The sequence below is a fragment of the Pseudonaja textilis genome, chromosome 11 (genome assembly GCF_049901715.1).
Source record: "Pseudonaja textilis isolate UNSWEBS1 chromosome 11, rPseTex1.2, whole genome shotgun sequence".
Classification (NCBI taxonomy): Eukaryota; Metazoa; Chordata; class Lepidosauria; order Squamata; family Elapidae; genus Pseudonaja; species Pseudonaja textilis.
Genome location: NC_142000.1, coordinates 20,552,372 through 20,622,572, shown reverse-complemented (window position 1 = coordinate 20,622,572; position 70,201 = coordinate 20,552,372). Strand labels below are relative to the sequence as shown.

Sequence of the window (70,201 nt, the reverse complement as noted above, 5' to 3'; positions counted from 1 at the left end):
ATTTTTTTAAAAAAAATCTTTTCCCCCTATTCTGTTGTTAGAAGGAGGGTGGGGCGTGATTTTTATTTTGCTTTGGGGAAAGCAATTCCCAGCCACCGTCTCAACTTGAGATCCGAGAATGGGCGCGGGTTACAGGATGCGAAGCTTTAGCTGCGCCCTGGAAACCGCGAAATGCTTTTTTCCCCACCTGTCAGCGGTCGATTTCGTTTTCACGCGTGCACGTGGCTGTCTAAGGCGTGCCCACCCGTGGCTTATAGGCCGCCTGGTTCTATTTAATTCAGGGTTGAAAATCAAAACGGGCTCCGCCCTCCGAAGCGATCCTTCCAAACACCGTTTCTATCTTGGCGGTGGATGAATAGATACAATCTGGGATCAAACCTCCTAAATAATTAATTCTCACGCATAAGTGCCAAAGTTGGCCTATCACTGGTATAGCCAGGATTTATTAGTTAACCTCGGTTTGTTAAAGAAACCTAAGCGAGAACCGCAGCAGGTTCTTATCGCATGCTAAGCCAAAACACGTCCAAACCAACAAGGTACCTGAAGTAAACCAGCGAGTGACTCCGAATTAAAGGATAGAGATTCCTGATTAATGAGCAGTTAATTAGAATGAATGATTTAACTGGGGCCAGCTCCCAATTCAGCATATACATAAACACACACACTTTTGTAGAGAATAATCTTCAGGAGAAACGAGTTACTTCGGAATAGCCAAATAGAGAGAGGGTTGGTGAAGTGGTTTATAAATGATACATAAACACCCACCCACACGTGTGTGTGTGTGTGTGTGTGTGTGTGTGTGTGTTTACACATATAAATCTATATATACATATATAGATTTATATATATAAATCTATATATACATATATGTATATACATATGCACCTATATACATCTACATGCACACACGTGTATATGTGGGTGGCTGTAGGTGTATGTAGGTGTATATAGGTGCATATAGATGTATGTATATCCCCCAACCTGTCTGAATTCAGTGAACTGGGGATTCGGGAGATGGTGGGTTAGGATTTTGACTCCCAAACGGGGACCTCTTCTGAACCCAGTTATTCGTGTTTAAAAATCTGGAATTCTTTTGAATCCATTTTTTTTCACTTTGAACCTCCAAGAAAAAGTTCCGGACTTTGGGGCAGGTGGGAGACCGAAATCTCTTCTGTCTGTTTCACTCCTGTTTCCCCAAAGCGGGGATTTCCTACGTGGGATTTCCTGCTGTGAAAGGGGGGTGTGTGTGGACCCCCACCCCAGAAAACAGGAAGGCTCAAAAGAGTGAAGCAAAGTGGTTGCAGAGTCGAAGCGCTCCCTGCCTGCATTAAAAGGACCCAAGGGTTTAAAACGACCTTCCCCAACCTGTCGCCTTTCAGGTTTTGCAAAGCCAGGCCGGGTGTGGCTGGGGAGAATGGGCCTTGTAGTGGAACTCCTTTGCCTAACTGCTGGGTTGGAAACCCCCCAAAAGATCCGCCGAATTCCAGGGGCAAACACATATTGGAGAGACCGAAGCCGGCTGTGACCTGGGAAGGGGAGCCCATCAAGTCCCTTCCCAAGCGACAGAGTTAGTGTCCTAACAAGAGCTGCGTTCCCACAACCCTCTGAATCCCAATCTCGTCCTTTCCTTTCAGACCCTGGCGCTGTGGGAAGGACTAGGGGTCTAGGCTGTGTTTTCGTGAGTGGCGTCTAGGCACAACCTTGAGTTGATGCAAGTCAACCAGGATGCAGTAGTTCATCCTAGGAAAGCGCCGTGTGAACGGAGCTACTGCTAAACTGGATGGACCAAGGCTGCTGCCTTGCTACCAAATGCTCTAAAGACGCTTTCCTTCCCTTCTTCCCCGATTCTCAAGCGATTTCCTCGGGCTGTCTCTCCACACGTGGCCAAAACGAAGCGTTCAGTTCAATTCAAAGAGGGTTTAGTATTCCGGATCTGAACTCGGGAGGCAAACTCGGGCCTGGAGCAAACTAAGAACTAGCCTGGTTTGATCAAAGAAAAGATAAATAGACAAGAGACAAGTTCCTTGAGCGCCCAAACCACACTTGGCCCACCAAGAATATTCTATTTTACTCTATGGATTCTAACGTAAAGGAAGTAAAGGCGCGATCGTTTCGATCTTCTTCTGTGTGTCCCGGTGCCAGTTTTCATTCTATTTGTCTCTCTTCCTCCGCCCTCCTCCTGCTTCCCCTCCCTCCCTTCCCCCCTTTCAAAAGAAGGTAAACAGGGGCGGAATGCTGTCATTAGCTTGCAAACCGGAGAAAGTCACCTCCGCCTTCAGAAAAACTCCCGGCCGTTAATATAATTGCAGTTTCTAAAATGGGAAACGGGTCAATATTTTTGCTGCTGAAAAGCGGCTTTTTCCATCCTGAAGCCCCCGCCCCGCAGGCTCACTCAGAGGAGTGGAGGGGGGGGGATGCATCTGGGCTTACTTTCCTGGGACACGCTGCCTTGCCCTTCCATTAAAGAGCACAAAATGTAGGTCTGTGGTGGTGGTGGTGGTGGGGGGGGCTTGAATACCAAAGGAACCAATTATCTAAATCTATCACCAATTTTTGGTTTGAGTCATTCTTTCGAACTCATTCTCGTCTTCTTCCTTCCTTCATTCTTCCTCCCTCCGTTCTTCCTCCCTTCTTCCCTGTTCTTCCTTCCTCCACCTCTCCCTCCCTCCCTCCGTTCTTCCTTCCTTCCTTCCTTCCTTCCTTCCTTCCTTCCTTCCTCCTCCTTCCTTCCTTCCTTCCTTCCTTCTTCCTTCCGTTCTTCCTCCCTCCCTCTGTTCTTCCTCCCTTCTTCCCTGTTCTTCCTTCCTCCATCTCTCTCCTCCCTCTTCCTCCCTTTCTGTCCCAAAAAACAAAGCACGTTCCTGTTCTTCCTTCCTCCCTCTCCCTCTTCCTCCCTCCCCTCGTTCTTCCTTCCTTCCTTTCTCCCTCCCTCCGTTCTTCCTCCCTCCCTCTGTTCTTCCTTCCTTCTTCCCTGTTCTTCCTTCCTCCATCTCTCCCTCCGTTCTTCCTCCCTCCCTCCCTTTCTGTCGTCAAAAAACAAAGCAACACACACACACACACACTGCCATACATAGACATACAAACATACAAACGCGCTTTGGGATGAGCGCTTCCCCCGCCCCCACTTCCCATCGCCACCGCAACAAGACTCGTTTTATTCACCAGAAGTGTTTAGCCTTTTTTCCTTCCCCCTTTCGACAAAAATGAAAAAAAAAATGAAATAAAACAAGAAGGAAAAACAAACGCGACTTTTCCTAAAGCTGGGAAGCGCCTCGTTTTTTTTTCTCGTTCGTTTTCCTCACCCCTCCCCCCAGAGTGGCCGGGGTTGCCCTTCCCCTCCCTTTTTCTAACGCAAAACCTACGCTCCGACCCCCCGCCCCCTTTCGTTCCCCACCAAGTCACGCAATCCCTTTAAGGCTTTGACCTATTTCGGACCCTTGCAACACCGATCCGTGTTTGGTTCGATGGGTGCATGTCAGGATGGTTCCTCCGCGGCGCGCTCCGCCTAAGCTCAAGAACCCCCCGCTTGCCCCGGCTTGAGTGTTTCCGGACGGGTAGAGAGAAGGGTGGCGAGGCCTCCTCGGTCGTTTCAGCCGCTATGAGGGGCTGGATTTCATGACCTCTAAAGCCCCAAGCCCTGTCTTCGTTTTAAATATCCTTTCAAATCTCTCCAGGGGTTTCAGGAAATAAAAATAAAATAAAAGGCTTTGTTTTTGGCTGAAGAATCGCTGGATTCGTTTTAAGGACCAGCGGCTGATTCTCTCAGTTTCTTTCCCAACTCGTGTCTCTCTCGGCCCCCTTCCAACTCTCCTTCCCCCCCCACCCCCTGCCATCCTTGGGAGCATATTTAAAATCCTTGGATGCCTCGGGAAAGATCGCACTTGGGAGGAGTGGGACGAAGAATCGCCTTCAATTCGCCTTTGAACCACCTGCCCAGCCAGGATCTGTCTTGGATACCTGGCATTTTAACAACTTTACCTGGATAGGCGTCTTTTTAAGAGCCCCACAAAAGAGTTCAGACAACGAAGGTGTTACTGAGCAAGCTAAAAGTCCTTCCTTCCTTCCTTCCTTCCTTCCTTCCTTCCTTCCTTCCTTCCTTCCTTCCTTCCTCCTTTCCATCCATCCATAATAGTACCCTTTCTCCCCAAAGTTTTAAAAAGAAAAGTAGAGGTGGAGACTCATTTGGGAGATAATTCGAAACGGCGGGGTTTTTTTTTCCTGCCCCGTGCAGTAATTGTTCAGCGCAAAATAAAATAAAAATAACTTAACAGCAGAGGCCGGATTTCTAAAATCCTCTCTTTCTACCCTTGTTCATATCGGCTCCAAATTCTTCAAATTCATGTTCTAAGAGGTTCATTCACTTATCTGATCTACAACCTCCCCCAATCAATTCTAAGTAGAGATTTATATCCAGATTTTTTTTAAAAAACACCATCATAGGAGCTTTTCTCCGTTTAACGGGTTATTGTTTAGCGCTTCCCCTAGGCGAGGTATATCATCAGGGGGGGGGGCGTGATATACGCCTTTAACGATTTTAAAATATTACATGGACACATGCTTATTGCAAATAAGAAAAAAAGTCCCTTTTTTGGACAGCTATCCTGGATATTCCAATTACATGGGTTTAGGGAAAGGAAATTAGAATTGTTTTGCCAATAATCCTGAGGCCAAATTTAGGAAACTTTGAATTGAAGTCATAATACCAAACGTGAAGGAAAAGCAACAACCAATAACAACGGTTTGTAGAGATTCTCAGTCCTCCCGCAGGCAGATTTACTTCTCAAATCCCAAAGGTGCTTTTTTCAGGAGGCAACTGGATTTTCTTTGCTTTTTCCTTGAAGACGTTTTGCTTCTCATCCAAGAAGCTTCTTCAGTTCTGACAGGATAGTGGGGAATGGAAGGATTTATGGAAGGGAAAAAAAATAAGCAACTCCAGTTACCTCCTGAAAAAGCACCTTTGGGATTTGAGAAGTAAATCTGCGCAGCGTGGCTGGGAAAGATCCAACTTTCTTTTGGGGGAGGCAGAAATAGAGCTGGAGAGGAAGGCTGATTTTTGGATTATTGTTGTTAAGATTATTCCAACGACCCCGGGTTTGGATTACAAGGAATGTAATACACCACAAAGAATAAAGAGAGGTGACTCTCACCTCGCCCAGAGTGCCGACACTGAAGAGATGCCATCCTCAGTTGCGTATTTATCTTCAAAAATATATATATATAAATTTCTCAAAAATCGGTTTGTCTTGGAATAGCCCATAGACGCCAACTAACCCACAAGGCACAACTACCCTTGGCAGGAGCAGCGTTAATTTCAACTATAAAGGAGAATATGGTAAAATGAGTTGGGGTCTATTCTGACCCAAGACCCATAGAGTCCAATTCCCTCCCTAGAGATTTCTGGCTTCCCCCAAGCACAAGGAAGGTGCGGAAACCAAAGGGAGCCCTGGCCTTCACTCATTTAGGTGTGGACACAAGCTGGGTGCCTTTTATTTATAACCCGCTTTTCTTTCCACCATTCTTGAAGAAATGCAGTATTATCCGAAAGACTCCAGAAGTTCACACGTTTCTTCAGTGGTCAATTCCAAGACTCTGTCAGACTTGGCAGAGAGCAAACTGGATAAACTAGTAGAGAAGTTTAACTTTTTTTTCTTAATTGTTACACAGAATATTGCAGTTTCCTTTCCTTTTGTTTTCCTTTCTCCCCTCTCTTCTTTCCTCCTTTCCCTTTCTTTCTTTTCCTTTCCTTTCCTTTCCTTTCCTTTTCTTTTCTTTTCTTCCCTCTCTTCTTTCCTCCTTTCCTTTTCTCCTTTCCTTTTCTTCCTTTTCCTTTCCTTTTGTTTCTTTTCTTTTCCTTTCCTTTCCTTTCTTTTCCTTTCTCCCCTCTCTTCTTTCCTCTTTTCCTTTCTTTTCCTTTTTTCTCTTCCTTCTCCCCTCCTTTCCTCCTTTCCTTTTTTCCTTTATTTTCTCTTCCTTTCTTCCCCCCCCTTTTCCTTTTTTCCCTTTCCTTTCCCTTCTCTTTCCCCCCTCTCTTCTTTCCTCCTTTCCTTTCCTCCTTTCCTTTTTTCTCTTCTCCCCTTTTTCCTCCTTTTCCTTTTCCCTTTATTTTCTCTTCCTTTCTCTCTTCCCCTTTTCCTTTCCTTTTGTTCCCATTCCCCTTTTTTCCTTCTTTTTCTCTTGGGGCTCTGGGAACACGGCTGACATTTTTCCCGTTTTCCATTTCAGGTTTTTAAAAACGGGGCTTTTCCTTCCGCGCCTAAGAGGCCAACAACCCGTTCCTGGCCGTTCCTGGCCGGAGCTCTGCCTCTCACCCAAGCTGAACCTGCCTCTTTTACCGAATCGCGCCTTAACCGGCCATTCGGGCAGCTGCTCAACCCGTTCAGCCGCCGGCGCTTCCTTCGTTTGCCCGGACAGCGCCGGACACCGGGCCCCGCTGAGCTTCATTCCCAACCCAGACTGGAGAAATTGGGGGGGCCCTGGGGAAGAAGCAGGAATCGGGCCGGTTGTGGGAAAGCCGACCCCCTAGCAACTCAAGGGAATGTGTGCCCCCCGCCCTCCCCCCCCCCCATAGTCGGTTATCTCAGCCAAGCCTCCCTCGGCTCCTTAGAAGCCCCATTGAACGCAACGGCTTGGCTTCCAGAAATGGCCAGAGAGACCATCCCACCGATTTGCATCCCCCTCCAAAAGGCTTTCTCCCTCCTCCTCCCCCCCCCCCCGCCGAAAGATCCGGGTGGGCAAGACTCTTCCCGACTTGGGAAGACTGGGGGAGGGGGGGGCAAAGGGGTGCGCGAGGGATTGTCCGTCCTCACCCCCCCACACCCCCGTTTAATGCAACCGTTGGCCCCTCCAAAGGTTTCGGTGATCTTTGGCCCACTGGCTGGGTGGAGGGCTGCTTGGAAAGACCTCTGGCACAAAGATAACACCCCCCCCACCCGCAGGCGCCCCTCCTCCCCTCCCCCCCCCAGCCAGATTCCAATGTAAGCCCCGGGAGCTGGAAGGAGATAAAGACGGCCAGCCCACACACACACACACACACACACACACAGAAGGAGGGGGGGAAACTGGGGGAAGAGATCGGTCCAGAGAAGCCCCCCACCCCCCTGCCTTCTCCCTCTCGCCCTCCCCCCTTTTCCCTGGGATGAAACAGAGGTTTGGGATTCAGCCAACAAGCCGGCGAAGCATTCCGTGTCCGATAACCTCTTAATCAGGGGTAGAACTACCTGCCAGCCCGTGTGCGGGAGAGGAAGGGGGGGGGGGAGAGAAAGGGAGCGCGGAGGGGGCCCTCGGGGAGAGATTTGCTTTCTGAGGAGCGGGTTTGAGATGGGAGAAAGAACCCCCGACCCCCTCCGTACCGTCGCCACCGCCTTTCCATTGATTTTTTTTTTTTAAACATGCCTGGTCTCTTTTCAAATTTCATATGCTGGTTTCGAAGCTTTTCGTATTTTATTGCACACCGCCTTCTGTGAGGGAGATGGGCGATTCTTAAATAGGATAAATAAAGAAGTAAATACGTTTTTTTTTTTAATTAAAAAACCCCTCCCTTTTTATCACCTTGTAATCCCTTAATTCGGGGTAAAAGTAAGCAATGAAATGCTCTCAGGTTCTAATACACACACACACACACACACACACACACACAAACGTCAAAAGCAAACTGAGCAATCTCGATAACAAAACACCTCGGCCCTCGCTCTCTCTCTCACACACACACACACACGCCACAGCTGGATCAATTCGGGACGGTTCCGAATCTCTTTCGAACAAGCGGTTCGATTCGGCGGAGGAGGTGGAAATGGACATTTCCCAAACGATTCGGGAAAGAATCAATCCAGGTTTTTTGTCTGGTTCGAGAAAAACATGAAGGGGATTGTCCAGTTTGGCTGCACACTCGAACACCAATTTGGGCAGAGTAGATTTTAAGTTGCCATCTTGACGGATCTCATTTGGATCCCATCCTGCGGCCACCTAGGACTCTGGTCGGTTCTTACAAGATTCCTCGAATAGGCTGGAGGAAAAAGCGGTGGCAAGGGGCCCCGGTTTTGCCAGAAAAGAGAAGAGCTTACCTCAAATTTGGGGGGCGAAGGGAGTGTTATAATTGTTGTATTACCAAGCAACAAATTTGATGTGGGTCAAGGAATGGATAACATTAAGAAACAATAGACTATTGACCTTAGAAGGGCATGACCTGCTGTTGGGATGGCATGCCTTCCTTTGGTATAAGGGAACTAAAACACAGGGGTACTTTAGAAGACATTATATTTGAGAGGCATTGCTTTTGAACTGGGAGAAGATAAAAAAACAATATTATTTAAAAATTCCATCATGGATATCTACCATTGAAGCTTTTTCTTATCCAATAATATATAAAAAGGAACAAACAGTTAGATATGGTGAGATATTGAATGAAAAGGGTGAACTTAAAACTATGCAAGCGTTGGAAGAACAAGGTGTAAAAATGAACTGGTTTTCATATTTGCAAATACAATCCAGATTTGGTAAAGATGTTAAAACGGGAGAGGGAGTGCTTTTTGAGGCCCTCTCTGATCTTCCCTTCAAATCCAGGGCTATTAAATCCCTCCTGATGCCTCCTGGATTCCTCAGAATCCATTCCGGGGTTAGATCAGTCACCCGCGGACCCACTCCCTCTCCCAGGGGATCTGGAGATCCCGCGGCCAATTTCCTAGTCTAGCAATTCACCAAGAGATGTGGAAGGAAAAAAAAAATACAGTGGAGAGATCATTTCAGTTGATGTTCTGTGTTTGTGCAAACCCCAAATAATGCTGGCTTCCTGATAACCCCTCCCCCACACCCCTTCATTTCTCTGCCTGAACCTGGCGGCTGGGCTTGGCTGCCATCCAGAGATCGGATTTCTAATCGATCTGGATCTATCTGTGTGTTTGCACTAGTTCTCGGTTCTCAGGATGGTCTGAAGCAGGCCCCCCACAACCTTGGCAACTTTAAGCCTGGTAGACTTCCACTCCCAGAATTCCCCATCCAGCTTTGCTGGTTTGGATGCTGGTTGTAAGCAGGTTGTAAGCTGTAAACTGTAAGCTGGCTGGGGAATTCTGGGAGTTGAAGTCCCCCCAAGCTTAAAGTTGTCACGGTTGGAGACCCCTGGTCTGAAGGACTTCAGCTTACTTCAAAAAGTATGCCAGCAAGGGATTCTGGGAATCGTAGTTCCCACATATCTCCTGGGCATAAAGTTAGAGAGAATGGATCCTGGAGCATCAGGATGAAGTGCCCTAAATCAAACAAAAATAAGAACTGATTAGTCAGTGGTTAACCAGCTCTACTTTTTTTTCATTAACTGGGCATTTTTTTTCACTCCTACCTTCCCCCTTTTTCCCCTTTCACATCCACAGGTATGATCCATATGTAATTTATGTGCAAGAAATCGGTGTGTTCCCGTAGCCCCACAAATATCTTTGTCGCCTATGAATTTAGCCAGATAAAACGTTGGGTTCCATCACAGTTACTCCTGGGGGAAGATACGGCTGGGAACTCTGGTGTAATACAAAATTCAAAAATATGTGGATGGATTTTTTTTTAAAAAAAAGAATCTTCAAATATATATATATATATATATATAAGCCTGATGATGGCAGATGAGATTCTGCCGAAACGTTGCTACAACTTTAAAAGCACAACTACAATGACATGGGAAAATACATGAACAAAGCTGAATGCCATACATGTAAGTACCCATGAAAACTTAAGTATGTGTGTATCCTGGCAGAAAAGACAAAACTGACCCAAGATTGAGAAGGCTGAGATTATGGCAGATGAAGATCAGAAAACTTAAAACAAGGATGCCTCCGGATGGAGTTCCTCAATCTTCCAGGTCATGCTTGTCCCAAGCGTGCTTTTCCAAAAGGCAACTGGATTTACTTGTATGTTTTTTTTCCCGCTTGGGGAAAAAAAACCCTATTATTTTCCTTAAAACCATGAATGTGAAAAATATGAAGAGAGATATCTTCAGATGATGGTTTGAGATAGTTTCTTAAAAGCAAAGGTTTAAGACCTCCAGGCTGTCAGTCCTAGATAAAGGCTGACCCGATCCTTGATGTAATGCCAACATGCATAGATTGACCTATCGTGGACAAATGATGTGAACGGATGAGAAAAATGGACAGGAGTAGCAACATATAAATTAGATGGCATTGATCATAATAGGAACATTTTTGGAAGAATTCCAGCTTACTACTTGAGATGACAATTGCAGACCAAGAGCGTTGGCCATGGGTTCACCAGAAGGCCAACCCGATAGAAGACAATCTTTGTGACTCAGTACTTGAGTTTAGCTGTCAACAGCCAACAGTCAACAATCAAGCTCAGAGTGTATCAGGGTCACCACAGGACTTGATAGCCCCTAATGCATGCCCACCCACTCCCTATCCTCCTAAGCCAACATGACCAACAGCTTCCTGAAGCGAGCTGTGTTTTTTCAGAGCAAGTTTTTGTAATATTGTTGGTGTTTACTTGGTTTCAAATCAAGTTCTAGAGAAATTGCTCTGGGGGAGAATGATCCTCAAAATCGGCAAAAGGTTTTTGTTTTGTTTTTCATGGAAGGGGCAAAAGGTGCAACGAAGATGAAGAATGGGACACAACTTTCAGCCATCTGTTTTGACACCGGTCACCAAAGGTTTGGCTAGGAGATTGCTGATTTTTAGTAGCAACTTCAGAAAGGAGACGGGGGATTTTAGGACTGAAGGCCATCTGCAAATGCCACACAGAAAAGAACACTTGATGGGGACATGGGCAAACCTGGAATTGGGTCTGTCTCGTTTAATGAAAAGAAGGACTAGGGGAGACATTATAGCAGTGTTTCAATATCTGAGGGGTTGCCCCAAAGAAGAGGGAGTCAAGCTATTCTCCAAAGCAAGGGTCGCCAACCTTTTGGACCTCAGGGACCACCAAACTCATAATTTTAAATCCCACGGATCTGGGGAAATCCCCCAAAAAGTCTGCAGGGAAATTCCTCATCCCGTTTTCTTACTGATCCATCATTCTTTATTTGGGATTACAGGATACCGTCTCCATTCTCAGAGGGGGAGAGAGAGAGAGAGAGAGAGAGACTGAGAGACTTTTGGCTTCATGTAAGGAAAGCAGCAGAAGCCGCAGAAGTCTTTCTTTCTCTCCCGCAAACTCCACCAGAAATGAGTCTTTGCTGGCACAGCCTCTTGGAGCAGGAGGCCTTGAAGGGTCCCAAAGACTCACTTCTGGTGAAATTTGGGAAAGAGAAAGAAAGACTTTTGCTGCTTTCCTTGCATGCAGCCAGAAGCAGAAGAAGAAAAGCCAGGCCAGGCATGTGAGGAGAGTGGGACACGTTCCCTCCCTCTACCCTTTCTCTCCTCCCCTCACTATCTCGTGTTGTTCGCAATGCAAGCGATGTAAGCCTTGTTGTTCCTGCAGGCCATGTGGGTGGTGCAGCCTTGTGTTTCTGCGCAGACTGGATTAATTGCTTTGGGTGGGGGACATTTCTCTGCGGACCACCAAAATTTTCTTGTGGACCACCAGTGGTCCCCAACCCGCTGGTTGGCGACCCCTGCTCCAAAGCACCTGAAGGCAGGACAAGAAGCAACGGATGGAAACCCATCAAGGAGAGAAGCAACCTTGCCTCCAGAAGTTGTGAATGCTCCAACAGTGGAAATCTTTAAGAAGAGATTGGACTCTCATTTGTCTGAAATAGTGTGGGGTTTCCTGCCTAAACAGAGAGCCAGACTAGAAGATCTCCAAGGTCCCTTCCAATTTGGCTATCCTGTTAAAACCTCGCCAGCTCAGACACTTAAAGTCTCCCAACGTCTTTCCCTAAGGATTTTCAAACTAAATTGTTCCTGCTGCAACTACCCCACCCATGCTTAATAATAAAACGGAATCCGTTTTAAAGATGATCAAACCCAGGGGTGTGCATGAACTAATGTGTGTGTGGGTACAGCTACGCACCACCCTAAAGAAGACAGGTTAGGGGCACACACATAGCCAACCTTGGCTCGCCTCGAAGATATGAGCCTGCTGGTGTTTGCCTAGTTTGCAGACTTCCAGGAAATCTTAAAAGGAAGGTAAATTGAAAAGTGGGGATAAAAAAAAAAAACAACTGTCCTGGAAGAAGGGAATCTAATTGATTTGACATGGCTGCAAGAAAGCTATTGGGATATTTATCACAAAGACTTTAGATGGAGTCAAGTAGTGCTATTGATTCGGATTAACTCCTCTGTCTGGATGGATTTACAAGGGGCAGCTGGTGCTTTGAGAAGGCAGAAGCAACCACAAGAACAGAGGTGAACATCTTCAGTGTGGAAATAAAATAATATTTTTTTTTAAAAAAAAACCCGATAGGTGGAGAGAAAGGCTAAATCCAGTGGTCTAAACATCTGCTGAGTTGGGCGAAGAACGCAACCAACCCAACAAGAACGATATATGAGGAAGAGGCGGAAGGAATAAAAAAGGAAACTTGCCACTTGCAAGTTGGTGCCAATATCGTGGTTGGCGCCCTTGGTGCCATCTCAAGAAATAAACAAATAAGTAAGTAAATAAATTTTTAAAAAAAAAGTACTTGTGGACACAGGAACGGACGAGATCTCAGTACCCTGGTATTATTATTTATTTATTTTTGGGTAAGGAAGAGTGAACCAAAAGTGCCCGGATGGTTTGGAACTTGTTTGCTTGTTTTTGGAACAGCCTTGCAAATTATAATTCTTGGGAAGGATTGGAGAGTCTCATCTATGGGGATTCTGGTCCTGGTTGTCCCAAGGGTGCTTTCCCGCCCGCCCCCCCCCAAGAGGCAACTGGACTTTCCCCTCAACCGCCTTGAAGACGTTTCACTTCTCATCCAAGCAGCTTCTTCCGTTCTGAAAGAAGAAGCTGATGAAGCTTCTTGGATGAGAAGGGACAGGTCTTCAAGAAAGAAAGGAGCAAACAAAAAAGTACAGTTGCCTCTTGGGAAAAAAATAACAACAAACCAACCACCTTTGGGATGATCAGGGAGTCTTCAGTCCAGCGAGATCAGACAACGGGTGTGCAAACGATCAAACGATCCCCACGCCGTTGCTAATCGTGAGAAGTCGCCCTGGGATCTGCTTCCCTCTCCTCTCCTACCTCAGGTCAGGCTCGCTTCCTCCCAGTGTCTTGTCAACACCTAGGGGCTGGGATGCACACCCACGACAACCAGCCAACCTGGTTTTGTCACTTAGCTTTAGCCTTAGACTTAGTCTCTCTCTCTCTCTCTCCTCTTTATCTCCTTCCTCCTCTCCCTCTTCCTCCCTCTCCTCTTTCTTTCTCTCCTCCCTCCTCTCTATCCCCTCTTTCTCTCCTCCCTCCTCTCCCTCTCCCTCCCTCCCCCTCTCTCTGTGTGCGCGCGTGCTTGTGTGTGTGTGTGTGTGTGTGTGTGTGTGCACACGAGGGCGTGAGGCAGTGGAAGAGCCGCACAGGAGGCTGGCCGCCTTTTCCCCAGCCTGGCTCCGTAGTGTTAATGAAAACCAGGGCCAAAGGCTGGGGTGAGCGCCGACGCGCGTCCAACTCCGTCCTCCCCGTGGGTGGTCTGACCTTTGATAAACAAGACCCTTTCCAAGAGAGAAGACCACCCCCCCTCCCGCCACAACCCCGGCCTTCCTAAGCCTGCGAAGTCTGCTGCTTCTTCTCCTCCTCCTTTTTTTTTTTTTTGACAATAGTAGCCAGATACATTTCCAGCCTCGAGTTACCCTCTCACCCCACCCCGATCTCTCCTCCTCCGTCCAAGACTCTTTCGCTTAAGCAATTAGCCAGGGAAAATACCTGCGGGAGAAAGGGGGACGCGGAAGGAGAGAAGGAGGACGAGAGATACAGCCGCCTTTTCGACTCTTTTTAAGCCAAAATGTGACCTGGTGACGTTGCAAAGATTTGACGGGTGAATAGGTGCCCCACGTGGAAATAATAATAGTAATAATAATAATAGTAATAATAATAATAATAATAATAATAATAATAATAATATAGTAGTAGTAGGTGGCCTGCAATGGTATTGTAGGCTCCTTTTTTCCTCCTCTCTCCTCGAGATGGCTCCTTGTGCAACTCGTTGGATGCGAAAGAGAAAGAAACAGAGGGGAGAGAAAGGGAGACAGAGAGAAAGGAGGGAGGGAGGAGAGAAAGAGGGGGGAAGAGAGAGGGAGAGCGAGGAGGAAGGGGAGAGGGAGGGAGAGAAGGAGAGGGGAGAGGGAGAAGGGAGGAAAAGGGAAGAGAGAGAGAAAGAAAGAAAGAAAGGCTCCGCAGGAAAGATAGACAGATAGACAGATAGGTAGGTAGATAGATAGATAGATAGATAGATAGATAGATAGATAGATAATAGATAGATAGATAGATAGATAGATAGATAGATAATAGATAGATAGATAGATAGATAGATAGATAGATAGATAGATAGATAATAGATAGATAGATAGATAGATAGATAGATAGATAGATAGATAGATAGATAGATAGATAGATAGATAGATATAAAAACAGGAGCAAAATTCTTTTTGGTGGGTCACCTTCTCCCAAGCCTCTTCTGGAAACTCGAATTTCTATCACCTTCCGTTTTCGGAGAACTGGGGGGAGGAAATAGTGCCTGGTGTAATCCTGGCCAACTTGTCCTCTCCCTTCCCAATAAAATGTTTGAGGGCCCAGTTTTGTTGCACTGTTCCCAATGAACCCTAAGTGGGGGTTTCCTCCTTCGGAAAGGTCTTTAATACGGGGAAGTTTTAAAGTCGTGGGTAAGGAGCTGCCAAGGAAGAGCGCTCGGTTACACACACACAAACACACACATACACACTTATGGCGATCCCCTCCTGGTACCTCTGTACAGCGCCTAGCACCCTATTAAAAGGAGAGGAGGAAAAAAGAGAACACAAGAGTTTGTGCCTCCTCGTTTTTCCCCTTCACTTAAAGGACAAAAGATTGTCTGAATGTTAGCGGGGTCTGGGTTTGGGAGACTGCCCGCCCTAGCCCAGAGGGTCATTCTAGGGGATTGCGGCTTTATCTATCTATCTATCATCTATCTATCTATCTATCTATCTCTCTATCTTTTCGATCTATCAATCTCTATCTATCTATCTCATCTATCTATCTATCTATCTACTTTTGTCTGTCTGTCTGTCTGTCTATCTAAATATCTATCTATCTATCTATCTATCTATCTATCTATCTATCTATCCATCTATCTATCTATCTATCTATCTATCTATCTATCCATCTATCTATCTATCTATCTATCTATCTATCATCTATCTATCTATCTATCTATCTATCTATCTATCTATCTATCTATCTATCATCTCTGTCTGTGTACCTCTCTCCTCTCTCTCTCATATCTATCTATCTATCTATCTATTTATCTATCTATCTATCTATCTATCTATCATCTATCTATCTATCTAGCATTAGCTTCAATGGACTAAAACAAGGAAGGCTAAAAAAGGCTGTTTATAGTCAGCAATTATTTTTATTCCTGTCTTTGCAGCGAAACTATGAGTTTATAGCATTAAATAAAGAGGAAGACTAGAGGGGGGAGGGATTTTATCGCACTTTATCCCCCCCACCCCAACTCTCACCCTCCCGCTTCGCATCCCAAAACACGTTGATGCGCCTTAAACTTTCCTTGGGAGAAAATCCTTGGGAGGGAGAGGGAAAGAGAGAAATGGGCCTACTCAGAAGGAAGCCCACCCGGGCCTGATTTCCAAAGGAAAGAGAACGAACATTAGAGGAGAGGAGGGCGCATTCCCCATCACAGATTTTAGTCACCCCATCTTATTCAACTTTATCCGGGTGCAAACGCTGTATAGGGGGTCTCAGCCTCCCAGCGCGTCCAGCTAAGAACCATTTTAAACTATCACCAACACCAACCGGTGCCAGTTTGGATCTTGGCCGATCCTCTTCGGGAAGCCAAATTACTTTGACAGACAAAAAAAGGGGGAAATGGATTTGGAAGGACCTACCCCGAAGAAAGCTGCCTTGCTGGCTAAAATCACCCTTATACCTCCAACCCAATGCCGGGAGATGCTCCCCACAGACCTTCTGCTGAGACGCAACCCGAGCAAGGTGCTGAGATTTGGAGGATGAAGGAGAGGAAGAGGAAGGTCAGGCAGGACGCTGCGGCCTCCAAGTCCCAGGTCCCGCCCAAGGAGGCCTGGTTCAAGCCCCGAGGGGCTGAGATAGCTTGCCCTGCGCCAAAATACTCCGGCCTCTTTCAAGGGGTGAAGCTGGCCTCACCCCAGCTGCCCATGAGGGGAGCCGGGAAGAGAACAGGGTGGGGTGGGGGGTGGGGGGAATCGGCAGCTTAGACCTACTGCTTAGCCTCGCAAACTTGTTGCAGGAGGAAAGAAAGCCGAGCCGAGCCAAGCGAAACAAGGAAGAAAGAGTCCCAGAGAAGAGCGAGGAAGCGGGGAGAAGTTTCTGGCATCCAAAATGCTTTCCAAAGAAGCCCACTTGTTTGGGTCGTGAGAAGTCCTGCCGCTTCGAAACTCGGGGGGAGGGCAGGCAGCTTAGCGACCCATCATCCACTGCTTGGCGTTTTGCAAGGGAAAAGAAGAGAGAGAGAGAGGAGAGCGGCGTGCAGCCGCAGGGGGAGGATGCAGGCCTTTCCCGGCGCTCTCGCTAGGAGGTTTGGAGAAGCCAGCTTTCTCTCTACACGCGAAGGTTTCACACGACCTTTCCCTTGCTTTAACCCCCCCTCCCTCCTTCCTCCTCAAACCCCACCCCTCGCAAACCTGGCTTCCTTCACGGGGCCTCCAGGCCGCCTTTTCCCCAGCCGGTTGCAAACCAGGCGGCGCTTCGGTTCTAAGCCCCCCCGGCCGAGAAAGTTTGGCGGTGAAGAACGCGGGGCGCGCAAAGCAGGCTTTGCGGCGGGATCTTCCCAGCCGGGGGAAATCTGTGCGCCGGAGCGTATCGATCCCCAGGCACAAACACACACGGACACACACACAGAAAGACACGCAAGTGCACCCTAGTTGCGTCAAACCGCGCAATCCAAGCCGCGTTTCCCGACCTTCAACCAGACTCCGGAGCTGAGAAGCTGAGCAGAAAAACTCTCCTCCTCCCACTCCCCTTTTAGACGCCCCACCACCACCACCACAAAAAGCGACCCTGGCAGGAAGGCGCAACCTTGCAAAATACCTCGCCCCCCCCCCCACTCTTCGCAGGGAGCCTTGTGCAAGGCCAGCCCCGCAAGCGGTTGCTCCGCCGGTCCTCGGGTTGCAAAACGATTGGCGCAACCAGCCCCCCTTTTTTTCGCCCGACAATCCCTTCCTCTCCCTCCCGGCGAGGATCCAAAAAGAAAGGCCTGTTTCTGCTGCGATTGAGAATTTTGATGGGGGGTGGCGTTGAAGAAATGCCTCTGCTTGCCGTCCCCGCTCCCCCCACCGTCTTTTTTTTTATTTTTTTATCAGGGAGAGAAGAAAGGCGGTTGTGGGGGGCCGATAAATCGGTGCCTGAAGCGGAATTGCTCTGGGGGATCCCATCGACGTGCGAGGCGCCCCGCAGACGGGCGATGCCTCGTTCGCAGCGGGGATCCCAAAACCGGCCCGAAAAGTCAAAAGTTTCCTTTTAGAGCAAGGCCTTCGCCTCTCTCTCTCTCTCCCCCACCCCGGCAGACAAGAATTCGCTTTCCTAAGTGGGGGGGGGGGGGAAACCCTTTTTGGTCTTTTTGGGGTTGCATTTGGTGGCGGCGGCGGCGGGCTGTTAAGTTTAAACACACCAGGCCTTCAGCATTTAAACTATAAAGAAATCGGAGGGGGAAGGAAAGGGGGGGACAGACTTGTTGATCTTTCTCCTCCCCCAAAAAAACCATTAGGTGCTGAACTCCCCGCCTCCGCCCTCCAATCTCGTCCCCTTTTAACAACTTCACGGTGCCAAATTTACCACGCGCGCTTGCAAAAAAGAGGATGGGAAAATCGGTGAGCGGCTTCTTACCTTGTTGAGTGGCTTGGAGGCCGGAGATAAAAACAGTTTCTCGGGGGTTTCGTATAACGTATATATATATATATTATATCACACATACCCCTCTTTTATATATATATATATATATATTTAAAAAGCGGGGGTACGTGTGAAGGAAACCAAGCCGATCCTGGTGTTTGTATTTTGGGTCTCCCGCCTCCTTTCTTCAGGGGTTGTTTGTGTGGACGCGCTGAACAAACACGGCCCCGCGTGCGCGCGTGTGTGACACCCGTTGCTCTGGAGAATCCAATAATACCCGACGCCTTCGATATTTCTTCTTCGGGTTTTTTTCCCCCACCCCAGAAGAAAAGGTTTAAGCTGATGAGGGGGAGAGAAGGGGGGAGAAAGAAAGGGAGAAAGCCCAAACAAACAGCAATTTAAACTGTGTGGGGCCATTCTGAGTCCCGGCGGGGCGTTGGCGGAGGAGGGAAGGGGGGCGAAGCCTCTGGACTTTTATTAAAGAAGGCCCGGGGACGTGTTTACGTTGCGTTGTATAAACATCCTTCTTGTCTGTCTGTATCTCGTGAAGGAATCAGAAAACGTGGGCCTTTCTTTCTTTCTTTCTTTCTTTCTTTCTTTCTTTCTTTCTTTCATTCATTCTTTCATTCATTTTTTTTTCAGTGGGTGGGTGAGCTGAGTTCTAAACTCACCCTTAAAAGAGAGGTGGGGGGGAGAGAAAGAGGGAAGGAAAGAGAGAGACAGAGAAAGAGAGGGGGGGGAGAGAGAGAGAAAGAGAGGGAGGGAGAAAGAGGGAGGGAGAGAGAAAGAGAGAGGGAAAGAGAGGGAGGGAGAGACTTGAGTTGATCTATTCTATCCTTTTCGTCTTTTCGTTGTGGGTAAACAATATTGTGTAATCACCATTGTTGGCTAATTTGTTTGTTTCTTTTCCGGAGGGGCTGATTCGTTTGGGGCACCCGAATCAGGGTCTCTAAAACGTTTCTCCCCCCCCCCCCCATTTAATGCATTTAAAGACGGAACACCTTCACGGTAGGCCCCTCCACCCGCCCTACGTTTACAACGCCTGCGGAATTTATTTGGGGGTGAAGGGGGGGAAAAGGGGGCGATGTTTTTCTCCTTCGCTTCGTCCCTTTCGCGGGGGCTGAGGTTCGGGGGCGGGGGGGCGGTAGTCCAACCCGCCTGTAAGGAACAACTTTTCGGCTACAAACAAACGTCATCAACGCCACATCTGCCCGGGGAACGGGTGGCATTAAAAGAAAAAAAAACCGGGGCGTATCTTCTCCCCACTTCCCCTCCAAAGGAGAAATCTTCGGGAAAGGGCCCAGGAGGGAAGGGTCTGCTAGATGCTGAGGGGAGATTCAGTAACCTCTTAAGCCGGCTCTTCCCGGCACTAAACCAAAGGGGCAAATCCAGAAAGGCTCCGCTGGTTGGAGAAGCGCCTTCCCCCCGCCCCGGCCGGCGCTTTCGAGGAAGGGAAGGGAAGAGGGGGGAGGGCCGAACCGAGGCCTAGAATCCTCCGCAATAACTCTACTATAACTCTACTACGGCGTTCCCTTAGAAGGCGGGGGGAGGGAGGGTAGCAGAGGTAGGAGGAGAAAGGGACTCCCCGTTTTCCCGGGGGGAAAATCCGGGGCTCCCTTTGGCTTCCTCGCTGTCTCCCCGAGCCTCTTCCAAGGGCAGACACGCGTCCCAGGGTCGTGTGTGTGTGTGTGTGTGTGTGTGTGTGTGTGTGAAGAAGGCCTTCCCGGGACGACGGCGGCGGCGAAGTCGCTTTCCAACAGGCCAAAGAGGGACGGCGGGGATTGGAGTGGGGGGGATGAGGGGAGGGAGGGGCGGGCGAGCCGCTTCAGAGCAGCTCCGGGTTGGAGCGGAGGAGGAGCGGCCTTTCCGCGCCCGCCAATGTTGAGTCGAGCGGCGGCGGCGGGGAGGGGGGGGGACAGGGGCAAGGGGCGCGGGGGCGGGGTCTCCTCCCTCTGCCTCTTACGTCGCGCTGTCAAGAGCCGCCAGGCGCCCGCTGACCGGCGATAAAGTGAAAGGCAGCCGCTTCGGCTGGGGGCAGACCGGCGATTCCACACGCAGAGCAGCAGCGGCGGCGGCGGCGGCGGCGGCGGCGGCAGTTCCCGGCTGGCAGAGAGACCCGGGGGCTGGAAGGAGGAGGAAGCGCGGGGAAGGCGGGGGGAGGGGGAGCGGAGAGCAGAAGGCCGGATCCTCCGGGGAGCCTGAAGAACCGGGAGGGGAAGGGCGAGGAGGAGGAGGAGGAGGAGGAGGAAGAAGAAGAGGAAGGAGATTGTAAATTAAAAGGAGGAGGAGGAGGCAGAGGAGGAGGCAGAGGAGGAAGGAAGGAAGGAAGGAAGGAAGGAAGGAAAGAAAGAAAGAAAGAAAGAAAGAAAGAAAGAAAGAAAGAAAGAAAGAAAGAAAGAAAGAAAGAAAGAAAGAAAGAAAGAGATTTTGCGCCGAAAAGCAGCAAGATCCGCGCAACCGCTCCTAGTTTGGATCCTAGGGAATAAATCCCGGAGTGAGGGCGGGAGTTGGGCACCTTCCTTGCCAAGAGGGGCGCGCCTTCGCGTCACTGCTCCTGCTTTTCCGGGGTTCCTCCGGGGTAGCCGCCCGCCGCAATCGGCGCTTGGAGAAGAGGCGCCCGGCGGATCGCAGGGCCTTGGGCGGCGGAAGGCGGGCGGTCGAGCGCGCGGAGGAGCGAGCCGGGGACGCGCCCTCGCGCCCGCGAGCCTGGGGAGGCCCGTCCCCCTCCCTTCCCGCCCCGGAGCCTGTCCTTAGGGAGGGGTGGGGGCGCTCGGTAGCCGTCGATGACCGCAGGGCTGCTGCTGCGCGCTCCTGCCTCTCGCCCGCCGCCGCCGCCGCCTCCGTTGCCCGAGGCCGGGGCGCTTGCTATGTCCGCCGCCTCCGACAAGCCCCAGCCGTCGCTCGGACCAGCCGCCGCCATGGAGGCCGCCTCGTCCACCAGTTCCTCGACGCCCAGCAGCAGCGGAGGCAGCGGCGGCGGGGGCGGCGGAGGCGGCGGCGGCGGCCCCAAGACCAAGAAGAGCAACGCGGGCATCCGCCGGCCGGAGAAGCCGCCCTACTCCTACATCGCGCTGATCGTGATGGCCATCCAGAGCTCGCCGTCCAAGCGGCTGACCCTGAGCGAGATCTACCAGTTCCTGCAGGCGCGCTTCCCTTTCTTCCGCGGCTCCTACCAGGGCTGGAAGAACTCGGTGCGCCACAACCTCTCGCTCAACGAGTGCTTCATCAAGCTGCCCAAAGGGCTGGGCCGGCCGGGCAAGGGCCACTACTGGACCATCGACCCGGCCAGCGAGTTCATGTTCGAGGAGGGCTCCTTCCGACGGCGACCCCGCGGCTTCAGACGGAAGTGCCAGGCCTTGAAGCCCATGTACAGCATGATGAATTTGAATTTCAACCACCTCCCCGACAGCTACGGCTTCCAGGGACCCGCCTGCCCGCCCAGCAGCCTGCCCTTGGACGGGGGCGCCCTGGGCATGGTCAACGTGGACGGCATGGGGCTCGCCGGCCACTCCGTGCCTCACTTGCCTTCCAACGGGGGCCACCACGCCTACATGGGCAGCTGCGGCGGCGGCGGCGGAGCCGGGGCCGGCTCGGCCGGAGGGGACTACGGCCACCACGACGGCTCGGTGCCCGCTTCTCCGCTGCTGCCTGGCGGAGGGGTGATGGAGCCCCACTCGGTTTACTCCGGCACGGGCCCCTCGGCTTGGGCTCCCTCGCCCGCCCCCGGCTTGAACGGCGGCGCCTCCTACATCAAACAGCAGCCCCTCTCGCCTTGCAACCCGGCGGGCAACCCGCTCTCGTCCGGCCTCTCCACGCACTCGTTGGAACAGCCCTACCTGCACCAGAACAGCCACAACCCGGCCGAACTGCAAGGTAAGACGCCGGCCGACGGGCGTTGGGAGCTCTGCACCGGGACGGGCGTTGGGAGGGAAGCGGGTTTAAGGCCCCGGGAAAGTTGAGAGGCAAGCGGGCGAAGGGCGAGCGCTTTGGCCGCCGAGGTGAAGGGCAAAGCGAGCCGGGGTGGGTGGGTGGGTCTGGCGAAGATCGGGGGTGGGTGAGAAAAGAAGAGGGGAGGCGGGTGGTCGCGCAGGAAGCGACAGGCCCGGAGAAGGAAGGCGAGAAGCGCCCCGAGCCATTCCGGATTGTGCCCCTCTTAGGGAAGAGCTGGCCGCGGGACAACCTTCGGTATGGCTGGCATGGATCCCTTCCCTGCCTTTTTCCTGCCGCGGGCCAAAGAGATTGCAGCCTCTTCCTCGTGGGGAGGGAAGGAGGGGGCGACACCCCCGCGGAAAAAAGGCAGGTGAGGCCTCTGCGAGCGGGTGGCGTTAAGGGCGGCGGGGGGGTTTCCTATAAGGACGGCTGTCTCCCAGGGCACTGATGAAAAAGCCACTCTTTAGAAACGGAGCTGAAGGGGAGAAGGAAGAGGGTCGCCGGGGGAAGGGGGGAGATCGGCAGGGTGGTCTCCAGTCAGCCGAGGTGTGGGTCAACCCGGCGGCGCCAGGAAGGGAAGGGCTCTCGGCTCCCTGCCTGCAGCCTCCTGGATTTCCCCGCTTTCCCAAAATTGCTCAATTAAACGCTGTTTTTTTCCCCCACCAAGAAATCCGGCAAAGGGCGCCCCGAAACGCGAGAACCCGCCGCTGCAAAGCTCAAATATCTAGCATTGCAGAGTCCCCTTTGCCGCCGCCCCCCACAACTCGTCCGCCTCAGAACTGACCCGCTTCCCTTTGATTTAAGGGGCTAAAATCGAGGGAGGGAGAGAGAAATTTAGCCGTCTCTTTTTCCCTCCTATCGAAAGTGAGGTCAGAGCCTCGCCACGCGTGGCTGTTCCTCTGGGTTTCGCTGTCATATTTCTTAGAAGCCGTGGACCCGGGAGGATAATTCGCCCAAATCCGCGGGTGTGGGATCGTGAAAGAAAGAAAGACAGACTAAAAATCCCAACACGCTTCCGTTTGGTTTTAATATTTGCTGCAGCCTAAATTTGTATGCAAATGTAATTTGGACAGAAATAATTATTTGGGTTGGTCTCACAATCAGCCAGATGTTTAGATTATTATCATTATGGGAGGCGTTTTTATCTACCTACCGTATTTATTATTATTATTATTATTTAATCTTTAATTCGATTCACAGTCTGGGACTGGTAAAAACTTAACAAGTTGAAGTTTGAATCAAAAACCTAAGAGCTGATGAGTACTGTATCTAAACAGTTCCTAGTAGGGTAGTTTGGTTTTTTTTGCAAAATTAGAATATTCATGTCTGATGAATTCAAAATTCCCATATATCTAGGATATTGCTCCAAGGGCTCCTGTTACTATTATTATTGTTATTATTATAGATTTAATCTTCAATTCAATTCGCAGTCTGGGACTGGAAAAAACTTAACAATTCAAGTCCTAAGGAAAGACCTAAGAGATACTAATACTAATACTACTAATAATGGTATTTTCATCCACTTATCTAGTATTTTTATGGCTGGCATTTTTATGCATCTATCCAGCATTGTTATTATGATTGGTCACACAGTCAGCCAGATGTTTATTATTATGATTATTATCCAGATAGTGCAAAATGAAGGCCATGCGGATGAATCATTCATTATTCGCAAAATCATTTTTTCACCTTGATTTCCTTGTTTTGGTGTCTAAATAAACAGGAACAGTTTTAAAACATGGGAACAAGTGGCTTTAGCAATTGGATTGAAACTTATATTTTAATTATCTGGAAGGACAACCAATATTAGCTACACAACAGAAATCACTATCGCAGATAATAAGAAGACCTGACTAAGTTTCAGTTTTCTGCTTAAATTAGTGGTTTATCTTCTTAAGTTGATTTTATATATTAGGAGGTTATTGGTGGTGGAATAACCTCTATAGGTATAAAATGATGGTGTGTAAATCCTTTAAAAAAAATTATTGGTCATTTCCCTATTCTGCTTCATATTTTTGTGTTCATCATACAAACACAGTTTGCTGGGAATATGTGATGTTGCATTTTCCCAACATTTCCCCTCCTACTTGGGGGATTAACTTGTTTTCTGGATTCACACAACACAGGAAGTTTCCCAAAACAAAACCAAAAAAACAACATTCAAGGTTAGCAAAATGTATTGTGTCATCTGAATGCCGTTCGTTACTCGAGTTTTTCCCTGGTTAAGCGGGTCTTATGAATGCCGCTGGAGCACAGTTGGCGCACCTGAAATTTTTTGAGCTGGCAACCAGAGCTTTGGATGGCTGGGCCATTCTGCTTTGGGCACCTATTTTAAAAGCTTCAAGAACGTCAAAAACATCTTAAATTTTGTCGCCCACCTTTGTTTTTCTTCTTGGCTTACAGAGCAAAATGTCATTAATCGCACAAATGATATTCCTAATATCTAAGTCTCCTTTTAAAGTCACAATTTAAAGCAAAGTCACAATTAAGGGTGCCCGACCCTGTCTCGTTAAAGGTGCTGATCTCCCCTTGCAATTGATTGCTAAAATGATTTTTTTTTTTCCGACTTGCTTATTTCATTTTCCTCCCCGTGAAATCGAGCTGGTGTTTTTACAAATGCGCTGTTAAATGCATGGCCTTCAGAGACACACACACAAATCAAGTCCTTTCCAGATGGTGGCGGTTTTTTTTTTAGAGCCTCCTTCAAAAACAGCTGTAGAGATTGGCCTTTCGAAGCTGCCTCTCCTGAGATCAAGTCTCCAAGCTGAGAAATCTGGAGGCCTTTTGAACTCTCTGGCGTAAGACAGAAACGCTTTTCTTTATCTCTACCAACCTGGCTGGTTGGACTGGGATGGACTTGTGACTTTTTCCTCGCTTTCCAACCAAAGCATCCTCAAACTCTCCTGATGGCCCCACGCTGATTGAATCAGCCCCTGTGTCCCTGCAAAGTTGGCTACTTCCAGAGAAGATGATTAAAAGTGGGTGGGTGGAGCAGTCCTACCGTTATGGGTGGGGTGGGGGGGAATCCACTCAATTTCTAAGCGGAGAGAGAAAGGCCAGGAACTTCACAGGGTCCAAGAATTGGTGAGCCAGCGAACATCGGTGCTGGTTTTTAAGATAGTGAAATGTCTTCTTTTCCACGGTTTTCCTGAAGTGGTAAGAAGGACGCTTTGAAACTGACCAGGCCTTCCAAGTGCGAAACCGTCAAGGCCTAAAGAAAGGGCTAGAAGCCTTAGCGTGGTTTTGATTCCTTCCCCTTTCAATTCTTCGTGGGTGGGGGAACCCAAAACCCTCAGAAAGACAAGGGGCGTTGAAAACTCGCCTCGCCCCGTCTGGAACACACGCGGCTCGCTTTGCGAATCTCTTTAGGATCGCGGCGGAACGTGGGGGGAGGCAGGGGTTCGCAAAGTCGAAAGGAAGCCAGTTTGCGAACCGGGCCGCCTTGGGGAGGGCCGGGTGCATAGAGACAGATCTCAGCAGGCTTCAATCGGATGTAAGACGCGGAGAATCCAAGCTCGTGGGCCTCGCGTCCCTTGCGCGGAATCTTATCTGGCCGCAAGTCAAAACCAGGCGCAAAAAATAATCGGGTCTCCAACTCCGTTGGAGTTGGAATCGGGTGAAGTTATGCGAAGTTATAAATTGGAAAAGGACGGGTGGGTTGCTACAAGAAGATCCCGAGACCCTGCTGGATCAACAGATGGGGCTACCTGGTGGCCCCTGTCCTTTTGCGATGGGGGTGACACTCAGACAACAGCACCTATGTGCATCCGCCCTTTTGTGTCCCGATCGGTGCGCGCTTGAGGATTTCGTGGCAGCCGTACCCAAGGCGATTACTGTTGTTACTTTCTGGGGCAAGATCCATTTCATTTGTACACACCTTAATCTTGTTTTTTGTTTTTTTTTACATGTTCAATTTTATGCTATGTAGTATATGCGTTATTTTAATTGTGAGGTGTCTGGCATGAACAAACAAGCAAGCCCCGGTTGGAAGGGGGAGAAGTTTTACTGTGGAGTAGAAGAATTTAAAATCACGTCTCAGCATTACTGAGGGGCAATTATTCCAGGTAGCCCCCAGCCCGGCCACCCACTCCCACCTTCCCATCTGTCCGTCGGGATGGAGGTGTGGTTGGTCTCTGCCTTGGTTTAAGTGGAGCGATCTGTTAATCCCACCAATCTTCGGATTTTGTCCAGCCTATTAACAAAGGACACCAATCAAGCAGAACTGCTTAAAGGGGGAAAATTTGAGGAGGGAAAGAGAGAGAAACTTTATATATATATATATATATATATATATATATTTTGCTGGAGGAAATGACCACCAGCAACTTCAATTTCTTAAAGCTTCGTGACCTCTCCGCCATCTTAGCAATATATTGGGTAGGAGGTTTTAAAGAGGTGTGAAAGGACCTGGAGTTCGATTTTTTAAAAAAATAAAAAAATCCACTTTGGGCATAGGAGGCTCTTGGAAATGTCAAGGAGATGGAATAAGTGTGGGTGTGTGTAACATTTTCACTTACAATGTTTAGAATAGGATGGTTAAAAAAAAAAACCAGATAAAAATCCATTAGCACCTTTTCGGACCAACAAATATAAATTTCCTACTTGGGGAAAAAAAAAGTGCTACTGTATTCTTTCTACCATGATTTTTTTAGAAAATAGAAATACCCTTTTCCAAACAGAAATGGGAATGGAGGCAAAAACTACTATTGCTACTTTTTAAAACAGCACTTTGGCAGCGGTGTGCGACTGGGAAGAGTTTTACCTTATCAAATAACTAAAAAGAAAACAAATAATCTGAGTTTAAGCTCTGCTTTTATCTCAGAAACTCCCTGTGTAGTCGGCCCGCATACTCGCTCCGTCCTACGTTGCACCCTGCAAGGCGCTACCCTGAAATATTATTTAAAATAATTTAATTGGTCAAGTTGCTAGCTTTCATGCTCCAATTCTTTTGGCAGACCTTGAGGTGTTTTTTTTTAAAAGTTAAAACTAGAGAGAGGAGTTGATTCTTTTGCAAGGGTAAGGTGTAGGATGAATAACGGACCAGGCCAATCTTCTTTACTCAGAAGGAAGCCCCACTAACTTGGGTGGGACAAACTCCCTAATAAATTAATGTCTCGTTCCTCCTTGAACATAAATAATAGTTTAGAAAATGTCCTAGTGGGAAGAGTTACTTGGAAACCAATGTTCCAGCTTGATTTCTTACTTGGGCTTAAATATTTCCAAAAACAGCTGCAGATCTGTAAATATCTGTGCCAGGAATTATTTTATGGCTTAGGTCGATTTTGCAGCCTCAACCGTGCAAAAGTTGCAGGGCTCCTTTTCTAGCAAGGACAAGGAACGAGGTTGAGCTCTGCTTTTAATAAAAAAAAAAGGGGGGCTCTGTTTGTGGTCCAGGATTGGGAAAGCTTTTGTTTACATTTATTGTAGATCTTCGGTAGGGCACAGAAATCATGTAGTCATTAGGAACAATTAAAAAATAAATAAATCAAGGGTTTGTTTTTCAGTGAGCTGGGAGGGAAGCGAGCCCCCCAGTTCGTCAAGAAAGCTAAAGCACACAACCCCCCCCCTCCAAATTTTCTCCTTCCTCGGCCAGTCAGGAAACAGACAGTCCCATCCCATCCTGCAATTTGCAATTGGACAAAATTCCTATTCTGAACAAGTGGGAATTTCCTTAAGCCAAACACAGATACCCAGACATGAGAAAGAGAGAGGGAGGGAAGGGGGGAGGGGAGAGAGAAAGGGAGAGGGAGGGAGAGAACGAGAGGGCGCACATGGATCAAACTCCATAATTTAATCTGATTGGATTTAACAGTTGGAGCAGAAAATTTTCCATTTAGGAACAGAAGTCGGATCAGTTGGCATGGGAAGATAAAACAAATAATCTTGCCAGGGATCCAGAGTTGATTAATTAATTTATCTTCTGTCTTTTGATTCCCAATGAATCAGTAATGTAGTTTTTCACATAACTGACTTGCAAAACTCATTTTTTTTCCCCCAAGCTTCCACCTTAATTTTGGTGGCAGACAAAAATAGACTTGATTTCCGCCCCCCACCAATGGACTGTGAGTTTATGAGCAGTTTGTGATATGGTATTGAATTCTACTGTCCAAGAAAGGGAACATTTGGCCATTACACACACACACATGCAAAAGCATCATTTTGAGGCTATGAAACCTCTGGCAGCCATAGGCTTGTATTTCCACAACACCCATTGCCATAGCTGGCTTAACCGTGGTTGACTCAAAGCCCTCAAACTGATTTGTTGGGTCAACATGTGGGTAGTAGACTGTGGCTCCTTATAATATAGCCGGAAAAATCATACATGTGATGCATTCAGCTGAAATTAATAATAATTTAATGGATACACTCAATGATATTATCCATCTGTATTTTTTCTAACCACAGGCTAAAACTGTTGGGTGCTTTTTATTCTCCTTCCTTCCTTCCTTCCTTCCTTCCTTCCTTCCTTCCTTCCTTCCTTCCTTCCTTCCATAAAGTCATAAAAGTTGATGTGTCTTTAAAAGAAACCCGCTGGTCAATTTCAGCAATATTCATACTTGGAGTTAAAGCCTTCCGATTATTCTCAGCTGTTGCAAAAAAATATAATTGTCTTCATCCTTGTCCAAAGCCAACAGAATTCAAAGTTCACCCTCTAATCCCACAATTTTCATGCTGAACCCAGAAGCCATTTCTTCCTTCCTTTCCTACAACCTTCTCTCTGCTTTGCTTTCAGGAATCCGGTACCATTCCCAGTCTCCGAGTATGTGCGATCGGAAAGAATTCGTCTTCTCCATCAACGCCATGGCGTCCTCTTCCATGCATTCAGGAGGCAGCGGCTCCTACTACCACCAGCAAGTCACATATCAAGACATCAAACCTTGCGTGATGTGACAATGAGGCTGGAGACTCCAGCTTCCTTGGGGAGGAGAGAGACTCCCGAGGGATCCATGTGAAAATGATAGGACTTCCTGCTGCGAATCTTCCTCGGGAGCCATTAAAGGCCTCCCCAGAAGTTAGTCTGTTAGTTGTTCGTGAGGTATATATAAATATTCAAGTCGTCAATGGAAGGAACGCTCTCTGTCTTTCGGCAAAGGCGATGCATTTTGTGCGCCTTTTGGGGGGGGCGCACCCCAAATGCCCAGCATCACTTCTTTCATCTTGGGAAGACCGCCTCCAACCTCCCCCCAGCTCTGAGACCTACACCCCCTTCCGAGAACCACTTTTGAATTCCTTCTTCCAGGGTCTAAATCCAGTCTCTTTCCAAAGATATATCCTGCCCCTTCCCTGCTCCAGCATGTAACGTTCCATTTTAATGAGCTTGGATGAGAATGGATTTTAGAGGTGAAGGGACAGAGACCAACCCTATGAGAAAGGAACAGCTTAAGGGACATCAGCAACTGATGAGACTTTTTTTGGGGGGGGGGGGGGGGGGAATTCTTCATTTGGCAAAGGTTGGCCTGTCATTCCAGCTTTTCGGGCTTGGCACTAAGGATAAAATATGTTCCACTCACTGTCTTTGACCCCTCGTTCAGAGCAATGGAGAAACAAACCCCCCGAAACCTCATTTTTCCAACATCTTCTCTATCTGAAGGGGTTGGTGAGGCTTTTTGAAACACGAGCCTCGACAGGCAAGCCCGCAGACAGACCACACAACCTAACAAAGGAGGAATTTGGGACCACCTTGTTGTACAACGGCCTGATGTTCTAAAACTCACTTTCCTTCTGGCTATACAAGAAAAAGCCTCTTTTAAATATTAAAGTACAAAATTACAAAAGCACTTTGAGAAATAAAGGTTGAAAATGGGAATAAAAAGACTAACAAGGCTCACATGCTTATTTATTCAAACTATTTTTTTTAAAAAAATAAACCCCAACGGCAGCCTTGGTGGTTCGAGCAGTATTAGAATGGGTCACATGCCAGCAATTTGTGCTGTGAAAATTTGTATGGATGAGGAAGGCTGTGTGATTGTTAGTGGGTATGTATGTGTAAAGAAATGGTGGCAAATATGAAACAGCCCTAGGGCACAATGACACCTATGTTTTATAGAAATGATGAAGGATGCTTTTTGGGGAATCAATTTGTTCATATATATTTTTTTGCCTGAGAATAGATCTTAGAGGACACACCGATTTTAAATTTTATTCTGCACTGTATAAAAAATGCAATTATGGCAGAAGGGGTCCAGCCTCCCTATTTTTCTGCACATTCTTTTTTTAATTATTAAAAAAATGGAATGCAAATATTTTTTTAAAAAATGTGTGGTATTCGTACACCTCGAACACAAATTGTATAAACTGTAAATAAATCAGCGTGACAAAGAACCCTAATGGAATGTTAAGAATAAAGCTCAAAGGAAAAGAAGTCCTTTTTTTTATCCTGGGACATTATCCTGGGACATACATATTTGTATATTTGCCTTGATTTGTGGGAAAGAGATTTCGTTCTCCATCACAGGAATCCGGTCTACACTCTTCGTGTGTGTGTGTGTGTGTGTGTGTGTGTGTGTGTGTGTGTGTTTGTGTGTGTGTGGTGTGAGTGTGTTTTTCTCCATTGTAAGTTGGAAGACTAACCAAGTTGTAGCTGTTAGGGGACCGAAGTTGCTATTTTTTTTTCATGGATTAGGTTAAACTCTGTGGGTGAGCTGAGTTGGCATGTTCAAAGCTTCTTTCCTGAATTTCTCTTTTTCTTGTAAATAAGTTGTTCTGTACATTTTAGACTGGACCAGGGTATGAAAACTAGAATTTCTACCTATGGTCGGTGGAGATAAGCACATCTGGTACCTGGTTTGACTCATTGCCTCGTTAAGAGTGACCGAGGGTGGAGTTTCACCCATGAATGCAATGGTTGAGTTGGAAGGATGGGTAGAACAACCCATCCTTCCACCTCAGGAAGGAATCCGGTAGGGAGGGGGAAAAACATGGCAATTCCCACCCTCCCATAGATAACGCAGCAGAAGGCTTTCTGAGTAGAATTATCTTGCATGATGGAATAAGAATTTTTTTATGTCCTGTCTCAGTTGTTGATAGCTTTTGCTTGGCATATCTTCCAAGGACATAATATCACTCTGTTTCTGTCTCAAGATGGCATGCAACCTGAAATTATATATGCATGTCCCGTCCCCCGTGTGTGTCCCCACCCCCATTGAGTCTGAAGAAGTGGTACGGTCCACAATATTATCATATTGGCTTTGGAGAATGTCAACCCCAACGGACCATCTTTAGCCTTCAAGTATGTCGCAATTCAGCACCTGTAGATTCAACTGCCTAGGACAATGGTTAAGGAAGGGCTCCCCATGGACGAGAATTGTTAAAATTCAACACACCCAGTGTGCTCCTCTTGCAATCAGGGTTAGGACGGCTGGTTGATCAGATCAAGTTGGCATCCAAAATAAAGGATCCAGGTGGAAAACGTCTCCTTGTTATTTTTCATTTTAAAAAGTGCTGTAAGTAAGAACTTGTCAGGATGGCATAGCTGCTGCTTTAATAACCAATTTCTCAGCGTTCAACCCAGACATCTAAACAAGTAAACTAACACCTGAGTCATCTGGAATATATCTTGTGCAAAATTAGAATCGCTCCGGGGAATGCGATGATAATTTCCCAGGTAATTTTTTTTAGATCCTTTCCTGAATGTTCAGCTTTTTTAATATATATATATATAATAGCTCTGAATGCTGGTTGCTGTTTTGGTAAGAGAAGTAGTTTTATTCTACCCAAACCAGTGAGAAAAAAAATTAAATATGATACTTTACTTGCAGAAGTCTGAGAAGAGGTACAGAGGCCTTTATAGAGAAAATTGTTAATTTAGAGTCCCAATTTTAAACATTTCAAAGAAGGGGGGAAATGCTTGGAAATTTGTATGTATTTACAGGAAGATTCCTCTGAAATATAACCTCTCTTCTTTTTCTTCCCATGTAACACTTGGATGCTGACTTTCATCTAATACATACTTTGAAAAATTTCATTCCATATTGATAATGTACAACATACGATCATAATGGAACCTGCCTATTACAGTTGTATGTTACGACGGTCGTAAAAAAGGTTATTCCCATGACCAACCCGATTTTGCAATGCTCGTTGTGACAATGTTCCTTAAGCAAATCCCACAGTCATTAAGTGAATCCTACGGTTCGCCATGGGTGTGGTTTTGCAGAAAACATCAGACGTGGCCCCTTTTAGCAAAACGGTTGCACCACCCAGTCACATGACAGCAGGATGCTACAAACAGCCGTAAAGGTAGCCGTGTTGCCAGGCACCTGAACTTGGGTTGAGTGACCAGGAAGTGGCCTGGCTGTTGGTAGCTGTAGTCCCCCTTTTTTAAATTGGTCATAAATCAAGGACTAGCTGCATGGGAATCACACTGCAACATTTTGAAAAGAGCAGAGCCTGACGCACATATACAATAGAATAGCAAAGAATATTCTTTATTGGCCAAGTGTGATTGGACACATGAGGAATTTGTCTTTGGTGCAGGAGCTCTCCATGGACATAAAGAAAAAATAAAATACATTCATCAAGAATCATAAGATACAACATTTAGTGATAGTCATAAGTTACTAATAAGCAGTCAAATCATACTAGGGAATAAATAAAACAATATAAATTGTAAAGATACAAGCAACACGATTATAGTCATAAGGATGAGAAGAAGAATAGGAATACAGTCTTACTAAATAATTTGACGGTGTTATGGGAATTAGTTGTTTAGCAGAGTGATTGCATTTAGGGGGGAAGAACTGTCCTTGTGTCTAGTTGTTCTGGTGCGCAATGCCCTACAGCGTCATTTTAGCATCAATTCTCTAAATATTAAGATATGAGCACAGTAAATCCTTATTTTAAAAAACAGATGATGAATCTATTCTTCATCTATTGAGGCTGGACCACACATGTTTTCAAATGGTTGACACGTTCTTTTTTTTTTTTGTAGCAATGGGGTTTTGCTTCCATGAAAGCCAGCGGGGTTGACATCCCAATTCAGTGGCCTCACCCTGATTTCAATCACTTTCACTGACCAAAGATAAACTTTTGCATTAAGGCTTCCTGAGGGAGAAGTAAGTTGCCCTGAATTCAGTCTGCAAACAATTCATTGCCTTGAATTCAATCTGCAAACCAACTTTCACTGGATTTCATGATGCCTTTGAATCCCTGTCTTTATTCTTTTAAGGCGAGCTGAGAATAAACCTGGAGCAAGTTTACTCGAATGCAGGGATTTGGCATGGGTCTTTTAGCCCAGATGTGTGATGCCCAACCCATAAAAGACAGGAAATGACCACTTGGTCGAGGTAAACATGAAAGGAAGCCCTAAACACAAGCCAGTAGTTTATTTCCAGGGACGCCTGTTTCTCTAGCCGGACAGTTTGTTCTTTGAAGAAATTAGCCTTTTTCTTCTTCTCTGAATTGAGTGGAAGCAATTGCTGCCCATTGGGAAAAACTCCCATCTTGGCCAGGAAGAGTCAAATCATCCAGATGTATACAAACTCAAGATGGTATCCACACTGGAGTGATTGATGCTCTGGCCATTTTTACAGGCATCAGGACACTCATAAAAATCAGCTAGAGCTTCAATGTGGTGGCCACTTAGATCTATTTTGACCCCATCCCATGGATACGTCTGAAGAAGACAGATACGTAAAAGGAGAAGTTAAGAGTCTCATTTACATCTCAGGGAGTCTTGCATTTATTTATCTGTTTTGTATTTACTGGCAGTCTTATCTTGATTCACACGCTGGCTTCACAAGGCCCCAAGCTCTGCTTAACAAACGAGCAAGTCCCTATATCTTTGCATCTCCTAGTGGTATGTGGTTCTTGAAATTAATTAAAGGTTGATTGCGCCTTCCAAATTGGAGCCAGCCATAAAATGCAAGTTACAACAACTAGATTTCAAGGCTGTTTTTTTCAAACTTGGCCCCTTGGATATCTGGACTTCACTTCCCAGAATTGCCACGCCAGCTTGCTTTTAAAACCTTGGTTCTAAATTCTGGCTTCCATAAACCAAAACAAGAACTCTAGTTTTTAATGACACATTAAGCTGATGACTTTAATTATTGAGTCAGGATAAGGTGATGAAAGGAACTCACTTGTTATTCAACTTCTAGGGCTATTTCAGATTTTGTTTTGTTTTTCCCAACACCAAAAAAATTGGGGTCATTACAAGTTCCCCAGATCTGAGACTATTTGAAATTTAAATATGGTGTTGAAAGCAGACTAGAATTACAGCTGTGAAATGTCTATTTAAAAAATAATAATAATCACTGCTCATTTCCTTCCATCTTGGTCTTCTCTGTTTTTTATTTTAAATGATGCAAAAGCAGGAAACAATACTTATAAAGACAAAATTCTGAAAGACCTGTTTTTGGGAAAGAAGTTATTCAGAAGGGGATTAAATATGGCTAGAGCTGGTTCTAATTCAATATTATTTCCTTCTTTCCCTAAAACACAGGATTTTTTTTAAATGCCAAAAGAGAGGATGAAGCCGAAAGATGTCCTAATAAGTACATTAAAAAGCTATTAAATGTAACTGAAACAAGTAACTTAGCTATTTGTTTGGCCAGCAATAACTTTTTTTCTTATCTAAGAAATAAATCAGTGAACAGAAATAATTCCAGGACATAGAAATAATTTTATGTTTTTGTACAGTTCCTATTCATTTAAAAGGAATTGTTTATAATATTCTACTTACAGTAACTACTTCACATTCTTGATAGTCCTTAACTGTGGTTTGTAATATTGTTGAAGATGCTAATTATATATTGACACACAGGAAGGATTTTCAAATTTTTACCCATTTGCTGCTAAGGTTGTCCGTTTGTTTTTTTACAACTGCAGAAGTTGCCAAAACATTGCAAGTAAAAAGAAATTAAATTGCCGCCAAAATACTAAGCAGAACATAATTTCCTTTGCTTCTTGTTTGGCATGGTTTGCGTCTTTCTAATATTATCCCTGGTTTATATAATACATTTCAGTAATTTTTAGGAAATATTTTGAATAGGCTTCCGCATTAAAGCTGTAACTGACTACCATAAAATTAGTAACAGCCACTTTTCCTTCTGCCTCCTCCTCCTCCTCCTCCTCCTCCTCCTCCTCCTCCTCCTCCTCCTCCTCCTCCTCCTCCTCCTCCTCCTCCTCCTCCTCCTCTTCTTCTTCTTCTTCTTCTTCTTCTTCTTCTTCTTCTTCTTCTTCTTCTTCTTCTTCTTCTTCTTCTTCTTCTTCTTCTTCTTCTTCTTCTTTTTCTTCCTTTTGTTCATTTCTGGACCCACCACACTTGGAAAGTCTCTGGAAATCAACTTATTCCCCCCCACCCCAAAGTTAATTATTCTAAGCTACAGAATAATTTTTTTTCTGCTCAGTTTACAGAGAAAGGATCAATTGAACCCACTAAAGCAACTAGTAGCACAAATACCTCACTGTGAGGCTTTCTGGAGTAACATTTATGACTATGATGGTTGCAATATCCTGAAGGGTCACATGATCCCTTTTTGTGATCTCCTGAAACTAAATCAACGAGGAAGCCAGATTCACAACAACCCTGTTGCTAACTTCTCAAGTGGAATGATTCACTTAAGGACCGTGGCGAAAAAGATAAAATGGGGCAAAGTTCTCACTTAAGCAAATGTTTCACTTAGCAACATAAATTTTGGGCTCAATTGTGATCATAGGTCAAGGACTACCCGTACTGGATATCTATGTCCCAAAGGAGTTTTTCTCAAGAGGCACCTGGACTTATTGTTTTTTCTTTGAAGTTGTTTAGCTTCTCGCCCAAGAAACTTCTTCGGTTCTAACTGGATGGTGGGCAAGGGAAGGATTCAATCAGAGCCGAAGAAGCTTCTTGGATGAGAAGCGAAACCTCTTCAAAGAAAAACCAGAATGTCCAGCTGCCTTTGGAAAAAGCATCTTTGGGACAGCCATGATGTGGAGGACTGATAATCTCCATAAATATGTAGCTCAATCTATCTGGCCATCATGGAAGCTAACAAAAAGCAAAGGAAGGCAAAACAGGAAAAGACAAGATGCATCCATGCAATCCAAATCCAGATTAAACTCTACAGTACGACAATACAATTCCCCAGTGGGAATTTTACAACACTTCTAAGGGTTTGCTTTTCCTAAACCGCTTTTGCTTTCGGGCTCTCGGCCCATGGTGTGTTTTGGTGCATTTCTGCAGAGGTTCAACAGCACCAAAAGTCCACAGTGGCAGGAAATGTATAAACAGAATTTAATCCCAGAGATGTTTTTCTTTTTCTGTGAACGCGGCCTCCGAACGCTGAGATTGCAATGAACCATCAAAATTGATGGCTTCTGAGCTGCAGCCACTAAGCCTTTTCCCCTTGATTCTTAACTCTATCGCTCTGATTCATCCTTTGCTCAGAGGGATCCTTTGCTGAAAGCCAAGAGTAACAGTGAAGAAATATTTCATATAATCACGTTTGCAACTTCTAAAAACAACAACAAGGCCATCCCATCTGACCTGCAGCTTTACTTCTGCGGTAGCAAGAATCTGCATCTCTGCGTCAAGAGAGTATTTATTATTGAAGCAGCATCATAAAGAGGGAACCACTGTGTTCTTCTGCAAAGAATCTGCAAACACCCCCCTAAATTGCTGGCTTTGGGGTGTTTTTATTCCTTCAACCCAACTTCAACCATGTGTCAGAGTTTCAAGTAATACACCCATAACAAACAGAACTTCAAGGCAAGTAGGTTCCTCAAAGAATTGGTTTATTGGACATATCAGAGTGGCACAGGCTGGTGAAAACCGACTCTGAATATTCCCGTGGTTTTTTACCTAATTAAAAGTAAAAGGTTTCCCCCTTCCCCAAACAATCTGTCACATGGTCCAATCAAGGTGCTGTCTGGTTGTTTGGTAATGTTGCTCCGCCTCTCTCCGGCCACCTGTGGGAATGTCCTTGGTACCCAGGAGAAAGTATTTTATTTCGACTACAAGCCCCCGCCCCTGTCCCTCAGCTCCAGTGTGGCAACACTGAAGCTTCAAAATGGCCTTGGTCGGGTCAGCTTCAGGGTTGCCACCATGACTATTTTATAAGTTTGTGAATGTATCTGCTAACACCATCAAGATTGTCTTAGCATTAGCAAGAGACTCCAAATATTCCCCTAGAAATGGATTCAACAAGGGATCAACCCCATTCCGCTTCCACTGGCCTTACTCCATTTGGTCTTCTCGTGCCCAGGTGACCTTGGAGATGTTGAGCATGAGGGCCACAAGGAAATAAAACTGATACAGGGTCTTCTGCTTGACCTAAGGTTGGATTAAAAGACCACCAAAAGGGGTCTCCCAACTCTGTTATTTCTATATTCTGCCCCTCAAAGTGGGGATGTCTGTGATCCAACTTTTCCTTCAAGAAGTTCTCCAGATGATTCTACACTGGGGACATGTTCTCCCCTTAAATACTCGGTGTCGAGAAAAAAAACAACTGCAAGCAAAAAAGAGGTAACCTCTAATAAAGGGAAGATTGGGGGGAACACATCTGGGAAGGCTAATCAATGATACCACATCTGGTTGGTGGCAACTGCTTGTCTGTTGGGTGATGTTTCATGCATGCCGTGTGCCACCTGCTGGACACTGTAGACTTGATGGCAAGCAAGCTCCAGTCCAGTTTTATGGAATGTTTTGTTTCTGCTAAAGTTGAGTTTTTAGGGAGGGGGAAGAAAGAAAAAAAACTATTTTAGTTGAGTAATATGAAGTTTCAGAACAGCAGATGCTGGATCTGTTTCTGAGCCACATCATTCCAGTAAAACCGTTTAAGGGAAGATCTGGACTGCTTTCCGGACACTTCATCTTCAGAATCACATTTGGAAAAGGAAATGTTGAAAATAGCTCCTGGCTCTTGAAACATGACAGTGGAAAGGCAGGCTGGGAATCTAAGGCTCGGAATGCCACCCGACACCTGGATGGACAGGATCTAATAATGCTTCCCCAGAGATTTGCAAGGAACCAGCAGTTTATTATGTACAATAGGACTCTCATCCCCTGTTTATATGCAGCAGCAAAGAATAACCCCAGGGTTCAATAGCCTGAATTGTAGTTTCCTTTTTTGAGATGAAAACTTTGCTTTTCTTAAAATGGTCCAAAATGGCAGAAGTCTGAAAAGCAAATCACTTTTTGAGATTCTAACAACTACATTCATTCTGAAAGAGAATCCTTCCTTTCTTCCTCCCTCCCTCCCTCTCTTTTCCTTTCCTTTCCTCATCCTCCTTCCTTCCTTCCCTCGTCTTCCTTCTTTCCTTCCCTCTTGTCTTCCTTCCCTCCCTTCTTCCTTCCTTTTCCTCCCTCCCTCCCATCCATCCATCCCTCTATCCATCCATCTATATTGATTTTCCTCCATCTGTCTGGTTCAAGTCCATTTCTTAAAATGTTGGATAGTCAAACCATTTACTCAGGTTAGATGCACTAACATGGTTGCCTTGGTTTTTAGTTTTCTGTGTTGATAAGACTCAGAACTGTGGTTTGTGCTACACAGCTCTCGAATCATGATGCTGTGTGAATGCAGGCACTTTTAGCTTGTGTAATATAAACCATGCTTAACAAACCATGGCATAAGGTCGTAAACTCAAGGCTGGAGAAAAGTCTTTATAGTACTTCATTGTTGCAAACCCCTGGCAATCTTCATAAACCTCTTTGCAAATGATACCTCCTTCCTTCTACCTGGCAGGTATAATCTAAGAAAGGGAAGGAAGGATATTTCTCTGTTTCTCCTATTGTGTGGATGGGTTTTCAAACCCTTGCACCAAACTCTGTCTTTCTTTCAGGGAGTAAAGGAAAGAAATCAGCAGCGGAAAGAATAGAGTAGTACAGTCTGCAAGTTTTCTTTCTTTTTAAACAGTAACTTTCTACAACCTTGGGAAGGTTTATTTTAATGCTTTCTGAAAGGCCCACCTCTCTCGAGGCACAATAATATACTTAAAATACACTTAGTAGCACACCCTGGAGGTACGAAAAAGATTTCCAACTCTCGGATTTTAAAGTAAAGAAACATTTCATTGCTTATTTTGACTTCTTGCCTGAGATCAGCTGCGAAAGAACTTCTGTTGAGAAAGAAGTACAGCCAAATTCAACTTTTTGTTCCAACAAAGCAAAGAAACACACACACACACACACACACACACACATACAGGCACACACAAAAAGTGCTTTGCTTTTGTTTTGCCTAAGCATTCGTCAGTACTTTCTAAATTTAGGCTTTCTCTCAACCATCCCCCCGTGGAGTAAATAATGATTTGAGGCTTGAGAGCAGTATCCAACAGCCCACTCCAGCTTGGATGCCCTCCGAGGAGCAAACTGGGACACTAGAGACCTACCTAGTCACCTGGTTGAAGAAGGGCAAGCTCATATTTACCAGGAGGAAAAAAAAACAAATCCTCTGAAACATTTGCGCTTCCTTCTGATTTTCCAAACAATTCTGTGGTGAACAAAGATATGGACAACTTGTTTTTGTGGGGTGCTTGGTGCTCTCTGAGCTTGGTTGTTGTCTTGCAGACGTTTCTTGACCCAGCTAGGTAACATCATCAGTGCTAGAAAGGAATGGGGTGGGTGGAGAGGAGGAGGAGGAGGAGGAGGGAGAGGGGGATGAGGATGTATCTAGTTGGTCATGAAACGTTCGCAACCCAGCTCAGAGAGCATCAAGGATTCCACAGTTCAACCCTGAGCTACAAATATTTTTTTAAGCAAACAAAGAACTCTTGGCCTGATAAATATCAACTCAGTAGCACTTGCCTTTCCATAGATTACACAATAAGGATCCGAGGTGGAAAGTGCCATCACAACCAATGACAGGCATTACTCAGAGTTGTGCTAAAAGAGGACCTTTTTCTTCTGCAATCCAATAGAGTGTACTAACATTTCCAGGTCTTGATGCAAATCCCAGGTCTGGTGCCTCCTCGCCTTCTAAGGACCATGGATAACAAGACACGGAATCAGGGTTGCTTTGTGATGTGTGTGTGAGGACGTGTGCCAATTACAGCCCTTGACATGTTGCTGCACATCCTTCTCCACCTGTGAAGGATATCAGGATTCAACTCTATCCAGAAGATTACAGACGTTGCATGCATCTGCTCTACAGCTTCACCTTACCTCCTCACCTGAATGGTTTTTGTGATGTCGAGACTCTAGAAAAAGTACAGAGAAGAGCAACCAGGATGATTTGGGGACTGGAGACTAAAACATATGAAGAACAGTTGCAGGAACTGGGCATGGCTAGTCTAGGGAAGAGAAGGACCAGGGGAGACAGGAGAGCAATGTTCTAATATTTGAAGGGTTACCACAGAGAGAAAGGGGTCAACCTATTTTCCAAGGCACCTGTAGGCCAGACAAAGAATAATGGATGGAAACCGAACAGGAGAGATTCAACCTGGAAATAAGGAGAAACTTTCTGACAGTGAGAACGATCAACCCATGGAAGAGAAGTTGCCTTTGGAAGTTGTGGGAGTGTCATCACTGGAGGCTTTCAAGACAAGATTGGACTGCTATTTGTCAGAAATGGTGTAGGTCTCCTGCTTGGGCAGGGGTTTGGACTAGATGACCTACAAGGTGCCTTCCAACTCTGTTAATCTGTAAATCTGGTGTGGAAACCATCAAAAGGCCAAGATAATTGCTGTCAGATAAATAATCGAACCCTCCAGGTTATCCCATCCTCATCTCCAGTAGGCCACCTCAGCAAAGGGTCAACCCCTTGGATGGCTGCCATTTTACCGGAAAGCTCCTTCAGCAGGTCTTTCTCCATTATTGTGGTCTCGGTGCCATTTTCCCCTGTTGGTTCCTGGCCCATTCAACCCTCAGCGGACGCCCTTGGAGAGATAAGCCTTGTAAGGCTGTGATGGCCTCTTCAGCCTTGGACGGGTCACTGTAGCTGAGGAATGCTTGATGTTGTGCACCTCGCCAGGAGAGCCGTGATGGAGTCACATGGTGTGTTTTGAGGACCTCCTTTAAGTCACTCACCCTGGTCCCAGAGGAGATGTTGCCCACGTAGACAGTGGCAGGAGCCCCGAGGTGGCCTCGTTCACCTGATAAAGCCTCTCCTTCTCTCCTTGGTTGGGCCAAGCTGGCCTCCACGTGAGGCCTGCTGCCTTCTGGAAAGTTCTCATTGGCTCCTCTTGGGGTCTTTCCCAGGGTCGAAGTATCGGGCGCTTCATCTTTGAGGAGAACATCTTTGCCTTCCAGTTTCTCTCTGCCATGAAGAATCTTGAGGACTGGGATTTTCTTCAGAGTTTCCTGGCTGATCTAAAAAGAATAGAAATGTAATTGAAGCAAATTACAGGAGTAACACTTATACCGACCGCCTGATTTTTTTTCCAGGAGCATCAGGAGGGAATCAGAAGATGCTTAAGGTAAGACCAATTAGTCTGAAGAACAAGATGCTGCCAGGAAGCATTGTGTGTGTGTCTGTGTGTGTGTGTGACCAACTGAGCTTGACCAACTGTTGAAACCCCATCATCCTTATGACTCTTTGCATAGAAAGAAGCAACATCTGTGTCTTTCTGTCTACCTATCATCCATCCATCCATCCATCCATCCATCCATCCATCCATCCATCCATCCATCCACTATTTATCTATCTCCCTATATCTATCTATCTATCTATCTATCTATCTATCTATCTATCATCTGTCTACCTATCATCCCATCCTCTTTCTATCTATCTATCTATCTATCTATCTATCTATCTATCTATCTATCTATCTATCTATCTATCTATCTATCTATCTATCATCTGTCTATCTATATCTATCTATCTATCTATCTATCTATCTATCTATCTATCTATCTATCTTATCATCTTCATCTATCTATCTATCTATCTATCTATCTATCTATCTATCATCATCATCCATCCATCCATCCATCCATCCATCCATCCATCCATCTATCATCTCTGTCTGCCTCCCCCACCCCCAATCAAATTTACGTACTGTAGCTGTCCATTTCTCCCAGGCGGACTCATTGATCCTGAAATCTAACCGGAGATTCTGAATGTGAAGAAGGTAATAAATTTATCTGCAGCTTTGAAAACTTACACAGGGGAATAAAAATAAAGAAGTGAAGATCCTTTAAAAAAAAATGGAACCATCCCAGGGCTGCGTCCATTGAGGCTTCTTCTGATCTCCCATCAGGTAGCATTTGCCATCAAACAATCAAAGTCCCTGTGTTTTCCTTTTCCTCCCACCCTCTTCCCCTGTCTTCTCTGCCTGGGTGGGGTGGGACATCACCAGAGACTCCTGTCCTGGTCTCTGACCGGAGAGGTGGCAATGCCGGGATCAAAAAGGAACTCCGTCAATCAAAGAAACAGATGGGGGAGCCCGGAGGGAGATCTTTTGTCTTGGGGCAGACTCGAAGAAGCTTTCATCTCCTTCTTCTCTGATAAGTGGAGATCGGCCAGATAAGCGGGCTCGGCTGGAGACCAATCTTGTCTGCTGGGGTGTCAAAATCGGCACCGAGATGAAAGTGTCTCTGGAGCCTTGGCCAGATTTCTCTTGTCATTAGAGGCCGGGGAGCCCAAAATGGCCAAGAAAAAAGAAATGATGGAGATTGAATTCCAACACCAGAGGGGTGTGTGTGTGTGTCTGTGTGTGTGTCTGTGTGTGTGAGAGAGAGAGGGGTGGGGGGGGGGCAGGAAGAGATGGAAGGGAGACAGGAATGTCCATGGTTGAGCGCAGTAGTAGCCAAGGCCATCCTTGATAGAAATAGGAAAGAAGGGATGACAGTTACCTAGACAAATCTAAGCTAGGTTGGTCTTATCTCAACCTTGGCAACTTCTAAGAGGTCTGGACTTCAACTCCCAGAATCCCCCAGCCAGCCATAGAGTTGCAGAGGAAACCTACTTTGTGCCACATGATTCCCCAAGGTTTCGGCCGCTTGCATTCCGTCTTGATGATCCTTGTTGGGGTAAGGATATAATCCACAGTTAGATCATGGTCATCGAGAAGCTCTTCTGGAATATCCACTACCTAGTAGAGACATCAAAGTGTAGGATAATCACACGGGGGGGGGGGAGTCCTTTAGTACCTTCAAAAGACTTTCCCCCCACTTAATTAAACATTTCTCTCACCCCAATTTCTACCATCTGGAGTCTCTCCAGAAATATGAAACTTCAGTTCTGGAGTTTCCCAGCCAGACCTGACCATTTTTCCAAAACTCTGGAAGTTGATTTTCAATGGGCCAACCTGAGAAGCTGTCCAGGTTGAAGAAGGTCGATTTGAGGTCCTAAGGATCAACTACCAGAACCGTGACTTGGGCCCAGGAATTTGGACCAGAGATGAAGCTGCCTTAGGTAGAACCGGACTAGCGTCCACTGTGCTCAGAATGATTTACCTTAATTAAGAGAAAGTTCTCTAGCACGGCAAGCAAAGAACACGGGACCTCCTGAAACACATTGTGTTGGATGTTCTACTTAAATGAGCACCAGTCCTTTACTAGAGCTAGTGCAGCTGGTATAGTATCGAAATTGTGACCTCAAATTACTCTTTGCTTTTGGGATTCTGGCAGTTACACCCATTTAAGTCTCGAGCCAAACTTCCAAAACTGAAAAAGGATTTATTGGGAATTAAATTGTCCGGCATTGCCTGGGTGTATCCTAATTCATATTCTCCAATGGGACACATCCCTAGCCAAGAGTCATCAATCATGTTCTCCAGTTAGAATTTTGCACGGCAGAAACTTCAGTCACCTAGAAACTATCTTTGAAAAACATTTATGGAATGCAGTTTCGGTTTGCAAGGGGCTGCACTGCTCCCCACTCCCTTTCTGCTGGCAACTCTAAAAAGACCACAGAAATATTTTATGAGTTGACATTTAGATTACATAAAATTAACGTGTGGGTGGATATTCTGGAAGCCCCTGAGAAGAGGGCTGTCTCCGTCACTGATGAAACTGAGCTCAACTTTTAATGAGAAACATTGATCTTAAATCAAGCGTGTCAGGATCCCAAGTAATCCACCCATAGCAAGCAGAACTCCGAGGCAAGTAGGTTCCTCAAAGAACAGGTTTATTGGACATGTCATATTGGCACAGGCTGGTGAAAACCGACTCTGAATATTCCCGTGGTTTTTACCTAATTAAAAGTAATGTTTCCCCTCCCCCTTTCCCAAACGATCAGTCACATGGTCCAATCCAGTTGCCCGGAAACTTCACTCCTCTTTCCATCTGCTTGTGGGAGATGTCCTTGATTCTCAGGAGGAACTATTTTGTTTTGCCTATGAAACTCCCAGCTATCTCTATCCCCACCGTCCCTATCCCTCAGCACAATTGTGACAACACTGAAGCAGTGGTGGGATTCAAATTTTTTTTTTACTACCGGTTCTGTGGGCTTGATGGCTTGGTGGGTGTGGGGCAGGGGAAGGTTACTATAAAATCCCCCTTCCCTCCCCACCCCATTAACCTGCTTTCCTGCTCTGTTCTCCTGTGCAGGGCAACCAAAGAAGACCCAGCCGATCAACTGGGACTCAATGGGAGGCAGAGAAGAGATGGGGTTGGTGGGGGCCAGTCAGAGGCGGGATTTGCCGGTTCTCTGAACTACTCAACATTTCCGCTACCGGTTCTCCAGAACTGGTCAGAACCGGCTGAATACCACTTCTGCACTGAAGCCTCCAAGATGGGCCCTGGACAGTCCAGCTTCAGAGTTGACCCAGCGTTACTTAATCTAGCCAGCTTTAAGGAGGGAAGACTTCAACTCCCAGAATTCGACAGTTGAAACCCACCCACCCAAGTTTCTGAGTTGGGGAAACTTGGCCTCAAATCTCCCTCCTTCCTCCCAAAGGCTTTTTAGCTCCCTTGCCGTAACCATTACCTGACAATCATGGACTGCTGTGATGACCATTGTCTTCTGCCCTACTGCTCCCATGGAAGCCATCATGGCATACTCCATGTCCGCGAAGCCTTCTCCTTTCCCGATCCGCCAGCCTACGGTGAGAAAAAGGAGCACCTGTCAAAAACAGGAACTCAAACACCGAGTTACAGCTGGGCCTTCTCTTCTCTTTTCCCCAAGCTGGTTTGAAGTCTTCCCGATATACAAATATCTGTTGTGGCCTTTCGGTCACTGGCCCTTCCAGGAGGAGGAGGCGTGGGAGTAAGGGTCAGCATTAAGACAACCTGGCGGGGTCTGAGGGGAAAGAGGGAATGGAGCTGTGTGTGTGTGTGTGTGTGTGTGAGAGAGAGAGAGAGAGAGAGAGCCTGGGCTATCCGTCAGCCCTCAGATGGAGAGTCAACAGCCCCAAAGTCTGGAGGTGGCTGATGAGGAAGAAGAGGAACAGCTGAATCCAGTGCCTGATGCACAGATGCACAGAAGGCAGAAGAGAGGAGAGCAGTGGAAATCTATGGGCCGGTCCTTGGGACGGAAAGAGCCAATGCTGCTAGCAAAGGCCCACCGTAGCTCTGGGGATAAAAGGCAGGGGGCGGAGATGAATAGATGTGACAGAAAACTATTCATCCTCCTGCCAGGCAGACTTATCAACCTGAGAGAGAAACTTTTGAGCTCACGTCAGAGGGTCTGTCATGTTTGGGGAGCTCAGTCAGAACAAGAGCTCATCAAATCCCTTCTGAAATTGTCCTCCAAGGATCTGGTAGCCTATCATTTTGCTGGGAGAGGCCAAAGGACTCTCAAATGTGTTAGCAGAAAACAAAGGACTCTCAAATGTTAGCAAGTTGAAGAAATGAAGGCTGCGTGGAATGAGAATCCCCCGATGTTCCCGGGTTTGAGAGCCACTAACCTTTCTCAGAGACAGCCACGGATCCCACCACAACCAGGTCCACATGGACTTTTGCATCGAGTCCTACAGGGACACTATAATCTCTGACACCCTGAGAGAGAGAGAGAGAGAGAGAGAGAGAGAGAGAGAGAGAGAGAGAGAGAGAGAGAGAGAGAACAAAGGACAGACATGATAATCGGGAGAAGGAAAATACTTCTGAATTCTCCCTTTTCTACGTCTACATCAGGGCCGTCCAACCTCAGCAACGTTAAGACTTGTAGACTTCTACTCCCAGAATCCCCTGCTGGCTGGGGAATTCTGGGAGTAGAAGTCCACAGGTCTTAACACTGCTAAGGTTGGACGCCCTTGCTCTACACAGACACTAAAAATTCATTCATTCAAATAAGTAGGAACCATCCCTGGACCTCACATCACTTGATAATATCTGTTAGCAACTAAGATGCTCTGGGCTGATTTTTGGCTATGATACATTAGGGCAGAACATATATCTAAGTTGCCATTTCAATGCCAGCCCTCTACCTGAGGGTATCAGTATGATCTAACTCTACCTGAGGGTATCAGTATGATCTAACTCTAAGCAAACATAGATGGACCCTTTCCAGAAGCTGCTCTCATGTCCTCCCATCAGTTCTACTAGTGGGAAGGTTTCATGGGACCACTGGATTTCTAGACTGTGCCCCTCTGGGTCCAAGGAAGTAGAAACTCTCATTCATGTCCTCCTACATTGTCCTTTAATGATGCTCCAAGATGTGCTCTGATCTCAAACATCTCTAAATTTGAGGGTCATCCTCATAAATGTTACCACCATTCTATTTTAAGGGATGCCAACCCTATACTCAATGTCAGGTGCCCATATATCTTCACCAAGTTATACGACTGGGCAAAACTTTTAATTAAGTATGTCGTTTTATTGTCCTATCTTTTTTCCCCCTATCCCAAGGATGAATTCAGTCAAACTATCTGTTTTATTCTAAAGGCTTATCAAAGGCTGTGATAAATATGCTTGATTTGCCATTTCGACACAAGAGGGCACCAGAGTGCCACGTTGAAGTAGACGGATAGAAGAGGACCTTCTAAACCAGACACACACTATGCAATCCTGCCTCACTTGTTTCTGATACTTACTTGGGAGGTGGCACATTTTCTGAGTGTTTCCTTAGTGGCTCCGGGAGGAGGCACAATTCTGTTGAACAGCCCAGTGCGCAAACGTGGGGTGGGCACCAGGAGGGTTTTCCTGGCCTGCAAGAAAAGGAAATAAGTCAATGGATCCGTCGTCCAATTATAGCTACGGGGTGTTTTCTGAACTTGATTGTTTTCTTGTTTTCTTACAGATGTTTCATTACCCAACTAGATCATATCATTAGTGATATTATCTGATGATGATGCCTAGTTAGGTAATGAAACATCTGCAAGAAGGCAACCAAGTTCAGAGAGCGCTAAAACCCCCACAGTTGTCTTCCTCCTCCTCCTCCTCCTCCTCCTCCTCCTTTCCTCACACCCTGCTCCCTTCTAGCACTGATGATGTTCCCTAGTTGGGTCATGAAAATGTCTGCAAGAAAACAACCAAGCAAGGAGGACACCCAGCACCCTGCAATTCAACCCTGACTAACTCTCCCCCACTTAAGATTTTTTTTTAAAAGCAGGGAAATGATAAAACAAGTCAAAAGGAAGCATTTCCTCACACCATAATGGACTTATGGAAGACATTAAATGAGATGGGGAGGACAATTTTGAAGACCACCACAAGATCGGAACAAGAGAAAGTTACGCAAAAGGAGAATACTCATTGGAGGTAATGGTTACTATGACTAAGCAGACTACAGGTTTGGAATGATTAGAGCAAGGGCCTTCAAACTTGGCAAGTTTAAGACTTGTGGACTCCAACTCCCAGAATTCCTGAGCTAACATGACTGGAGGAGGAAATCTGGGAGTTGAAGTCCACAAGTCTTAAAGCTGTCAAGTTTGAAGACCCCTGGATTAGAGGGATGCCTTTGAGAGGAGACCAGACTAGACTCTGGTCTGGTTTTGTCGAGCAATGAAAACTTGTTTACCTGGAGCACGGACAGACGGATCCCCTCCAGAGGTTTGTCTGGGTCCACCTTCACCTCCCTGGCTTGACCAAACCCATCCCAGCTTTTAATGGACACACCCGTTTGGAAAGATCCCTGCAAGGGAAAACACGACCAACTCACTTCCAGGGTTAAAAAGCGGATGTCCTTCTGGGGAGAGTCAGGGTTGGCTTTGACTGTCCTGGCACTCTGGAATTCCCCCAAATCTCGAATTTGCACCGAGGCGAGAGAAGCTCCCTGTTGGGTAAGGCAGCTCACATCAGTGAGGGATCCATGCAGCTATGGACACTGTCTTCTTCCTAGTTATCTCTCTAGGCCAGGGGTCCCCAAACTTGGCAACTTTAAGACTTGTGGACTTCAACTCCCAGAATTCTCCAGCCAGCTATTGTGGGAGTTGGAAGTCCACAAGTCTTAAAATTGCCAAGTTTGGAGACTTCAGGTCTAGGCTATTGTTTCTCAGCCTTGAAAACTTGAACAAGTGTGGACTTCAACTCCCAGAATTCCCCAGCCAGAAAAAGAGCCGAGGTGGCACAGTGGTTAGAATGCAGCACTGCAGACCAACTCACTGCTCACGGCCAGGAGTTCAATCCTGATTGGTTCATGGTTGATTCAGCCTTTCATGCTTCTGAAGTTGGTAAAATGGGGACCCAGATTGTTGGGGGCAAGAAGCTGACTCTGTAAACTGCTTAGAGGGGGCTGTAAAGCTCTGTGAAGCGGTTTATAAGTCTAAGGGCTGTTGTTATTGCCCTTCCTTCCTTCCTTCCTTCCTTCCTTCCTTCCTTCCTTCCTTCCTTCCTTCCTTCCTTCCTTCCTTCCTTCCCTCCCTCCCTCCCTCCCTCCCTCCCTGTGGTTAGAATGCAGTACTGAAGGATAATTCTGCCCACTGCCAACAGTTCGATCCTAAGCAGTTCAAGGTTGACTCAGCCTTTCATCCTTCTGAGGTGGGTAAAATGAGGACCCAGATTGTCGGGGGGCAGAGTAAACTGCTTAGAGGGGCTGGGAAGCACTGGGAAGTGGTATATAAGTCTAAGTGCTATTGCTATGCCTCTTCAAGTTGTCAAAGTTGAGAAACATTATTTTAGATTGAGCCTGGGCATTTCATGGCCCACAGCTTGTCCCAGTCCTGCCTGTGTTGGTGGGCAGCATCAATGGTGTGTGTGTGGAGTGTCAGTGTGTCAGTGGTAGGGGGTGGAGCAATGCCCCCCCCCCATTCAAATAGGACAAATAGGCTGAAAAACAGCTTCTATCCCAGGGTAGTAGCTCTGTTGAATTCTATTGTATAGTGCAGCGTTAGTCCAGTGTCAGGGTTTTCAATTCAATGTGTGGAGTGTGAAGGGTGTGTGTTTGTGTTTATTTTCATGGTCATGATGTGCACTGAAGGTGGTGTTTGATTTCGTTGTAGGAAGTGCAATGACAAGAAAGTAAACTAAACTTTTATTTAGATTTGTCTTTTACTTTATGACAATTTTTTTTTAATAAAAATTGTGTTTGTGTTTGTGTAAGGGACACAATGACCACACAGGGTTTACCAGAATGCCCATTTAAATGTGACAATGCTGAATTGCTTGAACCGATTAATATGAAAATCTATTCATTGTTACCATGGGCTCCACCCATGATTTTAGCAATTTCCTTCTAGTGGGAGATTAAAAAACTAGAGTTTGGGCAGCTTTGAGAATTTAAAGAGAACTTTTGGACTGCTAGTATTTGGGTCCTCTAATTAACTAGAAGCATTCTCTACTTCTTGATTATGATAGCTAAAAGAGTACTCTGGAATTTAACTTTATGCCTTTGAATATATTATTGAATATGCATCCTTAAATGTTCTTGTGGAGATGCAGAGGGGGGGAAGGAAAGAAATACCTTGAAATTGGGAATCCGATGGTGAACTGGTCTTGGAAAATCAGCCAGGTTATTGGCTTCCATATAATCCCAAATTTTGTTTCGGATGTCCCATTTGGAAACTCCTCATTAGGGGAGGAAAGAAGAAGAGAGATGAAAATTACCTCCATGTTTTTTTTGTTTTTGTTTTTCAAACCTGTTGGGTTTAGCTTTCAGGCTAAGCCGAGCCATAAATTGCATGTTTGGTTGCATCGCTATCGTTTTGCTCCTAGCAGAGTTTAAAAATTGGCTGTGGCTGTGGATGATGGGACATATAATCCAACTCTCTTAAGAAGGCACCAGTTTGGGAAAGGATGAAGGACGAAGCAGTTAACGAATCCGTGTTTCTCAACTTTGGCCACTTGAAAATGTGCGGATTTCAAAACCCCGAATATTATGCAATACGGCATAAACTGTATGAATGGTTAGGGAATAGATATAAAAGGAAGAAGATTAGAGTAATATAACCGATTTAAGAGACCTTAAGAGAGTAATATGATAGACATAAAGAATATAATGTATATAACCTATATAAGAAAGCAACAAATGTAGATAAGATGCAATAGGTATGGGTTGATGTATGCAAAGAAAAAATGGATATAATAGGATTTATGTGACATATATATTTGTCGATGCCAATGCACTGTTTTAAATTTGGGGAATTCTGGATGTTGAAGTCCAGATGTTTGCCAGTTGCCAAGGTTGGGAAACACTGAATATGAGTATTTGAGGGGCTACCACAAAGAAGAGAGGGGTTCGCTTATTTTCCAAAGCCTCAGAAGGCAGGACAAGAAACAATGGATGGAAATTAATCAAGGAGAGAAGCAACCTGGAATTAAGGAGAAACTTCTTAACAGTGAAGGCGATTAACCAGTGGAACGCCTTGCCACCAGAAGTTGTTGGTGCTCCATCAATGGAGGTTTTTCAAGAAGAGATTGGACAACCATTTGCCTGAAATGGCACAGGGTCTCCTTCTTAAGCAGGGGTTGGACTAGAAGACCTCCAGGGTCCTTTCCAGCTCTCTTCTGATTCTGATTCTGAATTAATGGAAGCCACCTCACTTAGGGAGCCATCAGCTGAGTACGGGGGCTGCATAGTTCGTGAGAATGCACCCCAAACCGGGCAGAGAGGAGCCTCGACCCCCAAATCTCCCGATTGCCGAGCTAAAGATCGGCTGCTGCCCCTGGCCCACCTTCTCTTCTCTCCGCTAAACCCCTTCCTCTTACCGGAGCTTCCCACTCGCTCCATGCTCCGGGTCGGACGCAACCTCCGGAGCCAGAGCAAAGACTCGCAAGTCGGTTACATTGTCTCCGAGCGCTTCCTCCGTCCGTTACATTGCAGCGCCGCCCCTGAGCTCCTTCGGGCAGGCGCTTGCTCTGACTACGGCAGCCGTGCGGGGACAAACCGCCGGAGCCTCTCCTGCCGTTCAGGAGCCTCCCCCGGATGGCGGGGCAGGATTCAGAGGGGCGCCTCTCTGGAGGGTCAGCATCTTTCCCTCCTGCGACCCTCTAGATTTTCGGGAAAGGTGATCCCGCGAAGTTTAAATCCCTCCCGCCTCCTCCCTCCCCATTGCAACTTACTTCACTTCATTCCTTCTTATTTCATTTAACCCTTCCTTCCTTCCTTCCTTCCTTCCTTCCTTCCTTCCTTCCTTCCTTCCTTCCTTCCTTCCTTCCTTCCTTTCTTTCCTAGTCTCCTTTCCTCTGATCTTCCTTCCTTCCTTCCTTCCTTCCTTCCTTCTTCCTTCCTTCCTTCCTTCCTATTTGCAACTTAGTTCCCCTCATTCCTTCTCCTTATTTCATTTAACCCTTCCTTCCCTTCCTTCCTTCCTTCCTTCCTTCCTTCCTTCCTTCCTTCCTTCCTTCCTTCCTTCCTTCCTTCCTTCCTTCCTTCCCTTCCTTTTCTTTTCCTAGTCTCCTTTCCTCTGATCTCCTTCTTCCTTCCTTCCTTCCTTCCTTCCTTCCTTCCTTCCTTCCTTCCTTCCTTCCTTCCTTCCTATTGCAACTTACTTCCCTCATTCCTTCTCCTTATTTCATTTAACCTCTCTGCCTCCTCCTCCTCCTCCTCCGTCCCTCCCTCCCTCCTTCTTTCCTTCCTTCCCCAAAGCATCCCCCTTCTCTGGGAGTTAATGGGTGGAGAAGGACAGGCATCTCAAGGAAGCCCATTCAATTCCACTCCTCTCCATATCAGCAGCTCCTCAAATGGTGTTACTGGGGTTTGCTCCATTCTTTGAGTTGCTAGTCCTCATGGGGTAGTAAGCCATGCTGCCTGGGATTTGGAATGGGAAGCTACGGCCCAGTCCTTCTGGAGGGGGTGGTGGCAGGGGATTTTCCCCATTTCAAAGGTAGCCCTATTTTTCTTTGAGGGAGGGGGCACACATTACTTTGTCTTCCTCCCTCCTTTCTTCATAACATCTTGCCTGGCTAAGGGTTCAAGAAAGCGCAGTCCTGTTTCGTAACATTTTGGGATGTTCATCTGGTGAAACTCTCAATGCGTGTTGGAAACTTTGCTCCGTACAGATGCCAACACAGCGCGATAGCTATTTGCACGCATCCTGGCTCTGTGTCTGCCCAGTGGTGGGATTCAAAAATGTTTACTACCAATTCTGTGGGTGCGGCCTGGCTTAGTGGGCGTGGCAGGGGAAGGATATACTGCAAAATCCCTCTTCCCTCCCCACCCCCACTAACCTGCTTTCCAGCTCCGTTCTCCTGTGCAGGGCAACCAAAGGAGACCCAGCCGATCAGCTGGGACTCAATGGGAGGCAGAGACGAGAAGGGGGCGGGGCCAGTCAGAGGTGGAACTGGCCGGTTCTCCAAACTACTCAAAATATCTGCTGCCGGTTCTCCAGAACTGGTCAGAACCTGCTGAATCCCACCTCTGTGTCTGCCTGTCTGTCTGTCTGTCTCTTTCTCTCTCTCTCTCTCTCTCTCTCTCTTACACACACACACACACACGCACACACACACACACACACTCTAGACTGAACACATGAACACATGAATCTTTTTTCAGTCACCTAACGGGTAGGTGGAAGTTGAAGTCCACATATTTTAAAGCTGCCACGGTTAAGAAACCCTGCTGTCTTTGGATAAAACTATGAAGAGACGACTGATAATCAGGTCTGTTATTCAAGCGTACAGCATTATGTGTACTATCACAGTCCATACACAAGGTGTCACTGCCTTCAAAGAGACAAAACTTTTTCTTTTAACCAAAAAAAAAAAAAAAAAGGTTACAATTCATTCTTTTGACTTCTAGAGGGCAGTAAACTCCAGGGAGTGATGATTGCTGAGAAATCGCAGAGGCTCCAGCTGCTGACAATATTATGCTACATTCACCTATTTCCAGGGGTGTGTGTGTGTGTGTGTGTGTGTGAAGTGGCGCGGTTGTCCTCGCCCATAACTTTTGAGGTTTTTGCATTCTTGAAACAATTCCACGGGGCAGGGAATAGAAAGGAAGCGAGCGAGGTGCGCAAAGATACTAGGCAGCCTGTTTTTCATCCCCGAAGGAGGGCAAAGTTTGTGCCTAGACTTTACCCATCTCACCGAAAGGGCCAAATTTTCTCCTATTTTTAATTTGCGAGACAGGATGGGGTCATTTAGGATCAATAATTATGTGAATGCATGCGACCGTAGGAATTTTATTTTAAAAGACAACGGTGGTTTCCTTCCCTCCCCCATCCTATAATTTAAGGGAAAGCAATAAATATCTTCCTTTTATTTTGGGTAATTTAATACAAATGTCCTTTCCAGTAAATTAGCCACCAGGAATGCAGGTAGGGCAAGTAATATCATTTATTCTCCAGGAGAAGAAAAGTTACTTTGTCTCGAAAATTCTATAAGGTCTTTCTTTACAGTACGTGAATATGATAAGAAATGATGCATAAATAAATCGTTCCCCTCCCCATTTCTGCCTGTCCCTTCTAGTTTAATTTCATTCATATTTTCGACCAATGTTTCATTAGACATTGGAAGGTTGGGTTGATCCTTATCATCATTAAATAGAACAGCACCAAGGCGAGCCTTTAAGAATACCACAAACATAACATTTTCTGACTTAATTTAACATTACTAATTTATTTAACTTTTTTTTCCATCTCTTTGCTGTGCCTTTTCAAAGAAGGATGCCTCCTCGACCCCCCAGGAAAAAAAAAGCCAAGTGAGGAAAATCGAAAAAGAATTATTTTATTTTTTGAAGGGATTTTCCAATCATTTCAGCAAATTTCCTTTTAGTTCAAATAATTGCCCCTCGGTTCCCTGCATTTCAAAAATGCGAATATTTCTCTGAGTTCTTCCTCAAAAAAGGTCAGTTTTTCCGAAGCGGATTTTTTCTCTCCCTTTCTAACTTTCATTACCGAAGCGCTGTAGTTTCCCAGCTTCGCTTCCCCAAATATAAACCACTCTGAACTCCTGAGTTAAAAAAAAAAAATCCCATTCCTGTTATTATAAATAAAAACATTTAAAAAAGCATATAGACCATTTTAAACTGGTTTTCATTTTAGAAGTATGCGCTTAATGGATTAAAACCACTGCTTCTCAAATTGGGGTAAACCCCAGAAAACAATCGGGCATCGCCTCCACCGGGTTCAACTTTCGCCCTTTTGAAAAGTTTGCAATTCTGGGCCACAATCCGTGCAGAAAATCCACACGATTACAATGTACAATATCCCTAGTTTAAGAAACGCGCCTCCGAGCGCTCTCATCACCTCGCCCAAGCTGGTGGCTTAAAAAAAAAAAAAAAAAAAACCAGGAAAAGTTCTTTTTAAAAAATACATTTTTCAAAAATACAGGAAAGAGGTTGGAATACGGTCCCTTCCAAAAAATTCCGGTCCAGTTTCTCCTGACTTTCCCCTTTAAAAATAAATAAATAAAGGACGCGCAAAGAGGTGGTAAAACACTTTTTTCAAGCCGTCGCTTTTCTCTACCTCTGATTCCCTTATTTCGCCAACCAAACGAACGGCGTTCTTGCCAACTCGCAAAAGGCACAAAAATCACACCGGGTGTGATTGGGGGTCTTTAATGGAATAATCAAGAGGTGGAGGGGGCCGTGGGGGGAGGAGGAGGAAGGAAGGTAGGGAAAAGGCGACGAGGAAGAGAGGGCAGGCCAACTGGATCAAATAATTATCATCCCCGTTATCCGTGCAAGGATTAAATCTATTTGCCTTCTAGGAAGATAACAAAAAACACCAATCCGCGCATTTCGTTCCAGGCGCGATCCTCTGCGCGAAATTCCTCCTATACCCCCCCACGCCAGCCCTTTCCCGCCATCCCTTAATTCCAGGTATTTAGGATGGAGGTGTTAATTGAGTTTAGAACCGAAGTGCTAAATAAGCTTTATCGGAATTCTTCACCCCACTGAGCGACTTCGCCGGAGCCACTTCGGGTTTTTTATTTTGTATTTTGCGGGAGGCGGCCCGGCAGGGGAAGAAGGCCCTTGGCCAGCTCGGTCTCTCCCTCACGAGTCAAAAATCGGGGTTTCCCCCGCGGAGGAAGGTGGGTGTCCCGTGGGAAAACCCAGCGCCTGGCCTTTGGGGTATTAAGGTGGTTTTGAAAAGGCGCTTTCTTTTTCTCTTTGAGAAAAGTTTTGCGCTGCCACAAACGGCGCAAAATTCTGCGCCTTTTCCTCCGCCACGCGCGGAGGGGCTGAGATGCCACCCTGATTAGGAAGGTGAATCGTTACCACGGTTAACCAGGATGATGGTAGTTTAATAAGGGTGACCTTGGGGGGCAGAGAGGAGGAAGAATTGCCCTCCCCCACCCAAAAAAAGACGGACTCGGCCGGCGTTGCCTTCTCGCCCGCCCTTCGCCTCTTTCTCCCCCCGCCAGAGCTCCGAAGGGCCCGGAGAGGCCTCCCCCAGCCCCGCGCCTAACCCTGGGGTGCTCCCCGGAATCCCGGTGTCCTCACGGCGCCTTCCTTCGCCTCGCCCCATTGGCCGAGCCCGAGCCCGAGCCGGCTGCCATTGGACGGCGGCGGAGGGAGGGGCCAGCGAGGAGTCAAAACTGCCCTTGCCCAAGAGAAGTTTGGAAAACTTTCCCCGGCCCTGGATGCGGGACTTGGCTTCGCGCGGGGCGCTGCCCAGGCTCCGGAGAGGCGCGCACGCTCCTTTATTTTGATTCGGGGCGCTTGTTTTTTATTTGTTTATACGCCGCCGGGGCTTCACTTTCGCCCGGAAAAGGGACCGGGGGAAGGCCGAGTCAAAGCGTCGGGGACCCAGCCAGCCCAGCCCGCCAGCCAGCCGCGCTGCCTCCGCCCTCGTTCTTGGTCTGCTATTTTATTTTATTTTTCCTGCAAGAATTATTTCTCCCCCCCCCCTTCGTCTTTGTGGGGGCAGCGCGAACAGACTACATCTTTCGGACCTGCCGGGGTTTCTATCTCTGCCCCCTCCCTCCCTCCCTCCCTCCCTCCATCATTTTAACCATTCGCCCTCCTCCTGCCCTTTTACGACGAGGGGAGAGAGGAGGAGGAGGAGGAGGAGGAGAGCGAGCGGGCGGGCGAGCGAGGAGCCGAGATTGGTTGCGAAAGATATAAATATGAACCAAGCGGGCTCAATCCGGGCCTGTTAAGCAAGGGGCGAGGAGCCGGCCTTCGGCGGAGGAGTCTGGAAACGCTCGGGGGTCTCCGGAGCAGGGCGCCCCGTTGGCAGAGGGGCCGCCTTTCCTGCCGGCTCCTTCTCTGCGACCTGACTTTTTGGGCGAGGGCGGCGGGAGGCCTCCTCGCCCTCCCCCCGGAGCTGGGACAGCCATGCAGGCTCGTTACTCCGTCTCGGATCCCAACGCTCTGGGAGTGGTGCCCTATTTGAGCGAGCAGAATTACTACCGGACGGCGGGCACCTATGGAGGCATGGCCGGTTCGCTGGGAGTCTACGCCGGCCACCCGGAGCAGTACGCGGCCGGGCTGGGACGCTCGTACGGGCCCTACCCGGGCCACCAGCCGGTGCAGGCCCCGAAGGACCTGGTTAAGCCGCCTTACAGCTACATCGCGCTGATCACCATGGCCATCCAGAACGCGCCGGAGAAGAAGATCACGCTCAACGGCATCTACCAGTTCATCATGGAGCGTTTCCCCTTCTACCGGGAGAACAAGCAGGGCTGGCAGAACTCCATCCGCCACAACCTCTCGCTCAACGAGTGCTTCGTCAAGGTGCCCCGCGACGACAAGAAGCCGGGCAAAGGCAGCTACTGGACCCTGGACCCGGACTCCTACAACATGTTCGAGAACGGCTCGTTTTTGCGCCGCCGGAGGCGCTTCAAGAAGAAAGACGTCTCCAAGGAGAAGGAGGAGAGCCCGCGGGAGAAACACCACAAGGAGCCGGTCAAGGCGGCCTCCGAGCTGGCTAAGGAGCTCCCCGCCGCCTCGGCGCCCGTCCCGGCTTCGTCGGAGAAGAAAGTGGTCATTAAGAGCGAGGCGTCGTCGCCCGAGCTGCCCGTGATCACCAAGGTGGAGACGCTCAGCCCGGAGAGCGGCAGCGCCCTGCAGGACAGCCCGCGCAGCGTGGCCTCCACGCCCTCGCTCTCCACCGAGGGCTCGCTGCCCGGCGAGCCCCACCAAGCCCACCCACACGCTCACCACCACCCGTCCGCCGGCGCAAACGGCTTGCCGGGCTTCAGCGTGGAGAACATCATGACCCTGCGGACGTCGCCCGGCGGCGAGCTGAGCCCCGTGGGCAGGACGCCGCCGGGCCTTTGCGCCTCCTCCTCTTTGCCCCTGGGCTACGGCCAGGCGCCCGCCTCGTCCATCTACAGCCAGGCCTGCAGCCAGGGGGGCTTGGGCGAGGCCGGGGGCAGCTACCAGTGCAGCATGCGCGCCATGAGCCTCTACACGGGCGAGCGCAACGCGCATCTCTGCGGCGCCGGGCCGCTGGAAGAGGCCGGCAATTCGCTGTCGGAACCCCCGCCGCAAGTGGCCAACGGCGCCCCCTCGCCCCTGGCCGGCCTGAACCTGGCTCAGGGCGGGCAGCAGCAGCAGCAGCAGCAACAGCAGGAGAGCTCCCTACCTCCCAGCAACCACCACCACCAACCGGCGCATCACCACCAACACCATCATCCGCTCCCGCATCACCAGAGCCCGGGGCAAGCCGCCGCCACCGCGGCCGCTGCAGCCGCCGCCGCCGCCTCCTGGTACCTCAACCACGCGTCGGACATCAACCAGCCTCTGCCCAGCCACACCTTCGGCGCCCAGCAGCAGAGTTTCCCCAACGTGCGGGAAATGTTCAACACTCACCGGCTGGGATTAGAGACCTCGACGGCGCTGAGCGAGCAACAGGTGAGCCACTCCACCTGCGAGCTCTCCTACCGGGCTCCGCCCTCCATTTACCGCCACTCCGCCCCTTATTCCTACGACTGCGCTAAATACTGACCTGCCTCCGGGTTAAGCAGGCAGGCAGACAGACAGACAGACAGAGAGAGAGACCCGGGAAAGGGGGCCTGGCCCCCAACACAGCAGGCGGACTATAGAAGCAAAAGTAGGCCTCTGTTTGTTTGGTTTGTTTTTTAAACAATAGTTGGGGAAAGCCAAGCAAATTGACTCTGGTTTTGTTTTGTTTTTCAAAACAGATTTACGGGCAAAAAAGAAAGAAAGGACAAAAAATGAAACACTTCTCCCCCTCCTGTCCAAAGTCAATAAAGGACCATAAAATTTGATTGATTGATTGATTGATAAATATATATATATATAAATATATATATTTTTCACGACTCATCTTTTTCAGTCCAGTTATTTTCTGTTCGGAGGGTGGGAACCCAAAATAAAACAGCCAACACTAGAAACGAAAACCGAACAGGGTGATGAGGGACGCAGCCTTTCTTGAACAGAAATGTTAATATCAATATTAATAATAATAGATGAGTCAAAAATGGATATTAAATATGTTGGCAATCGTGGGCAATATAAAACCCCTGATTCCACAAGGATGGCTTATACAATTTTTAAAAAGCGGGGGAGACTACGCTATATAAATATAAATGTATATGTCTTGGTAGGGTCGGTTTTGTTTTAATGAGGGGATGTTTCCATTTATCGTGTTGTAAATATGTGTGGATTTTGAAGTAGGCTTCCATGGAGGGCCGTTAATATAATATTTAAAGTTGAGATCACTGGATTATTCCTCTCTCAGACCCCCCTTCCTCCCCACAGCTGCCAAATGAAATATACTTCTCCTCTTATTTCTTTAGTTTTATGTAAAAAACTTGCATTAAAAAAAAACCCTCCTTTTTAAAGTTAGTCTTTTTTTATATGAATAATTTATTTTGCCCTTCCTTGTTCAATATTTCCTGCCTCCCAAAAGTGGAATAACAAGAAGAGGCAGGGGGTGGGAAAACCAAATGCTTTTTAAAAAAAAAAAATGTGGGGAAAGAGAAAGCAGAGGCGAGATTTATTTTATTTTTCTTGTAAAATACGGTCCCCTTTCCCCTTTTCCCCCCTCCCCGTCGAGCCTTTTCCAAAGTCATCGCTTTGATTTTATGTGGTCTTCAAATTGTTGTATTCATTCTCTTGGACAAATAAGAATAATAAACCCGTTGCTGTTTATTTCTCCTTTGAAACAAAATTGTGTGAATTTGTGCAGTTTCCTGACCGGCCCCAAACTCCTACTGCCCCACTCCCACCCAGCCTGGAAAGCTGCAGATTTGGGACATTGCAGACTAGATCCTGGTAGGGATCTCGGTTATCGAATGCAATGCGGGATTAGCGGATTTTTCGGAGTTTTAGCTTAGATTTAGGCTGGCCCGTCCGAAATATTAAGATTGGATCTTATTAGAGTACAGTTCTGAATCTCCAAACAAGGCACTTCCTTAATTTGGTTTTGGGGGTCTCCAGCGATGGCGGTAATCCTCTGATGTGTGTGTGTGTATGTATGTATGTATGTATGTATGTATGTATGTATGTATCAAAAGTTTAATCCCGACAGAGTAAGGCCAAATGAGGGCGCAGAGAAGGAGAGAAGGGGTCTCTGGCTCCCCCCCCCCAGGGAATCTGGGCCTGGGGCGGGTTAGAGCAAGGGAGAAGCGAGAGGTAGCTGTTCCCAACCTCCGTGGGAAAGCTCTTTCGCCGGTGGATCGACAGCCGGGGCTGAGGAGACCTGTCCTAGTTGGGGGAATTCTCTACCGATAAATCCCAGCTGGGAGGGCCCATAATCCGCGTTGTCCCGGAAGCTGGAAGGATGCGGAATCCGGAGCGGCTCCGAAGAATCTCGGGAGAAGTTAGACTAGGTCAGTTTAAAATAATAATAATAATAATAATTTCTTTTTAAAAGGAGCTGTTTTACCTCCTCCTCGTCCTTCTACGGGCCTCAGGATTGTAAATGTTTGATTTGTTTCTTTCATTCATTTTTTTATTATGATGATTATTTTGAAGTGTGAAATGAAGTTGGGCTCTGGGAAAGAAAGTCGGTGGAAACAGAAAAGAGCCGCTTGAAAGTCTCTTTTCTTTTCAACTCCCAGCCCCGTCATAGGAACAACGCTCAAGCTAGGCAGGTCAGTCTGGAAGATAGAGAAGGAAGAGAGGAAGGAACGAATGAAAGGAAGCAAGGGAAGAGGGAAGGAAGGGAAGAAGGGAAGGGAAGGGAAAGGAAGGAAGAAAGAAAGAAAAAAGAAAATAAGAGAAAGGAAAGGAAAGGAAAGGAAAGGAAAGGAAAGAAAGAAAGAAAGAAAGAAAGAAAGAAAGAAAGAAAGAAAGAAAGAAAGAAAGAAAGAAAGAAAGAAAGAAAAAAAGAAAGAAAGAAAAATCTACAAACTGAAAGAGGTGGCTGGGAAGGACTGGAACTGTCACAGCTTTTCTGAATCTCCTTCAGCCCAGTCTTTACATCTATCACTAAGATCATAAAGCCATCACTCAAAAGTAAATTGTCCTTAATTAAACGGACAATTGCAGTGTTTTGTTTTAACTGTGAACAGAAAGACAGTTTGGTTCTTCTGTTCTTCATTCAGGAAGGGGAACGTTTAATGGGTGAATATCCAAGAAAAAAAGAGATATTTATTTTCCTTGAAAAATATTTCTTTTGTTTCTGATACCTAAGGTAGGAGGACATTAAAGGAGCCGTTTAATATGGCTCCTTATACAAAAGAGATGGTTTCAATGTGAACACAGAGCCCATGGTTTGTTGTCTGGCCTTCGGGTGCTTTGGAGAAATGCTGACAATCTAGCCCGATTTTGGGTTTTGGGTTTTCACAGTGTTAGGTAAATGGAATTCCCGTTTAGCCAAAACAAACCCGTTTTACCTCCTGCTTCTGCTTGGCATTTTCCTCCATCAAAGAAAGCATGATCTCACGGCCCTTTAATATATATATATTGGGGTGTGTGTGTGTGTGGAAATTCTCTGAAAGAAGATGTACTTTCTCACATAACATCTTGAGGTCGTCTTCCCTGCTACTGTTTTGTGTCTAAGAAAATAAGGAAGCAAGATGCGGTTAAAATGGCTGGGAAAAGACAAGCGGCCTCTTCAAAACTTCCTAGAATAGCCGCCCTCAACTGACACAGGTCGAAAATCTGATTTCTGGCTGCTTGATACCATTGCAGACTTAGCGGTGAATTCGCCCAACATAAATTTTTTGCCTATCAGAAGTTTTTACCTGCTGGAGAAAGAAAACCATTTCCCCATTCACCTGGCCTACTCTGTGGGTTATTTCTGAGCTGCCCCCATTCCCCGCATTTTAAATACAAGATAGTCCTTGACTAACAACAATTCCTTTAGTGACGGTTCAAAGTTAGGAACAGCACCGAAAAAAGGGACTTTTTCACACTTGTGACGGTTGCAGCATCCTCACCATCAAAATTCAAGATTCTTGGCCATCTGTTTTTGCCAAGCCCATAGGGAAGACAAACTCACTTAAGAACCGTGTTACTAACTTAGCATCCACTTAAAAAACGTGGCAGGAGAAGTCGTAAGATGGGCAAACTCCCTCGACAAACGTTTCACTTAGCAACATACAATTTGGGCTCAGTTGTGGGCATAATTCAAGGACTACCAACATAAACACAAAACTTATTCCAGAGAGTTTTGGAAGGGCCTGGAATTCAAGTGCAATATCGGCCTGAGCTTGTGGCTGGCTTGGAGGGTTTATGGGCTGGATCCCTGGACATAAAAGATGGACTTAAGTTAGAGGAAGCAATGACAGCCCAAGTGCCCAGATTTAAACAACATCTTTCTTCTTAAATTCTCCCACTCGTTTTTTCCGCCCCTCTTCTCCTTGGGAGTGTGTGTCTTGAGGGGGAGGGGAGGGCGGGGAGGACTGGCGCCTTTCATTTCTCTCCTTTTTATGTTGAAAAGAATTTGCATGGGCTGAAAAGCAAATGCGCAACCATGCATTGGTAATTTTGAGTTGGCACGGGACAGGGGATCCGCATGGCAGTTGATTTTTTTCGGGGCGGGGGGAGGAGAATGTTTTTGGAGCACTGAATTTTGGGGCATCCAACTGCTTTTATTCACGAGATGAAAATCCCACCTTTCACAAAATACTAATTCAAGGGGGCATAACTCTGCCTCTTATCCCCTTCTCCCACCACCCAACAAGGACTCTGGAAAGTAGGTTGGTCTATGAGAAAGGAGCGGATTCAAAGTCATCAAGACAGTCCATGGCTGAACGTGGATTGACCATTATAACCAATACACCTTACTGCCTCTCCTTTAGAGCCCCCTTTTGATTCAGGGGCATGGTGCATGAACCCTAACCCTTAGCTTTGATGGGAACTTATGGCTGGTCTTGGACAGATTTTCTTGTAGAGTTGATAAGCGAAACAAACTGGCTTACAGGCTTCGAGTCACTTGGTGTGTGAAATAAAACAGAGGGAAAGAAAGGGGGAGAGGAAGGAGAAAGAGGAAGAAAGGAAAGGAAAGGAGAAAGGAGAGGAGGAAAGGAGAAAGGAAAGAGGAAAGGAAAGGAAAGGAGGAAAGGAGGAAAGGGGAAAGAGGAGAGGAGAGGAGAGGAGAGGAGAGGAGAGGAAAGGAGAGGAGAGGAACCAGCCTTGGTTATTTTCCTGTTTCCAAGCAGTGTTTTGGGCATTCTGCTTTTTTAGAAATAATCTTCAGTTAACTCTTACATTCCATATCTTGGAGGCTCGAGGTAAATGATCAGAAAGACTCTGTGGTCAGAGGAGAAAATTGGTTTAGCTCTCTGATGGAGAGACAAAAACTTCACAATAATTTCATTTTATTTTGATTTTCCAAAGACACGTCCTGTTTTTTAACAGTCCCCCCCACTTTTTTTGTCCTGGTGCCAATCAGAGTATCACCTATAAAACTCAGCTATTTAAATGAACTTTCATTTTGTTAGTAAGATCGGGCTTCCTTTTAGGAGGGACTTGCCTTGAGATCGCTTGATTTAAAAATAGCAAAATAGCCCTTTTTATCGTTTTATAAATGCATCCCCCAAAGAAAACAAACACCGGAGTTTGCAGGTGGATTTAAATCTTTTTTCTCTTCTCTGCTGGCTTTTTTTTAATGGGTCAAACTCTTGACCGAATGGTGTTCTGCTAACCCCTTGGTCTCCAAGAAGAAAACCACATTCACACATCATGCTTAACCCAATTCAAGCAGTGCTTAAATTAGGACACAATTGGGACCACAATTCCCATCGCTAGGCAAGATGGCAGTGGAGTGAATTGAACCCAGGTTTATAATCTTGCTTGCTATGGTTGTTAATGCAAATCACTGCAGCCATTAAGTGAATCACAGTGGCTGCTATGCTATTCCAGCTTCCTTCACTGACTTTGCTTGTCCGAAGCTGGCTGGGAGATTCTCAAAAGAGTGATTAGGGGAGCCCAGGATGTTACAACTTCATAAGTGCATGTTGGTTACCAAGCGGCCAAATTTTTATCCCATGACCTCTGGAGATGCTGTGATAGTTATAAGTGTGAGGACTGTTCCTAAGTCCCTTTTTCAGTGCTGTTGTCAACAAATGGATACAAGTTGAGAACTTCCTGGATTCGCACTGCATGGCAAATCATAAATTAACCAGCTTCCCAAGCGATGCCCACAAAATGGCAGAGATGACAACTAGCCAAATTTAGCCCGCCCGTGAGAATGCAACGGTTAGGTTTTGCTTTGGTTTCATGACTTTCTTCTCTAAGTTCTCCTTTCGTTGTTCGTTGGCTTTGAACCTGGCTTGTTTGTATCTCAAATTTAAGAGAGTATTTGTAGATACTTTGTTCTCCTTAACTGCTATTGGCCCTGCGATCTGGGGGGAATCCGGTTTAGTAAACGAACATATGTGACAGGCAGATTGGAAAACGCCTGAAAAGTGATTCAGATGCCCTGGAAGGAGGCTTGGACCAAACCAGAGACAGGTAGTGCCAGTTGGTGGTTTGGGGGCCACACATGCACTTGTGTAAAACCCACAACTGTGTCCACGCACACTGTCTTTTGTCTGAGCCTTTTCTGTCTTCTGCACTTTTCTCAAGCACAGCCACCGTGTATCCAAAGGTGGCTTGGAAATGGTGCAAAGCAAAACCATCCTGGAGGCCACAGAGAGATGCCATCAAGCACCATTTGTGTGTGTGGTCTGTGGCTTACCCATTTGTGGAGTAGAACTCAAAATCTGTTTATTTATTAAATTAGAAAATTTTCTATGCCATCCACTCCAAAGCTCTGGATGGTTGGCAGGATACAGTAATAATATCCATTCAGGTCCACTAAAAAAAGCAGAGAGAGACCATAAATAACAATGATTAAGGTAAGTCTGTTTTGAGTTGGTCACATCCATGGCATTTTTCTCGGCGGAAGGAAGGTGGTTTCTCGTTGTTTGCTTTAAAAAAACACACACACCCCAAACCAACCTTTCTGATCAAGACAACAGCCCTGGAATTTCCGGGTGGTGTCCCATCCCTAAGCAAGCCAACTCTGACCCAGATTCACTAAACTACTATGTCTGAGCCCAATCCACCTTACAAGGTTGTGGTTCTGGGGAAAATAGGAGCAGAAGGAAGGAGTATTAGGAATGTTCACTCCCTTGAGTTATTTATAAAAATAATCGAGGCGAGATAAAAACAAAATAGTAAAATAAAATTGCAGCTCTAGACTTTTAAAGGGAATCATGACATGGATCTCTCCTCTCTCCTCCTTCTCCTTCTCCTTCTCCTTCTCTTCTCTCTCTCTCTCCTCTCCTTTCCCTTCTCCTCTCCTCTCTCCTCCTCCTCCTCCTCCTCCTCCTCCTCCTCCTCCTCCTCCTCCTCCTCCTCCTCCTCCTCCTCTCCTCTCTCTCTCTCTCTCCCCCCTCTCCCTCACACACACACTTGTGTGTTTATTATATGAACACACGAATCTTTTCAGTCACCTAACAGGCAGGTGGAAGTTAAAGTCCACATATTTTAAAATGGCCAAGGTTGAGGGAGGGGGGTGCTGCTCTCTTTGGAAAGTTTGGATAACCCTTTCAGAGACTACCGATAACCAGGTCTGTTATTAAGGCCTACAGCATTATATACCCAAATGCATTTTCACCCCTGTTCCCATTGTGGAGTGTTAGAACCGCTGGGATGAGCAGCACATCTGAACCCAAGTCACGGGGACAACATACCCATCCACCTCCCTTCTAAAATCAGGATTGGTGATATTTGCAAGATCTGAAGACTTCTCCATCCTCTTAAAAATCTTTCCCCTTTTCTCTGCGAGAGTGAAGCAGTAAGAAAACGGGTCTGTCTGTCTGTCTCTCTCTCTGTGTGTGTCTCTTGCAGCTTTGAGCTAACTAGACAATTCCTGGATAAATTAGACAAGGTCTCGTCTTACCCCACAGGCTCTTAGACACGCAACGTTTTGCTTTTAAACTAAATTTCCTTCTTAATCTTAGAGCCCCGGGGGTGGAGCGGCAGTTAAGAACCGGATCAGAAGAGGCCGGAATTCCATTCTCAGGCCCGCTCCAAACCTGATTCCTTGCATTTAAGCAGGGCAAGCGAAACTCTAAGGCTGAGTCCACACGACCCACTCGGCTCGATTCTCTGACGTCACGAGTCTCTCCCGGACTAGCAGATCTCCCGGGAAGCCTTACTCTCTGATCCTCAAGGAGCAGAGGTGAAGGGCCGGATCTAAAGGATGCGCTCAAACCAACCGCGACTTAATCAAGGGGGGGTTGGACTAGAAGACCTCCAGGGCCCCTTCCAGCTCCGTTCTGATTGAAGTATCGCGGGGGTCAAAGGGGGGAAGCGAAGCAGCTTCGACCTTTCTCTTTCAAGCCAGTAAGCGATCCGGGCGATAGGACGAGATTTCGGAGATGGAGAAGAAGATTCTCCCCAGGGGCCAATCAAGAGCTCGCAGGCTTCTGATTGGCGCTTCTGAAAATACCGTATATCTCGGTAGTGCGGGGCCGTGGCTCGTTCTGTCTTCTCTCCTTTCCAACGTGGACCGGTTTCCGTGACTGGTTCCGGAGTCGGATTCTATTCTTTTTCCCCCGTCTGATAATGCGGATTATTCTTTAACTCAGGTCTGGAGGTCTGTTATGCTTGCTTTCTTTCTTTCTTTCTTTCTTTCTTTCTTTCTTTCTTTCTTTCTTTCTTTCTTTCTTTCTTTCTTTCTTTCTTTCTTTCTTTCTTTCTTTCTTTTCTCTCTCTCTCTCTCTCTCTCTCTCTCTCTCTCCTCTCTCTCTCTCTCTCTCTCTTCTTTCTCTTCCTCTCTCTCCTCTCTCCCTCCCTCCTCTCCTTCCTCCTCCTTCTTTGCTTTTGTTGAATGGTTTCCAAGAAGGAAGGAGAGCCGGCGCGATTTCCAGCCCGAGGTTCCTCTCGCGAAAAGGTCAGTTTAGGAGGAAAGGGCGGCTCAGTCCTTCGCTGCCGCCCCGGATCTTTGAATCCGAATTGGATCTCGGAAGATCCGAATTGATATTGGAAGAGGCAGGTGGGAAGCGGGAGGGAGGGAAGAGGAGGAATTCGGAGCTCTCCAACGTCTTCAACCCCGGTTTTTTTGCTGCATCCTGGCTCAGCCGAGGCAAATATCGGGGAGTCTTTATCCCTAAAGGGGGTTCCCCTTCATTTAATTCAAGGACGCGGCTCCCCGCGCGTGGGTTTTCACTGGGGGGGACGATGGTGTTTCCCCCTCCTCCCAGAGACCAACGTCCTATCAAGGGCTCGGGAAGTCTTCCTTTCTCTTGCCTGGCTGGGCTGCTCCCTCCCTCTCCCCTCCACCCCCCAAAAAACTCGCGTGTTTTCCTTTTTCTGCTGCACCCGGCTTTATCGCGCTTATAAAGAGGGGCGTGTAAGGTCCCCAAGCTCCGTCCGTCCGCTTCGCTTCTTGCAACCCTCCCGCATTTGCTAGCCCGCGATTTCCTAGGAAGGGTGGATATAGACCAGGGTGGGTAGCCGGCCGGCTTAGCTAGGATTGATGCTGGTCTGGCTGCATTCGCCCCCGTCGTGAGCCTTTGCCCAGGCCGACTGAAGAGTTATCGGGAGGGCATGGTTCAAAAAACAACAACAACAACAACAGCACAGGTTTGGTTTGAGAAAAGGAGGACTAGGAAGGGACACAATAGCAGTATTCCGATAGATGGATGGATGGATGGATGGATGGATGGATGGATGGATGGATGGATAGATAGATAGATAGATAGATGCATAGATAGATAGATAGATAAATAGATAGACAGACAGACAGACAGACAGACAGATCGATTGATCGATCGATAGATAGATATAGCTAGCCATCTAGACAGACAGATACAGATAGCTAGGTAGAGATAGATAGATGATAGAATGATAGAAAGATAGAAAGAAAGATAGGTTGATAGGTAGATGATAAATAGATAGATAGATAGATAGATAGATAGATAGATAGATAGATAGATAGATAGATCGAGCTAGCCATCTAGACAGACAGATACAGATAGCTAGCTAGAGATAGATGATAGAATGATAGAAAGTTAGAAAGAAAGATAGGTTGATAGGTAAATGATAGATAGATAGACAGAAAGAAAGAAAGAAAGAAAGAAAGAAAGATAGATAGATAGATAGATAGATAGATAGATAGATAGATAGATGCATAGATAGATAGATAGATAAATAGATAGACAGACAGACAGACAGATAGACAGACAGATTGATCGATCGATCGATCGATAGATAGATATAGCTAGCCATCTAGGCAGACAGATACAGATAGCGAGCTAGAGATAGATAGATGATAGAATGATAGAAAGAAAGATAGAAAGAAAGATAGGTTGATGGGTAGATGATAGATAGATAAATGATAGAAAGATAGATAGACAGATAGACAGACAACTAGATAAATGTGGTGATGCTACCAAGATAGAGTAAATCACTAGGGTTGACTTGGATGCCTGTTGGGGATCAATCTGTAACAGCATCCATGGTACTTTAATAAATATTTGATATCCAATATTGGGTGGGCTGTCACAAAGAAGAGGGGGCCAAACTTTTCTCCAAAGCACCTGAGGGCAGGACAAGAAACAATGGATGGAAATTAACAAAGGTGAGAAGCAACCTTGAATTGAGGAGCAACTTCCCAATTGGGAGGACAATCAACCAGGGGAACTGCTTGTCACAAGAAGTTATGGTTGCTCCATCACTGGAGGTTTTTAAGCAGAGATTGGACACTCATTTGTCTGAAATGGTCTAGGGTCTCCTGCTCAAGCAGGGGGCTGGACTAGAAGACCTCCAAGGTGCCTTCCAGCTCTATTCTGATTTGGATGGACCTTGGGTTGGCCATGTTGGCATTTTTGAACATACCCCTGGGGACCCCCTCAGTGCATTGAACTGCTAAGGGACTGCGAAGAACGTGTGAGTTGGCCTCCTATACAGGTAGTCCTCGACCTACAACACTTCCTTTAGTGACTGTTCAAACTTAGGATAATACTAAACAAAATGTGACATGACCGTTTTTTTCATTGTTACCATTGCAGCAACTCCATGATCCCCTGATCAAAATTTCCATGCTTGACAGCTTTATATGGTACTTATGACGGCTGCAATGTCCCTGTGTCATGTCATCAAATTTTGTGACCTTCCAACCAGAAAAGCCAGATACATTTAATGATGGTGTTACTGATTTAACAACTGCAGTGATTCATTTGGTGGCCTATGACCTTGGGACACAGCAGTGGTCATAAGTATCAGCCAGTTCCTGAGCCACTGAATTATTATTTTTTTTGAATAATTTTTATTAAACATAACAATTAAAAAATATTTAATGTAGTGGAGTTGGTTTGGCATAACTTTGGGTCATCAGCCTAGTGAAATATAATAGAATATAGATCTTTTATACATTTGTGTGTGTATGTGTGTACACACACATACACACGCACACACACACACACACACACATTTATTCATCCTTATTTACATCTTTCAACACTCTTGGTGTTATGTAAGTCTTGAGATCACAGATGTCCTCTTAACAATTCTTTTCCATCTTAAACCCTTCCTTTCGATCCTCACCAATAGTAAAATCTATTCCAAATTATATAATATTCCGATTCATCCTTAGTTTTCATCTCTAGTGTTAGCCTATCCATTTCAGCGCAAGTCAAAATTTTATTTATTACTTCATCTTCAACTAGGAATTTCTTTCTCTTTCTACTTCTGGGCAAATACCATTCTTGCCGTAGTGATGATGTGAATTATCAAATATAACTCTTCCTTATTGTATTTTTTGGTACAATTCCCAATAAAAAAAACATTCTGGTCTGTGGTCTATTTTAAATCCCATCATTTCTTCGAACCGTTTCCCAATCCTGTGCCAAAACTCTTGTGCTTTTTGACAGCTCCACCATGCCTGATAATATGTGCCTTGTTCTGTTAAACATTTCCAACATTTTGGGGATTGATTCTTATACATCTTAGTCAGCCTAGCCAGTGGGAGATGCCATTGGTAAAACATTTTAAATAAATTCTCCTTGTATGCTGTGGCAAGTGTAATCTTTTTGTTTGTATCCCACAAGGTTTGCCATTGATCCAATTTTATGCTATATCCAAAATCTCTAGCCCATGTCACCGTCGTCTCTTTTACCTGTTCTTCTTCCAACGTATTTGCCTCTGAATTTTGATCACCTTATTATGGGGATGCTACAAAGCTGTAAGTGTGAAAACTGGTCATAAATGGCTTTTTCCAGTGCTGTTGTAACTCGGACTGGTTACTAAATCAACAGTCATAAGTCAAGGACCAGCTGTATTTAATTTATTAGGGCACTTTTATCATTCCCAGAGAAGGCTCCACCTCTGCTCCCAATGGACCAGTTTTCTTAACTCTATCTCTTAATGCGAGGGACAAGAAATATCATTTCTATTTAAGGAAGCCATCAAGTATAAGGCAAGGGTCTTCAAACTTGACAGCTTTAAGACTTGTGGACTTCAACTCTCAGAATTCCTGAGCTAACATGACTGGAGGAGGAATTCTGGGAGTTGAAGTCCACAAGTCTTAAAGCTGTCAAGTTTGAAGATTCCTGATATATCTATCATCTGTCTGTCTGTCTGTCTATGTATCTTCTCCACATCTATCCATCCATCCATCCATCTCCATCCATCCATCTCCATCCATCCATCCATCTCCATCCATCCATCCATCTCCATCCATCCATCCATCCATCATCTATCACAAGGGTCTTCAAACTTGACAGCTTTAAGACTTGTGGACTTCAACTCCCAGAATTCCTGAGCTAACATGACTGGAGGAGGAATTCTGGGAGTTGAAGTCCACAAGTCTTAAAGCTGTCAAGTTTGAAGATTCCCTGATATATCTATCATCTGTCTGTCTGTCTGTCTAT

The 70,201-nt window shown here is 46.5% G+C and overlaps 3 protein-coding genes across 6 annotated transcripts; 2 read left to right on the top strand and 1 right to left on the bottom strand.

Annotated features, from left to right (window-relative positions):
• Positions 1-20,099: 20,099 nt before the first annotated feature.
• FOXF1 (forkhead box F1) lies at positions 20,100-29,667 on the top strand. Its single transcript, XM_026714028.2, has 2 exons — positions 20,100-21,795; positions 28,586-29,667. Exons 1-2 carry the CDS (start codon positions 20,706-20,708, stop codon positions 28,741-28,743), a joined length of 1,248 nt encoding a protein of 415 aa, XP_026569813.2. The 5' UTR covers positions 20,100-20,705; the 3' UTR covers positions 28,744-29,667.
• Positions 29,668-38,670: 9,003 nt separating this feature from the next.
• Positions 38,671-50,872, bottom strand: MTHFSD (methenyltetrahydrofolate synthetase domain containing). Of its 4 annotated transcripts, none has more exons than XM_087940734.1 (8): positions 50,741-50,872; positions 49,497-49,600; positions 47,757-47,870; positions 46,690-46,803; positions 45,565-45,655; positions 44,646-44,758; positions 42,682-42,807; positions 38,671-41,083 (listed from the first exon to the last, which is right to left on the bottom strand). In XM_087940734.1, exons 1-8 carry the CDS (start codon positions 50,760-50,762, stop codon positions 40,586-40,588), a joined length of 1,182 nt encoding a protein of 393 aa, XP_087796860.1. In that variant the 5' UTR covers positions 50,763-50,872; the 3' UTR covers positions 38,671-40,585. The 4 variants fall into 4 exon arrangements, with proteins under 4 accessions (XP_087796860.1, XP_026569742.2, XP_087796861.1 ...); XM_026713957.2 differs by lacking the exon at positions 47,757-47,870 and adding an exon at positions 47,616-47,729; XM_087940735.1 differs by having other exon boundaries at positions 49,497-49,597.
• A 4,672-nt stretch (positions 50,873-55,544) lies between these two features.
• Positions 55,545-59,039, top strand: FOXC2 (forkhead box C2). The gene has a single exon (XM_026713978.2). It carries the CDS (start codon positions 56,256-56,258, stop codon positions 57,867-57,869), a length of 1,614 nt encoding a protein of 537 aa, XP_026569763.1. The 5' UTR covers positions 55,545-56,255; the 3' UTR covers positions 57,870-59,039.
• Positions 59,040-70,201: the final 11,162 nt, after the last annotated feature.

Excerpts from the sequence above, each read along its gene's own strand:
- FOXC2 (XM_026713978.2), top strand. The coding sequence starts at position 56,256 with ATGCAGGCTCGTTACTCCGTCTCGGATCCCAACGCTCTGGGAGTGGTG.
- MTHFSD (XM_087940734.1), bottom strand. The coding sequence starts at position 50,762 with ATGGAGCGAGTGGGAAGCTCCG. Across the intron at positions 47,871-49,496 it reads ATCGGATTCCCAATTTCAAG|GGAGCTTCTCTCGCCTCGGT; the intron begins GTATTTCTTTCC and ends CTTACCCAACAG. Across the intron at positions 41,084-42,681 it reads GGGGAATCATGTGGCACAAA|ATCAGCCAGGAAACTCTGAA; the intron begins GTAGGTTTCCTC and ends TATTCTTTTTAG.
- FOXF1 (XM_026714028.2), top strand. The coding sequence starts at position 20,706 with ATGACCGCAGGGCTGCTGCTGCGCGCTCCTGCCTCTCGCCCGCCGCCG. Across the intron at positions 21,796-28,585 it reads CAACCCGGCCGAACTGCAAG|GAATCCGGTACCATTCCCAG; the intron begins GTAAGACGCCGG and ends CTTTGCTTTCAG.